The sequence below is a fragment of the Canis lupus genome, chromosome 21 (genome assembly GCF_011100685.1).
Source record: "Canis lupus familiaris isolate Mischka breed German Shepherd chromosome 21, alternate assembly UU_Cfam_GSD_1.0, whole genome shotgun sequence".
NCBI lineage: Eukaryota > Metazoa > Chordata > Mammalia > Carnivora > Canidae > Canis > Canis lupus.
The window spans coordinates 51,635,035-51,706,477 of record NC_049242.1 but is presented as its reverse complement, the minus strand read 5'-3'; the positions used below and the strand labels follow the sequence as shown (position 1 = coordinate 51,706,477).

General features: G+C 43.9%; 3 protein-coding genes and 1 non-coding gene across 4 annotated transcripts; 1 reads left to right on the top strand and 3 right to left on the bottom strand.

Annotated features, from left to right (window-relative positions):
* The first annotated feature begins 823 nt into the window (after positions 1 to 823).
* Positions 824 to 12,273, top strand: LOC102156346. Its single transcript, XM_038568132.1, has 10 exons — positions 824 to 854; positions 927 to 1,279; positions 1,573 to 1,803; positions 6,640 to 6,777; positions 7,597 to 7,644; positions 8,417 to 8,537; positions 9,530 to 9,595; positions 10,113 to 10,212; positions 10,482 to 10,634; positions 10,925 to 12,273. The coding sequence occupies exons 1-10, from the start codon at positions 824 to 826 to the stop codon at positions 10,932 to 10,934; spliced, it is 1,251 nt and encodes a 416-aa protein (XP_038424060.1). The 3' UTR covers positions 10,935 to 12,273.
* A 143-nt stretch (positions 12,274 to 12,416) lies between these two features.
* On the bottom strand, positions 12,417 to 12,561 carry MIR8813-1 (microRNA mir-8813-1). Its single transcript, NR_128753.1, has one exon. It is a non-coding gene; the product is annotated as a microRNA mir-8813-1 (primary transcript).
* An 18,226-nt stretch (positions 12,562 to 30,787) lies between these two features.
* MS4A1 (membrane spanning 4-domains A1) lies at positions 30,788 to 42,230 on the bottom strand. The gene is given in 7 exon segments (NM_001048028.1): positions 30,788 to 31,283; positions 32,160 to 32,261; positions 32,998 to 33,234; positions 34,727 to 34,783; positions 35,924 to 36,043; positions 36,449 to 36,623; positions 42,197 to 42,230. Coding segments are annotated over 6 exon segments (894 nt in total). The 5' UTR covers positions 36,608 to 36,623; positions 42,197 to 42,230; the 3' UTR covers positions 30,788 to 31,064.
* Positions 42,231 to 47,148: 4,918 nt separating this feature from the next.
* Positions 47,149 to 64,606, bottom strand: MS4A5 (membrane spanning 4-domains A5). Its single transcript, XM_038569326.1, has 5 exons — positions 64,337 to 64,606; positions 61,837 to 61,965; positions 60,533 to 60,589; positions 59,422 to 59,574; positions 47,149 to 47,296 (listed from the first exon to the last, which is right to left on the bottom strand). The coding sequence occupies exons 1-5, from the start codon at positions 64,487 to 64,489 to the stop codon at positions 47,195 to 47,197; spliced, it is 594 nt and encodes a 197-aa protein (XP_038425254.1). The 5' UTR covers positions 64,490 to 64,606; the 3' UTR covers positions 47,149 to 47,194.
* Between the last annotated feature and the right edge of the window lie 6,837 nt (positions 64,607 to 71,443).

Here is a 71,443-nt window from a genome sequence, read left to right as displayed (position 1 = left end):
GCAGGGGGTGGGGGGCACGGCCCTCCGAGCTGCCCAGAGTTGGGGTCACGTTCCTCCCCCTGGGGCCCGGGGGCGCCCTCGGGGCTGGCTGGGCCGTGGGGAGCATGTCCACCCGGCTCCAGGGGCCACGGCGTGGGGTCTGAGCACCCCGTGCCCTCCCGCCAGGACGAGGAGCAGATGTCCACTGGCATCTACACCCCAAAGTGCTTCCTGCAGTGCTTCATCGGCCGGGTGAGGCTTCCCCCCGCGGCCCCCGCTCCCGGACTTGCCCCCTGCCCCCGGGGAGGGCCCAGCTCAGCCCCACCCTCCAGACCAGCCAGGCCCGACCCCGGGGCCCTGAGGCTGAGGCTCGCAGCCCAGCCCGTCCTGGAGAAGCCCAGAGGGTCCCTGGACGAGGTTCTGGGGGGCGGGCCGTCTCTGCCTCAGCTCCCCCGGGGGAGGCCGGGTCAGCCCGGGGTGTGGACGGGCCCTTGGCCCATCGGGCTGCCAGCCTGGGGTCCTCTCGAGGCGTGGTGTCGTCAAGTGCGGGCAGAGTCTGTGCCCCCAGGGGTGTGGGAGGTGCTGGCCGGGTCGGAACCCGGTGCGGCCTGGAGCCCTGATCTCCCTGGGAGGAGGGCACGCACGGGGGTGGGGTGGGGGGGCTGTGGGGCCTCTTCGGAGGCAGCCGGGGGGCATATGGCAGGCCTAGCCTAGCCCCAGCCATGCCCCCCAGGGGGCCTGCTCAGGCCACTCCTCCCACCCCACTGTCCCCTAGACCCCCTTCTCGCCTACCCTGAAGCTGTGGGATGCCTACATACTCGATGGGGAGAGGGTGCTCACGGCCATGGCCTACACCATCCTCAAGGTGCACAGGAGTAAGTGAGCCCCTGGGAGCCCAGGGGTGCTGGGGGCGGGGGGCAGGGGCGGTGACCTTGTGTTCTGAGCAGCACCTAGACCTGGGGCGGGGGGACGGCGGGGCAGGCGGGTGCAGCGGGGCTCCCTGAGAGGAGCAGTGGGCAGGGGCCTCCCCGGCCAGCGCACTGCCCACGGCGCTCCTGGGCACAGCGGGACCCCAGCCGCTGGCCCGGGGGCACCGGGGGCCCCAGGGCGGGGCCCTCTGGGTCTGACTCTCGCCCACCGCCCAGAGCGCCTCCTGAAGCTGCCCCTGGAAGGGCTCCGGGAGTTTCTCCAGGACTCTCTGGCCCAGCCCTGGGCCCTGGAGGACGAGGCGGTGCTCAGACACCTTCGGGCCTCCATGACCCAGCTCCGGAGGATACGGTGTGACCTGTCCCATCGCCAGGTGGGCTCAGGGCCCCAGCCCCTCCCGACTCGGCCTGCTGGGGCCGCCCACAGGGGACAGAGCCCCCGGGGTCCCCATCCTCATCTCTGGGGCTCTCCTCTTCTGTTGCAGCCTCGGGGACCTCTGGCCAGGGCTGGGCGGGCGGGCACCCACTGCAGGGCCTGGGCACCAATGTGGGGTGCTGAGCACAGGGTCAGGCCAGGGGGCCACGAGGGAGCCGTGAGGACCCCCGGGGTCCCCAGTGGGGGACACACAGCCTGCTGGAGACGCTGACCCCGTTGGCCTCTTTCCAGCGGGACCTGAGGAGTTCCCCACGAGGCCCCTGGGCCTGGAGCGAGTGTCCCCGGCGCCCAGGCCTGTCCTCCCTTCTCCAGCCTCTGAGACACCGCCCAGGGTGGAGGAGCCGGCCTCCCCAGGCCCAGTCACCCAGCCTGAGCCGCCCGGACCCCCTTCCGGCCAGGCCATCGTCAAACCTCCCCCCCAGCGATGGAGTTCCCTCCCCATCCTCCCAGTGCAACAATACGGTGCAGGCAGGCGGTCCCCAGATATGGTGGGCTTGAAGACAAAAAACGTTGTACAAAAAACCGTACCCTAACTCATACCCTAACCCATAACCTAACCTGTACCCTAACCCTACCCTAACCTCTAACCCGTACCCTAACCCGTACCCTAATCCATACCATAACCAGTACCCCAACCCATTCCCTAACCCATACCTTAACCCTAACCCGAACCAGAACTGGAACCCTAACCCGAACTGGAACCCGAACCCTAAACCGTATCCCAAACCTGAACCCGAGCCCTATCTCGAAACCGAACCCTAAACCCTAAACCCTATCCCGAACTCGAACCCTATCCCAAACCCTATCTCGAACTCTAACTGTAACCCTAACCCTAACCCTAACCCCAAGCCCTGAACCTGAACCCGAACGCAAACTCTAAACTGAACTGGAACCCAAACCTGAACTCTAACCCAAACCTGAACCCCTAACCCGAACCCTAACCCCGAACCCAAACTCAAACTCAAACCCCTAACCCCAACCCTGAACCCGAACCTGAACCCTAACCCGAACCCTAACCTGAACCTGAACCCTCAACCAAGCCCGAACCTGAACCCAATCCTGAACCCTAATCCCAAACCCGAACCAGAACCCTAACCCAAGCCCAATCAATCCTAACCTGAACCCGAACCCTAACCCCGAACCCCTAACCCCTTACTCTAAGCCTAACCACCACCCTTACCCTCACCACAAATTTCCAAAACTGCGATATGAGATGACAGAGAACCTTAATGGACCTTAATATCCTTAATATCCAGGTTAGAACGTGATGCAGTCATCATCAAACTCCGGAGACATAAAAGACAGGGACAACTGGCTTCTCAGGCGAATTCTATCAAAAGTTTAAAAAAGAAATAATACTTATTCCAGTGAAGCTGTTTTGAAGGTATAAAGAGCATGAACACCTCCAATCTTGTTTTAAGAGGCCGGCATTACCTTATCTCAAAATTAGACAAAGACCTCACCATAAAGGAGAATTACAGACCAGCATCCCTGATGAACCCGGATGCAAAAATTCTCACCAAGATAGTAGTCAATAGGGTCAACAGTATATTGAGTGGATTATTCACCACAACCAATGGGATTTATCCCCAGGATGCAAGGTTGGTTCAACATTGATAAAATAATCAATGTGATAGATCACAGCAATAAGAGAAGAAACAAGAACCTTATGATCCTAAAACAAAACAAAACAAAACAAAACCTTATGATCCTCTCAAGGGATGCAGAGAAAGCGTTTGACAAAATACAGCATCCATTCCTGATGAAAACTCTTCAGAGTGTAGGGATAAAGGGAACATTCCTCGACATCTTAAAAGCCATCTATGAAAAGCCCACAGCAAATATCATTCTCAATGGGGAAGCACTGGGAGCCTTTCCCCTAAGATCAGGAACAAGACAGGGATGTCCACTCTCACCACTGCTATTCAACATAGTACTGGAAGTCCTAGCCTCAGCAATCAGACAACAAAAAGACATTAAAGGCATTCAAATTGGCAAAGAAGAAATCAAACTCTCCCTCTTCGCCGATGACATGATACTCTACCTAGAAAACCCAAAAGCCTCCACCCCAAGATTGCTAGAACTCATACAGCAATTTGGTAGCGTGGCAGGATACAAAATCAATGCCCAGAAAATCAATGGCATTTCTATACACTAACAATGAGACTGAAGAAAGAGAAATGAAGGAGTCAGTCCCATTTACAATTGCACCCAAAAGCATAAGATACCTAGGAATAAACCTAACCAAAGAGGTAAAGGATCTGTACTCTAAAAACTACAGAACACTTCTGAAAGAAATTGAGGAAGACACAAAGAGATGGAAAAACATTCCGTGCTCATGGATTGGACAAATTAATATTGTGAAAATGTCAATGCTACCCTGCAATTTACAATTTAATTCAATCCCTATCAAAATACCATGGACTTTCTGTTGCGTGTGCTGTAGCAACACGATCAGGGTCCTGAGGATAAGGGGATGAGGAAAATAAAAGTAAAGAGATGGGGACAGGAGGGACACAGTGGATGATGTCCAAGCAGTTCCAGCTTTATTCAAGGTTTTACAACGTTTTATAGCATGAGCAAAACAAAGCCAAGAAGGTGTTTATTTTTAACAGGTTTGTGAAACCCTCCAAAGTTCCCCTTTCTCAGCATGCAAGACAGACTCACAGGTGCCAGAAGACCTTGGTAAATAGATAAGCTTGTTGCTCCAGATGTGCATACTTCAAAGGAATATTAGGTATGATAAACAGACCAGCAAGGACAGACAGACCCTTATTTACATTTATGACCAGGTCAGAATAAGTTGTATCTATTGTATAATGTGGGTGATCACGTACAAGTGAGCCCTGAGAACCATTTCTCAAGCCCTTTCTCAAGCGTCTACCAACTATTTACCCTTTAGGCTCCCGAGCCTTTTGAGTGAATGAGGGATGCAAGTCCGGGTCTGGTTTGGTTCAGTTACTCCAGCTAGTCCGCAGTCACCCACAATTTTCTTTCTTTTTTTTTTTTAAAGATTTTTATTTATTTATTCATGATAAACATAGAGAGAGAGAGGCAGAGACACAGGCAGAGGGAGAAGCAGGCTCCATGCAGGGAGCCCGACACAGGACTCGATCCTGGGACTCCAGGATCATGCCCTGGGCCAAAGGCAGGCGCTAAGCCGCTGAGCCACCCAGGGATCCCTACCGTGGACTTTCTTCAGAGCTGAAACAAATCATCTTAAGATTTGTATGGGGGAGCCCGGGTGGCTCAGTGCTTTAGCACCACCTTCAGCCCAGGGCATGATCCTGAAGACCTGGGATTGAGTCCCACGTCGCTCCCTGCATGGAGCCTGCTTCTCCCTCTGCCTGTGTCTCTTCCTCTCTCTCTCTCTCTCTCTCTTTATCATGAATAAATAAACAAAATCTAAAAAAAAAATATTTGTGTGGAATCGGAAAGACCCCGAATAGCCAGGGAAATATTGAAAAAGAAAACCAGAGCTGGGGGCATCACAATCCCGGATTTCAGGTTGTACGACAAAGCTGTGATCACCAAGACACTGCGGTACTGGCACAAAAACAGACAAATAGATCAATGGAACAGAAAAGAGAATCCAGAAATGGGCCTTGATCTCTATGGTCAACTAATATTCAACAAAGTAGGAAAGAATATACACTGGAAAAAGGACAGTCTCTTCAATAAATGGTGCTGGGAAAATTGGACAGCCACGTGCAGAAGAATGAAACTGGACCATTCTCTTACACCATACACAAAGGTGAACTCAAAATGGATGAAAGATCTAAATGTGAGAGAAGAATCCATTAATATCATAGAGGAGAACACGAGCTAAACAGACTCTTTCAGACCTAAGGACAATTCCATCCTGAAAACGAAGGGGTGGAGCCTCCTTTACCTTCCAAATGGTCTCAAAAGACAGCTGGGGTAGCAATCCTAATATCATATAAATTAGGGTTTATACCAAAGACTCTAGTAACAGATGAAGAGGGACACTATATCGTACTTAAATGATCTGTTCCACAAGAAGAACTAAAAATTATGAATATTTATGCCCCTAATGTGGGACCCGCCAAGTCCGTCAATCAATTAATAACCAAAGTAAAGAGATACTTTATAATAATACACTAATAGTAGACTTCCACATGGCACTCTGAGCCAATGAGGGATATTCTAAGCAGAACATCAACACGGAAACCAGGGCTTTAAATGGTACACTGGGCCAGATGAATTTCACAGATATATACAGAATGTTCCATCCGAACCCAACTGAATACACATTCTTCCCAAGGGCACATGGAACTTTCTCCAGAATAGACCACATACTGGGTCACAAGTCAGGTCTCAACTGATACCATAAGATTGGGATTGTGCCCTGCATATTTTCAGACCACAATGCTTTGAAACTACAACTCAATCAGAAGAAGAAATTTGGAAGAAACTCAGTGTTTGGGCATCCCACTAAAGGAAGAGGGTCAACCAGGAAATTAGAGAATTAAAAAAGACTCATGGAAACTAATGAAAATGAAAATACATGATAGTTACCAATATATTTGCAAGAGGAGCAGAATTCATCCTTTCCCCCAATAAACGTGCTTCTTTAAAAACCCTAATTTGCAGAATTTATAGCAATGGAAAAATACATATAAGATGATTCCGTGATTAACAAAACCTTTGCTTCTCCTGATTTAGAAGAGGAAATAGCTCCTGTCTTCCCTTTCTCTTAGGCTGCCAGGAAGCTAAGAGCCAAGTTCTAATTTGAACATAAGCCAAGTGGCACCTAATGCCTTGGACCATGTTCTCCTCTGTCAAGGTTTTCACTCCCACTCTGTATTTTCACCAATCCCGATTTTTTAGATCTATAAACCAAACCGCTGTCAGCGTTTGGTCCTGAGAGCTGTGCCCTTGCACAAGTGTATGAGCGAGTTTGGACAGTAGGGCCGCATTCACTCTGGGATCTAGGTGCCCCGCACCAGACAACCCCCCAGCTTCCCCGCTCGCCCCGCCCCCGGCCCGGCCCCGCCCCACCCCTGGCCCCGCCCCGCCCCTGGCCCCGCCCCTGGCCCCGCCCCTGGCCCCGCCCCAACCCCAGATCCCGGCCCCGCCCCCTGGGCCCCGGCCCCGCCCCTCTCCGCAGCCCTTCTTCCCGCGGGAGCGCCGCCTCTTCTCGCGGGACCGACGCCGGCGGCAGGGCCGTTGCTAGGAAGCGGCGGGCATCGGAGAAACCGGCGGGGCGGGAGCGGACGCGGCTCCCTCGAACCCTCAGCGACCCGGTGGCTGCGTCCGTCGTCGGGGGGGGCACAGGTGCTGGCGGCCTCTCCTGCCCCTCCGCAGACCGGCCTGGAGCCGGGAGCCCGGGCGCGGGGCGCGGAGCTGTGTGCGGGCGCTGTCCCGCGGGGTCGGGGCTGCCTGGCCGCGGGACGAAGCTCCACCTTCGCTTCGGTCCGTGCAAAGCATCCTGTTGTCCTTTTCTGGCTGTTTCTGCGATGCGGGGCTCGGAGCGGCAGCGTGCGGTGGGCGGGGCCGGGGAGGGCCGTGGGCGGGGCCGTGGGCGGGGCGGAGCCGGTGCAGACTCAGGCCGCCGTGCGGGGGCATCGGGCGGCTCCTGGCAGCGCTGAGAGGCCGCACCGCGACCCCCGCGTGCTCAGATAGTGACCCCAGGGGTTCGCAGCCTGTATCCGGGTCACACCTGCATGACGGACGTTCCCTGCTCTCCTCACGGCGGCTCAGACCTGGAGCCCCGGGATGCTCTGGGATGGGCGGGCCCGGGGTCCCCCCGCAGAGTCCAGCCCAGGGACACCTGGGAAGGCCTGAGGGTGCGCTCAGGGCCACGGACGCCCAGGCTGCGTGGGCTCCGGCAGGGGCCACGTGGGCTGGTGGTGTTCCCGGGACACGGGGCCAGCCAGGCCAGGGCAGCGGAGGAGAGGCGTCAGGGGCTGCGGGGACCGGGGCAGGGGGAGCGCTGGCTCCCAGGGGGCGTGCGGGGGGGCCGCGGGCGCTGGCGGTGCTGGGGGAGCCCGGAGCTGCACACCCCACGGCGAGAGCCGCTCGGAGGCGTCGGACACCCCAGGGTGCACTTAACCCCCGGCCGCTGCACGTGTGAGGTCGCCGCCTGTCCCCGTGCGCAGACCTGACCCCAGAGATCGGCCCCCGCGGAGGGGCCCTGCGGGCCGCGGGGCCTGCGGGGCGGGTGTCGGCACCTCGGCGGCCTCGCTGGGCGGGGGCTGACTGAGCAGAGCCCCCCGCTGTCCCCCCTCCTAGGCAGCGACCCTGTTCCTCGTGCTGGCGGCCTACTCGGTGTACGACACCGTGAGTGTCCCTGCCCCTGCCTCCTGCCCCGCGGGCGGCCTTGTCCTGAGTGCTGGTGACCAGCGGGACTCACAGTCGGGGCCCCAGCGCCACGCCCCGGGATGCGGGGGAGGGTCTCTCTCCTCCCGGACGGGCAGGGGGCGGGGTGCAGACCTCCCAGGGGAGGCAGGGCCTGCGTGCCCGAGGGCCGGGGCTGGCCGGGGCCCCCGCGTGCACCGCGGCCGTCCTAGAGCTCGGGTCTGGACCCTGACAGACGGCACTACCGAGGAGAACCCGGGCGGGGAAGGCTCCCACTCCCCTGAAGGGCAGGAGGCCGAGGCGCCCAGGAGGCCGCCCCCTTCCACCGCGCATTCCAGAAGGGTCCCCGAGGACCCCAGCTCACACGCTCCCCGGCCCGCGGGGTGTCCTGGCCCAGCTCCCCTCGTGGGACCTGCCAGGGGCCACAGTCAGCCCCCCCCCCCCGACCTGCCCTCCGAGGGGTCTCCAGACCTGGCGGGTCCCCTGCAGCCTGGCACAGCTCACGGAGGCCCCTCCTGCTGGTCTGAGGACGGGGTCCCTGGCTCGGCGGCCGCAGGGCTCGGTAGCGGGGCCCGGGGTGCTGGCGCCCGAGCTGGTCCGGGTGGCCCTCACCTGCCCCCGCATCCCCCCCTGCCCTCTGGGAGCCCCCTCCGGGAGCCCGGGCTGTGAGGGAGCCGGGGGAGCCTGACGTCTGTGGGGAGGGTTCAGAGGGGCCTCAGGGCGCTCGCCCTCCGTGGGGCTCTGGCTCTTGCAGGAGGTGGGCTACTGCCAGGGCATGCGCGAGATCACGGCCATCCTCCTCATGTTCCTGCCCGAGGAGGACGCCTTCTGGGCGCTGGCCCAGCTGATGGTGGACGACAGGCACGCCATGCACGGTAGGGGCCCCCCGGGCTGCCGGGCGGGAGGGGAGTCAGGAGGGCCTCCCTGCAGGCTGCTGCACGGGGGGGGGGGGGGCAGGCGGGGACCCCCGGGGGGGGGCAGGCGGGGACCCCCCAGCACGCCCCCCCACGGGCAAGGGCCCCGCCTCCCCGGTGGCCTCGGGGTCCCGGAGCCACGGCCACCCGCCCCACCGTCTGCAGGCCAGGCTCGCACTCCCGCTGCTCCCCCAACCTCCCGCCCAGCTGCCTGCTTGCCCCCCAGGCTCCCCTGGCTCCCTCACAGCCCGGCCACACGGGGCCCAGGGGGCAGTGTCTCAACCCCCTGCAAGCCCTCAGCCTCACTCCCAAGCCCCACAGAGGGCCGTGCACGCCCATCACCATCCCCGTGGCCTGCAACCGCTGCCCCTCGGGGCTGGGGACCCGCCTGTCCCTGCAGCGGCTCCTGCAGGAGAGAGGGTGCTGGGTCAGCTGGGTCTGGTCCTCAGCCCCCAGCCCACGCCCCGCGGGGTCTCTGTAGGACGAGGGTCCCCGGGCCCCGCGTCCCTCACATAGGAGGCAGCCCTGCCCTCTGGGAAGAGCGGGTCCATTCAGGGCTCCGAGGGCGGTGGGCACACGGGGGTCAGGGCGTGGGGGGAGGCCCCTGCCCCGACACCCCCCACCCCGCCTGGTGCAGGAGGAGGCCCTGACCGTGGGGGCCTGAGGCCTTCTCAGGCTTCGTCCCGGGCTTCCCGAAGCTCCTCAGGTTCCAGGCTTATCAGGGCGCATCCTCCAAAGAGCTCTCCCCAACCTGAGGAAGCACATGGCGAGCGGGAGCTCCTAAGGCCCGTCCCCGGGACCCGGGGCAGGGGGTGGGGGGCACGGCCCTCCGAGCTGCCCAGAGTTGGGGTCACGTTCCTCCCCCTCGGGGCTGGGCTGGGCTGTGGGGAGCGCGTCCACCTGGCTCCAGGGGCCGCGGCGTGGGGTCTGAGCACCTCCTGCCCTTCCGCCAGGACAAGGAGCAGATGTCCACTGGCATCTACACCCCAAAGTGGTTCCTGCAGTGCTTCCTCGGCCGGGTGAGGCCCCCCCAGGACCCCCGCTCCCGGACCTGCCCCCTGCCCCCGGGGAGGGCCCAGCTCAGCCCCACCCTCCAGACTAGCCAGGCCCAACCCCGGGGCCCTGAGGCTGAGGCTCGCAGCCCAGCCCGTCCTGGAGAAGCCCAGAGGGTCCCTGGACGAGGTTCCGGGGGGCGGGCCGTCTCTGCCTCAGCTCCCCCGGGTGAGGCCGGGTCAGCCCGGGGTGTGGACGGGCCCTCGGCCCATCAGGCGGCCAGCCTGGGGTCCTCTCGAGGCGTGGTGTCGTCAAGTGCGGGAGAGTCTGTGCCCCCAGGGGTGCGGGAGGTGCTGGCTGGGGTGGGAGCCCGGAGCGGCCGGGAGCCCTGATCTCCCTGGGAGGAGGGCACGCACGGGTGGGGGGGGTGCTGTGGGGCCTCTTCGGAGGCAGCCGGGGGGCATATGGCAGGCCTAGCCTAGCCCCAGCCCAGCCCCCCAGGGGCCCTGCTCAGGCCACTCCTCCCACCCCACTGTCCCCTAGACCCCCTTCTCGCTCACCCTGAACCTGTGGGATGCCTACGTACTCGATGGGGAGAGGGTGCTCATGGCCAGGGCCTACACCATCCTCAAGGTGCACAGGAGTAAGTGAGCCCCTGGGAGCCCAGGGGTGCCGGGGGGGGGGGGCAGGGGCGGTGACCCTGTGCTCTGAGCAGCACCCAGACCTGGGGCGGGGGGACGGCGGGGCAGGCGGGTGCAGCGGGGCTCCCTGAGAGAGCAGTGGGCAGGGGCTTCCCCGGCCAGCGCACTGCCCACGGCGCTCCTGGGCACAGCGGGACCCCAGCCGCTGGCCCGGGGGCACCGGGGGCCCCAGGGCGGGGCCCTCTGGGTCTGACTCTCGCCCACCGCCCAGAGCGCCTCCTGAAGCTGCCCCTGGAAGGGCTCCGGGAGTTCCTCCAGGACTCTCTGGCCCAGCCCTGGGCCCTGGAGGACGAGGCGGTGCTCAGACACCTTCGGGCCTCCATGACCCAGCTCCGGAGGATGCGGTGGGACCTGTCCCCCCCAGGTGTGCTCAGGGCCCCGGCCCCTCCCGACTCGGCCTGGGGCCGCCCACAGGGGACAGAGCCCCCGGGGCCCCCGTCCTCATCTCTGGGGCTCTCCTCTTCTGCTCCAGCCTCGGGGACCCCAGGCCAGGGCTGGGTGGGCGGGCACCCACTGCAGGGCCTGGGCACCAGTGTGGGGGGCTGAGCACAGGGTCAGGCCGGGGAGCCACGCGGGAGCCGTGAGGACCCCCGGGGCCCCCAGTGGGGGACACACAGCCTGCTGGAGACGCTGACCCCGTTGGCCTCTTTCCAGCGGGACCTGAGGAGTTCCCCACGAGGCCCCTGGGCCTGGAGCGAGTGTCCCCCGCGCCCGGGCCTCTCCTCCCTTCTCTGGCCTCTGAGACACCGCCCAGGGTGGAGGAGCCGGCCTCCCCGGGCCCAGCCACCCAGCCTGAGCCGCCCGGACCCCCTCCCGGCCAGGCCATTGTCCAACTCTCCCCCCCCCCCCCCAGCGATGGAGCTCACTCCCCACCGTCCCAGTGCATCAAGACGGTGCAGGCAGGCGGCCCCCAGACATAGTGGGCTTCAAGACAAAAAACGGGGTCCCCTTCCATTCGGCACCTGCCTGGGCCACCCCAGATGCCCTGCGACGGACCAGGCCCTAGAGCACCCCCGGGACTCCCATCACAGTGTCCCCCCAGCCCCCTAGGGACGACGCTGTTGGGCCCAGGACACCCTTCCTGCCCCGCGGCCACTGCAGCTTGTGCCCCTCGCTGGGCAGTGACGGGCACAGCCAAGGCAGAGCCAGGGTGGCTTGAGCCCGCTGCCCCGAGGCCCCATACAGGCCCGGGACCCTCTGCCCTCTGCGTCCACGGGGCAGCTCGATGCTCGCGGGCCTCGGGGGCAGAGCATGGTGGTGAGTGCGGGGCCCGGAGGCTCTTGCCCGCCGTCACCATGCCTTGCCTCGTCTCACTGTCCCTCCTGGAGGGCGGCACCCCCCTCACAGGACACCAGCCCCTGACTCAGAGGGACCTGGGCTGGCCTGGCCCCGGGCTCTGTGGGGGCAGGGGCGACTCGAGCCACCCCAGGCCCATCACGAAGACTAATGGGATCCAGCGCCCCAGGGCCCTGGCCAGGCCTGGGTTCTGGCCCCGGGCTGAGCGAGCCTTTTCTCAGCTGGATGTGGCCTCCTGGGCCCTGGGCGTGCCCCACAGATCCAGGTCGCTGACCTAGGGCAGCCCTGGGGATCCCGGGACACCCCAGGGAGGGCAGTAGGGGCAGGCCCGTGGACCCCACCTGCACCCACACCAGGAGGCAGGCTCCTCCACGTGCTGGGGCTCCAGCAGTCAGTCACCTGGCCCCAGGGGGCCCGAGGCCAGGGTCCAGCTGCCTTGCGGGGACCCAGCACAGGAGCCCATGGGCCGCAGGTCCATGTCAGCCCTGCTGTCCCCAGAACCGCCTCTCAACGCCCCAACCTCAGGACACGCGCCCCCACCCGGAGTCGAGTCCGCACAGGCTCCCAGGTGGGGGACTCCAGCACCCACACCCCTGTGGGATTCCCGCTTTCCTCTAAGGACAGGAAGGTCTCCCAGGGGAAGGTGCACACCCTCGGCTCTGAGCCCGTTTGCTGTTGCAAGTTCAATAAAGTGTTGTGTGAAAATGCATGGCCGGCTCGTTTCTGCATCTCCCGGAGCTCTGTGCACGGGGTGTGGAGACACCCCCAGAGAGGAGGAGGGGGCACCGCCCAGGCCCCGACCAGCCCCTGCAGGGGCGCTGCCAGGCACACACAGCTGACCTCCCCACATGCCTTCCAGGGGCGGCCAGATGCCAGGGTCAGGACCCCACAGACTCTACTGCGACTCAGCCTGTGCCCGCGGCCAGGACGGGCCTGGGACAGAGTGACAGCCAGGGAGCCTCAGGTCACCAGGGTCTGTGCTAAGCGCCCTGGGAGGTCTGTGCCCCCTCTGTCCAGGGGGCCTGGGCTGCCCAGGCTCCGGGGCGCTTCCTCCCCTCCCTGGGGCACAGAGGGCCCACGGGGCGGTCAGCGTGGCCCCGGAGGGGACGTCAGGACAGCAGGCCCTTGCAGCTCTCACACCTGGGCCACCCTCACCGGGCAGGCTCAGCGTGCACAGCCGGTGCTGCTGGATCTCTCACACCAGAGTGTGGAGGGCACCCTGCATGCCCTAGAGAGTAGGGTCTGGGTGAGCGTGGGGCTCGGCCTGGGGGCAGGCAGCGCAGGGGACCGAGGGACCCCAGCCCCGTCCCCACCCCGACTCCCACACACAGGCAGCCCCAGGGCTCCCCCCATGGGCAGCCGGCTCCTCAGGAGCTCCCCCACGGCGGCCCCGAGGTCTGGCTCCCCGCTGGAGAGGCGTCGGGGAGAAGAAAAGCGGCCGGCGCTCGGCGGGGACCCACTGCCACCCACGGGAATGTGGCCGAGCCGGACCTTCCAGCTCAGCTGACCCTCCGGCGGGACGCACGGCACGAGGGAGCCCGGGTCGGCCAGGAGAACCCAGCTAGCCGCCCAGCGCCAGCACCAGAAATGATGGTGTTTCAACCGTTTCGGCGTCAGGATGACGCAGCCCAAGGATCAGATCGCGGCACGGCGACAGGCACACACACACCCCAAACCCAACAAATGTCAGAATCCCCCGATCGTTGTCAGACAGCAGCCGGATGGTTACAGACACGACGCTGGGGTCCCCGGTAGGACACACGGAGGACGCTCCAGACCATGGCTGCAGAGGCGCTGGAGGCCTGGGGATGTGCCTGCGGGTGCGACGGGGAGCACGGGGCGGCGGGAAGCACCCTACAGAGGGGGGCCCCTCCTGGGAAAGGACACCCGGGCCCTGCGAGGGCTCCGGATAGGGACATCTGTCCTCCTCTCCGTCAGCTTCTGGTTTCCCCCCTAGTTTGTTCTTCCTCATTCTCCTTCAGCCTCCACCCTGCATCCAAGCCAATGCCTCAGGTGTGATCCTGGAGTCTGGGATCGAGTCCCATATCGGGCTCCTGTTGGGGAGCCTGCTTCTCTCTCTGCCTAGGTTTCTGCCTCTCTCATTCTCTCTCTCTCTCTCTCTCTCTCTCTCTCTCATAAATAAAATCTTAAAAAACAAAAAAACAGAGCCATGTATATGCTGCCTACAAGACGCTCACCTTAGACCTATAGACACCAGAAGATTGAAAGCCAGGGGATGGAAAATCATCTATCATGCTAATGGATATCAAAAGAAAGCTGGAAGACTCATATCAGATAAACTAGATTTGAAACCAAACACTGGGGACACCTGGTGGCTCAGTGGTTGAGCATCTGCCTTCAGCTCAGGATGTGATCCTGGGGTCCCAGGATCGGGTCCCACATCAGCCTTCCCTTGGGGAGCCTGCTTCTCCCTCTGCCTGTTTCTGCCTCTGCTTCTCTCTGTGTATCTCTCATGAATAAATAAATAAAATCTTTAAATAAAAAAAAAGAACCAATACTATAAGAAGGGATGAAGAAGGGCATTATTTCATAATTAAGAAGACTCTCCATCAAGAAGATCAAACAATTGTAAATATTTATGCTGCCAACATGGAAGTACCTAAATATAGAAACCAGGTAACAGCAAACATACAGAAACTCACTGATAATAATACATTGACAGGGGGTTTTAACACCCACTTACGGCAATGGATAGATCATATATGCAGAAAATCAACAGGGGAACAATGACCTTGACACATTGGACCAGAGGGACTCAACAGATATAGTCAGAACATTTCCTCCTAAAGCAGCAGAATACACATTCCTTTCAAGTGCACATGGGACATTCTCCAGAACAGATCACATCATGGGCCACAAATCAGCCCTCAACAGGTAAAAGAAGATTGAGATCATACCATGTACATTTTCAGACCACGACACTATGAAACTCGAAGTCAACGGCAAGAAAAAATTTGGACAGACCAAAAATACGTGGAGATTATGAACATCTTACTAGAGATTGAATGGAGCAACTAGGAAATTAAAGAGGAAATTGAAAAAAATAGAAACAAATGAAAATGAAAATATGTTTCTCCAAACCTCTGGGATGCAGCAAAGGCAGTCCTAAGAGGGACGTACATAACGATACAGGCCTACATCAAGAAACAAGATGTCTCCAATACACAACCTAACCCTACACCTAAAGGAGCTGGAAAAGGAACAGCAAACAAAGCCTAAAGCCTGCAGCAGAAGGGAAATAATAAAGATGAGAGCAGAAATAGGCAATACAGAAACAATAAAACAGTAGAATGGAATAACGAAACTAAGAGCTGGTTCTTCAAAATAATTAATAAAATGGATCAATCCCTAGCCAGCCTCATCAACAAGAAAAGAGAAAAGACCTAAATAAATAAAATCACAAATGAGAGAAGAGAGATCACAATCAACACCAGAAAAATAAGACAATTATAAGGGAATACTCTGAAAAATTATATGCCAACAAACTAGGAGACCTGGAAGAAATGGACAAATCCCTAGAAATGTGCAAATGAACAAAACTGAAATAGGAAGAAATAGAAAATGTGAACAGACCCATAACTAGCAAAGGAATGAATCAGCAAGGCACCTGGGTGGCTCAGTGGTTGAGCGTCTGCTTTGGCTCAGGTCAGGATTCCGGGGTCCTGGGGGATCGAGTCCCACATCAGGCTCCCCGCATGGAGCCTGATTTTCCTCCTGCCTATACCTCTGTCTCTCTCTGTGTGTGTCTCTCATGAATAAATAAATAAAATATTTTTTAAAAAAGAAATAAAAGATGAGAAAGGACCCAAATAAAATCACAAATGAGAGAAGAGAAATAACAACCAACACCACAGAAAAACAAATGATTATAAGAGAAAAATTATATTCCAACAACTTAGAAAAACTGGAAGAAATAGATCAATTCCTAGAAATATATAACATAGCAAAAATGAAAAGGGAAGAAATAAGAAACTTGAACAGACAGATAACCAGCAAAGAAATTGATTCAGCAATAAAAATCTCCCAACAAACAAAGTCCAGGACCAGATGGCCTTCCTGGGGCAATTCCTCCAGACATCTAAAGAAGAATTAATATCCATTCTTCTCAAAGTATCCTCTCGCCCCACCCCACCCCCCCCCCCCAAAAAAAAAGAAAGGAAAACTTTCAAATTCATTCTATGAGGCCAGCATTACCCTGATACCAAAACCAGATAAAGACCCCACTACAGAGAGAGAGAGAGAGAGAGAGAGAGAGAGAGAGAGAACTAAAGGCCAATATTCCTGATTAACAGAGATCAAAAACTCTCAATAAAAAACTAGCACAGTGAATCCAACAATACATTAAGTAAATTATTCACCATGATCAAGTGGGAGTTATTCCTGGGTTGCCAAGGTGGTTCCATATTAACAGATCAATCACTGCGATACACCACATTAGTAAAGGAAAGAATAAGAACGAAGTGACCATTTCAACAGATGCAGGAAAAGCACTGACAAAACACAATATCCAGTCATGGTGAAAACCCTCAACAGATTAAGTTTAGAGAGGATGTATTGCAACATAATAAAAACCTTAGATGAGAAACCCAGAATATCATCCTCAATAGGGAAACACCAAGAACATTTCCTCTACAGCCAGGGCCAAGACAGGGATGTCCGCCCTCATCACTCTGACTCAACACAGCCCGGAAGTCCTAGCCACAGCAATCAGACAACAAAAAGAAATAAAAGGCATCCAAATCAGCTAGGAAGAGGTCAAGCTTTCACTATTTGATGATGAATGATTTTCTGTATAGAAAACCCAAAAATATCCATCAAAAAACTGCTAAAACTGTTAAATTCAGTAAAACACACAAAGTGAACTTGCAGAAATCTGTTTCATTTCTATGCAACAGTAATGAGGCAGCAGGAAGAGTTATTGAGGACTCAATCCCATGTATACTAGCACCAAAAACAGTAAGATACGTAGGATTAAGCCTAACCAAAGAGGTGAATGCTCTGCACTGTAAATCCTATAAAACACTGATGAAAGAAATTGAAGATGACACAAATAAATAGAAAGTCATTTCATGCTCATGGATTGGAAGAACAAATATTGTTTATATTTTTTAAAGATTTCATTTATTTATTCATGAGAAACAGAGAGACAGAGAGGTAGAGACACAGGCAGAGGGAGAAGCAGGCTCCATGCAGGGAGCCTGACGTGGGACTTGACCCCGGGTCTCCAGGATCAGGCCCTGGGCCGAAGGCGGCACTAGACCACTGAGTCCCCCAGGCTGCCCTGTTGTTTAAAAGGTTATATAGTACTCAAAGCAATCTACACATTTAATGCGATCCTCATCAACATAGCAATAATATTTTTCACAGAGCTGGAACAAATGATCCTAAAATTTGTATAGAACCACGGAAGATGGGCTGCCTGCGGAGGGGGGGGGGGGGGGTGTCAGCGGTTTAGCGCCACCTTCAGCCCAGGGCGTGATCCTGGAGACTCAGGATCAAGTCCCACGTCAGGCTCCCAGTGTGGAGCCTGTTTCTCTCTCTGCCTATGTCTCTGCCTCTCTCCCTCTTCTCTGTGTATTCTCATGAATAAATAAATAAAATATTTAACAACAACAACAACAACAAAACACGGAAGATTGAAAATAGCCAAAGCAGTGTTGAAAAAAACCAAAGCTTGGGTTCCAGATTTCAAGTTATATCACAGAGCTCTAGTGATCCAAAGAGTATGGTGCGGGCACAAGGAGAGCCTTAGATCAATAGAACAGAATGGAAAACCGGAACAAGACACACACCTGTGACTCTATGATCAATTAATCTTCAACAAAGCAGGAAAGAATATCCAACGGCAAAAAGACAGTCTCTTCAACAAACGGGGTTGGGAAAACTAGGCAGCCACATGCAGAAGAATGAAACAGGACCACTTTCTTACACCATGTATGCAAAAAATAAATTCAAAATGGATGAAAGACCTAAATGTGAGACCTAAAACCATAAAAAGAAGAAAAAGATAGGCAGCAACATCTTTGACATTGGCCATTGGATCTTCTTTCTAGACACGCCTCTGAGGTGAGGGAAACAAAAGCAAAAATAAACTATTGGGACTTCATCAAGTTGAAAAGGTTCCGCACAGTGGAGGAAACAACCAAAGCTAAAAGGCAACGTACAAAATGAGAGGAGATATTTGTAAACGACACATCCGATAAAGAGTTAGTGTCCAAAATATATAAAGCAAATATAAATCTCAGCATCCTAAACACAAATTACCAACTGAAAATGGGCAGAAAACATGAATGGACATTGTCTCTGACAGGACATCCAGATGGCCACCAGACACAGAAAGTCACTCAGCATCACCCATCACCAGGGAAATGCAGACCCAAACCACAATGAGATGTCACCTGACAGCCGTCAGAATGGCTAAAATTAACAACACGAGAAACAACAGGTGTTGGTGAGGCTGGGGAGAAGGGGGAGCCCCCTTACACTCCTGGTGGGAATGAGAACAGGTGCAGCCACTGTGGGAAACAGTGTGGGGGGGCCTCAAGAAGTTAAAACAGAGCTACCCTATGATTCTAAATTGCAGAGCGAGGTACTTGCCCCGAGGATACAGAAGTACAGATTCGAAGGGGGACGCGCAGCCCAGTGTCTGTAGCAGCGTCATCAACAGCAGCCGAACGGTGGACACAGCCCAGGCGTCCACCGACAGATGAGTGGGCACAGACGATGGGGGAAATACAGTCACTGCGACGTCACTTGGGCATCAGAAGGGATGGAATGAAGCCATTGACAACGACGTGGGAGAACCGGAAAGGACTTACGCTATATGAACTAAGTCAGTCAGAGAAAGACAGATACCATACGATTGCGTTCACGTGTGGATTTTAAGAAACCAAACAAACTGGCAAAGGGCAGAGGGGGGGAGATGAAAGAAGCAAACCAAGAAACACACTCTTAACCATAGAGAATAAAGTAATAAATACCAGAGGAAGGTGTGTGTGTGTGTGGGGGGGATGGGGAATCAGGGGATGGGGATAGCGGAGGGCACCTGTGACCTGTACCAGGTGTTGTAGCCAAGGGTTGAAACTATGTCGTACACATGAAACTATATTATACTGTGTTAACAAACGGGGATTCAATTAAAACTTTAAAATAACAATTATTAGTATTGATAGAACGGGTGCGCACAGTGAGATAAAAACAGAAAGGAAATTGAAAATCCAAATAAAAAGTATTTAGAGCCACAAATCCCGTCCTTATCCCAGCTCAGGAGATGCCTGCCATGGCTATTCTCAACTCCGCAGAACCCTGGAGTTCGATTCTCTGGAGAGGCCTCTGAATGGATGGATGCCCCGCACAAACCCTAACCCAAAACATAACTATAAGGCTTAAAACTAACCCATTGAAGATACTGGGAGCCCCAGTGCCAAGCACATGACCAGATCCAATCTCTACTTGTATATAGACAATAACCCTAAACCTAATCTTTATTTTTTTTAAGATTTTATTTATTTATTCATGAGAGACACAGAGAGAGAGAGGGAGGCAGAGACACAGGCAGAGGGAGAAGCAGGCTCCATGCAGGGAGCCTGATGTGGGACTTGATCCTGGGTCTCCAGGATCATGACCTGGGCCAAAGGCAGATGCTCAATTGCTGAGCCACCATGGCGTCCCCCCTAACCCTAATCTTAAACCTAACCTAGCCTAACTAGACCTATCAGTAACCGGAAACCAAAACAGTAACCCCTAGTCCCTAATAATATACCTAACCCTAGTTCCAACTATAACCCTCACCCTAACACTAACTATAACCAGTAACCCTAACCCTAACCCTCACCCTCACCCCAACCCTGGCTTCGCCCTAAAGGCCTGTCTCCTCTCTTGAAATAATGGGGTCTAGTGAGCCCCAGCGTGCTGGTCAGCCTACCCGTTTGCAAATGGTGCCGTCCAATGAGAGGCCAAGAGGGGAGCCCGAGACAGTGGGAGGCGCCGGGAGCCCAGCAGATCCTCAGCATCCGCAGGAGGAGCCAGAGGCTAAGCCTCACGCCCATCCTCACGCTGATCCCCGCTCAGCCCGGGGGCGGCCCCCACCATGGGGGCAGGATGGGCGTCCCCAGGCCGCGGCCTCATCCCTGGACCCAGTTTGGGTTCTGACCCGAAGCAGCCCTAGGGCCTGGCTCTAAGTCCCGGGGGCCGAGGGAGGACCCGTGGGGAACACCAGGAAGCCTGGCCCCGCGCAGATGGAGGGCACTGGGAGAGCACGAGCACCGTCCGCCGGGGGCAAGACCCTGTGCAGCGCCCCCCCCCCCCACCGCGCCCCCCAGCACCCCGGAGCCCCGCCTAGGCCTGGCCCCGCCCCAGCCCTGCCCCAGCCCCGCCCCAGCTCCACCGGGAGGTAGGCCCCCGAGCGCCCCCGAGCGTCCACCGCGCCCTTGAGCGCCCCCTGCGCCCCCCGCACCCCCGAGCGTCCCCCAAGCGCCCCCCGCACCCCGGAGCGCCCCCGTGTCCCCCGCGCCCCCCGCGCCCCCGAGCGCCCCCTGCACCCCCCAGCGCCCCCCGCGCCCCCGAGCGCCCCCGAGGGCTCCCCGAGCGCCCCCGAGGGCTCCCCTCGCCCCTGCCCCCCCCGCGCCCGAGTGCCCCCCGCGCCCCCTGAGCGCCCCCGCGCCCCAGAGCGCCCCCCCCCCCCCCGAGCGCTCCCCCCCGCCCCCGACGTCCCCGCTTCCCCCGAGCACCCCTGTGCCCGGAGCACCCCTGCGCCCCCGAGCGCCCACCGATGCCACCGGAGCCTCCCGAGCTCTCCCCGCGCCCCCCCGCGCCCCAGAGCGCCCCCTGCAAGCCCCCCGCGCCCCCGATCGACCCCCGAGCGCCCTGAGCTCCCCCCGAGCCCCCGAGCGCCCCCCGCTCCCCGGAGCGCCCCCTGCGCCCCCCGCACCCCCGAGCGCCCCCCAGCGCCCCCCGAGCCCCTGAGCCCCCCGAGGGCCCCCGAGCGTCCCCCGAGCCCCTGAGCGCCCCCGAGCGTCCCCCGCGCCCCCCGCGCCTCGGAGCGTCCCCTGCGCCCCCCACGCCCCCGAGCGCCCCCCGCGCCCCCGAGCGCCCCCCAGCGCCCCCGTGCCCCCAAGCGCCCCCCCCCCGCGCCCCCAAGCTCCCCGAGCCCCTCCTAGGCCTGGCCCTGACCCAGCCCTGCCCCAGCCCCATGGGGAGGAAGGCCCCAAGGGTGCCCCGGAGCGCCTTCGCGGCCAAAGCCAACCGGGGCGCTCACCAATGGGGTAGTTGAGGAAGTTATTCTGGCATTTCCAGTGATGGACTGTTACGTGGCCGTTAAATTAAGAATGTCGCATAGAACCCGTTATAGGGGCGCCTGGGAGGCTCAGTCAGTTAAGCATCTGTCCTCAGCTGGGGCATGATCCTGGGGTCAGGGATCCAGGGATCGCGCCCCTTGTTGGGCTGCTTCTCCCCCTCCCCGGCCCCTCCCCACTGCCCATCCTCTCTCGCCCACCCGCTCTGTCTCTCTCCCAAATAAATGAAATCTTTAAAAAAAAAAGAAACCCATTATAAATGTTACATCAAGAAAAGAGTGTCTCTTGATTCATATGAACAACTATATAAAGAACTGCTTCTCAGCCATCATTATTTAATAAATATTGTTTGAGGACCTTCTCTGTACCACACACTCTTGCGTGCTGGAGGCTCAGGGATGAACAGTCAAGTCTCAGCTCCTGGGCGCTTGTTTTCTAGGAAGGAGAACCGAACAAAGAACCTCAGATTGTGTCAAATGAGTGCCAGGCAGAGAATTATAATGAAGTGGAAGTACCTAGAAAACAAGGTGAAAATTGGGTGGTCAGAAAAGACCATTACATTTTATATTGTATTTTTTCCCCATCATTTCTTCAAAATTCTGAAATTATGTCTTTACGATGCAAAAGTGTATTTTAAGAACTGTTTAATGTGATAAGAACTTGCCTAAATTCTTTTATCTTAATTATTTGGATTCCGTTAAAGGGTTTTAGAACTGCGGTCCTCAAACCAAAGCACCTTAGAATCTCATGAGAGTTTTTAAAATTTCAAGTTTAATTAAGAGAAAAAAATGCATGTATCTGCTTCACATAATAAGTCTTAATAAAGTTTTCTACCATCTTGTGACTTGGATTGTTCCTGCCATAAACTTAGATTCGCTGCAGCTGTTTCCTGCAAACGTAAAAGCATAACTTGAACAAGTTTCATTTCCTATGAAGATGAAAGCACAGAGCGGTGGCTGGATCTCTGGGCAGTTCTTTTACAATGGGAGCTTCTTGAAAAATAGAGTTATTTACTCCATGGGAGCTTCTAGGCGTTTCAGGGCCTGGGACTTTTCTTTCCTTCATCTCACCAAGGTTCACTGAGAACTGTTGCTCTCATCAGTGATGCTGCAGCCCACGGATTGGTTGCGATCTGGCTGGCGGTTGGTTGTTCCTATCAAGGCTGAGAACATACTGATTTGAAGATCAGGGACACTGTAAAAGTCACCCACAATTGTCAACAAGTTCTCAGAATGTAAGCTGGAAGAGATACAACTGAACCCCAGCTGTTAAGTCCGCGCTTTGGCCACATCCGCTTCCCCACTCACTAGTGATGGTCGGTTAATGCATCTGAGTGATGTGACCCCCACAAAGGCTGGAATGTTTGTCTGTGGTCTTCACTGCTTACATCCTCATCACTTAGAACAGTACAAGCGCATGGTAGGTGCTCAATAGTTTACTCTGTTAAATGAGTGCAGCCTGATACTTGCCTGTGCCTGCAGGATTTAGGCTGCCTAGCATTCTGGGCAATCCCCTCCCTGCTCCTCACTCAAACCGCTGAATCCTCCTCTCTCCCTGCCCTTAATGATGAAACATCCCAAAGCAGGTGCCCTGAAGGTTTAAATGTTTTCCTGCCACATTCATTTTTCAGTGAACTGCAGTGTGGGTTCTTTGCCGGATACCCCTCTACTATTTTTTCTCCTAATGCTGCCTGTGACCTCCTGATTCCTGAACCCAGTAGCCTCTGTTCAGTCCTCATGCTTTAGGACTTCTCAGCAACACTGCTATGCTGCCTCCTTGCCCTTTGGGACACATGTCCTTCTTCAGCTTCAAGGACAGGACACTCTTTTAAGTCCCCCTCCTACTTTCCTGGACATCCTCAATGTCATCTTCACTGATTTCACTTTCTTTGGCAGCAGCTAAGTATGGGCATTCCTTAGAGAGCGTCGCCCTCCTCCAGGAGGGCCTATTCATGAACTCTATCAGGTTTAGGCGAATCCTTCCTGCACTTCCATTTTCAGGCCTGTTTTCCAGTCTGATTTTCAAACTTGGACTTGCCGGTGTTTGCATATCGGAATGAATCTTCCGTCTATAGTGTGAGATTCTGGGGCCAGTCCAGTCTGAGCTCACGATCCAATTCCTGTGCTCCAAGTGGCTCAGCTTCATCTCTCTCCGGTAGCATCATCCCCGCCTCATGCCCTCCTAACCCTACCATCCAGTCAAAGCTGACAGAGCTCTTTGATGTCTTCCCTTTCATAGATTATAAAGTCCTTCACATCCATTAAGTCCTGTCTACCCCAGAATATCTTTAAATACACTCCCCTCTTTCTTCTAGTTTTTTTTTTTTTCTTCTAGTTTTTAACTCAGGTCTACTTTCTTCTTTATTCCTGTTGTCTCACTTGTTTTCTGAGCTACTGATTGTAATTCCTTGCTTCCCCACTCAAACACCTACAGTGATTCATTCCCTAATGCTTACGAACCCAAGTCCAGATAGGGTGGACATTGAAGGTTCTGCATACTGCTGCCCAGGCTACTTTATTGCCTTGGGTCTAACTACCCACTAATTTAACCAGAGCCCATCCAGGTAATTTTGTTACTGCCCGGATCATAACTAGAATGTTTCTGTTTTCATCCTGTGTATTGTCCCACTTAACTGGAATATTTTTTCCTTATTTTCTTTCTATAGAATTTCTACCTATTCCCAATTCAACTAAGATCCCTCCTATTCCATGAGATTTTCTTGTGATGCTCTAAGCCCTCTTAGAGCTCACTCATCTCCTGTAACACTCTTGAACAGCTGTTTTGTGCTGTGCACTAGGGCATTTTACTGTTATTTAGTCTTTCCTGGCCGCCTTCTAACTCTTTTAAAATTATTTTTATTGGAATATAATTCACATACCATAAAACCCACCCATTTTAAGCATTTTAAAATATATTCACCAAGTTTTGTAACCATCACCACTATCAATTCCAGAATATTTTCATCACCTCCAAAGGAAACATGAATTAATTAGTAGTCATTCTCTGTTTCCCCTCCCCCCCCAGCCTCTGGCAACCACTAACCTTTGCTCTGTTTCTATAGATTTGCCTGTCACTGACATCTTGTGTAAATAGAATCATAAATATGTGGCTTCTTTTATCTGGCTTCCTGTACTTGATGAGGTGCTTCCAAGGTTCATCCATATTGCGGCATGTACCAGAACATCATTCCTTTCGATGGCTTAAATAATGTTTTATTATATAGATATACCACATTTTCTTTATCTGTTCATCAGCTAATAGACATTTGGGTTGTTTCGGCTTTTTGTATACAAGTTTCTGTGTGATCCTATGTTTTCAGTTCCCTTGAGAATATATCTATTAGTAGGCTACTGGGTCTTTTAGTAACTTTACATTTAGCTCTCTGAAGAACTGCCAATATATTTTTCAAGGAGTTACACCGTTTTATATTACCACTAGCAATATTATATGAGGATTGCAATTTCTTCAAATACTCACCAACTCTTGTCACTTTCTTTTTGATTACAGCCATATCCAGTGGCAGTGATGTAGTTTCTCATTGTGGTTTCAGTTTGCATTTCCCTAGTGACTAATGATGCTGGGCATCTTTTCATGTGCTTTTTGGCAATTTATATGTTTTCCTTGGAGAAATATGTGCTCAAATCCTTTGCCACTTTTGAAATTGGGTATTTGTCTTTTTTGGTTGTTGAGTTGTAAGCTTTTTAAAAATACATTAGGATACTAGACTCTTATCAGGTATATGATTCACAAATATTTTCTCCCTATTAATAGGTTGTATTTTCACTTTCTTTATTGGGCCTTTTGAAGCACAAAAGTTTTTAATTTTAATGATGTCCAATTTATGTTTTCTTTGTTTGCTTGTGATTCTGATGTCATTCCTAAGAAACCAGTACCTAATCCAACGTCATGAAGTTTCCACGTATGTTTTCTTCTAAGAGTTTTCTAGTTTGAGCTCTTACTGTTTAGGCCTCTGCTCCATTTAGAACTACTTTTGTGTGTGGTGTGAAGTAAGTATCCAATTTCATTTTCATGTGTCTATCCAGTCTTTCCACCACAATTTATTGAAAAGATTATTCTTTCCCATTGAATTTTTCTGAATCTCTACTGGTTTGCTTTTATTTTTTCCATGAGATAGATTTTTTTATTGAAGTAAAACTGACATACAACATCCTATTAGTGTAGTGGTTCAATATTTTCATACATTGTGAAAATTACTTACCTCAAATTAGTTACCATTAGTCACCATAAAAAGTTATTATAATATTATTGACTATATTCCATAGCCTATGCTATATATTATACCCCTGTGACTTATTTGCTTTATACCTGAAAGTTTATACCTTTTAACCCTCTTCACTGATTTTTCTCCCCCCTCCCCCAACCCCTCCCTGTTTTGGTAACCAAGAGTTTATCTCCTATATTTATGTCTGTTTCCGTTTTGTTTATTCATTCATTTTGTCTTTTAGATTTCACAAATAAGTAAAACCATTTGGTATTTCTTTCTTTGTCTGACTTCTTTCACTTAGCATAATGCCCTCCATGTCCATTCATGTTATCTTAAATGGCAAGATTTCAATATTTTTATAGCTAACTAATAGTTCACTACACACACACACATACACTTCACATCTTGTTCCACTCATCTATTGGTGGATACTTAAGTTGCTTCCATATCGTATCTATTATGTGAACATAGACTGGCATGTATCTCTTTGAATTGGTGTTTTCATTTTCTTTGGATACTCAGAAGTGGTATTGCTGAATTGTATTGTAGTTCTATTTGTTATTTTATTTTATTTTATTTTATTTTTTATTTTATTTTATTTTATTTTATTTTATTTTATTTTAAGTAGGCTACATGCCCAGCCTGGAGCCCAATGTGGAACTTGAACTCAAGACCTGAGCCGAGATCAACAGTCAGACACTTAACTGACTGAGCCACCTAGGCTCCCTTGTAGATCTGTTTTGAATTTTTTAGGAACTTCCATACTATTTTCCATAGTAGGTGTACCAATTTAGATTCCCAACAACAGTGTATGAAGATTCCCTTTTTGCCACTCTCACCAACACTTGTTATTTTTTTGTCTTTTTTGAATATAGCCAGTCTGACCTGTGTGAAGTGATATATCATGTGGTTTCCATTTGCATTTCCCTGATAATTAGTGATGTTGAGCATCTTTTTGGGTGCACCTGTATGTATTCTTCAGAAAAATGTCTATTCAAGCCCTCTGCCCATTTTTAAAAATTTTTATTTATTTATTCACAAGAGACACACAGAGAGAAAGAGTGACAGAGAGGCAGAGACACAGGCAGAGGGAGAAGCAGGCTTCATGCAGGAAGCCCGACGTGGGACTCGATCCTGGGACTCCAGGATCACACCCTGGGCCGAAGGCAGATGCTCAACCTCTGAGCCACCCAGGCATCCCTCTGCCCATTTTAAAATTAGATTTCTTAAAACATGAAATTGTGTAAGTTCTTTATATATCTTGGGTATTAACACCCTATTTTTTTTTAAAGATTTTATTTATTTACTCATGAGAGACACACACAGAAAGAGAGAAAGAGAGGCAGAGACACAGGCAGAGGGAGAAGCAGGCTCCCTGCGGGACTCGATTCCAGGCCCCCGGGGTCACGCCCTGGGCTGAGCCACCCAGGCTGCCCTTAACACCCTAATTGATAGATGATTTGCAAATATCTTCTCCCATTCTGTAGTTTGCCTGTTTTGTTTTTGGTTTCCTTTGCTGTGGAAAAGTTTTTTTAGTTTAATATAATCCCAGTTGTGTATTTTAGCTTTTGTTGTTTGCCTGAGGAGACTGGTACAAAAAAATATTGCTAAGATTAATGTCAAAGAGCTTCCTGCCTATGTTTTCTTCTAGAAGTTTTATGGTTTTGGGTCTTACATTTAAGTCTTTAAGGCATTTTGAATTTATTTTTGTATACTGTGTAAGATAGTGGTCCAGTTTCATTCTTTTGCATGTAGCTGTCCAGTTTACCCAATTCCATTTATTAAGGATACTGTCTTTTCCCTATTGCATATTCCTGTCCCCTTTATCATGGATTAATTGACATTTAAGTGTGGATTTATTTCTGGGTTCTCTATTCTATTCCATTGATATATGTGTCCGTTTTCATGCCAGTTCTATACTGTTTGATTACTACGGCTTTTAGTAAAGTTTGAAATCAAGGAGTGTGATAACCTCCAGCTCTTTTTTTTCTTTCTCAAGATTGCTTTGGCTGTTTTGGGTTTTCTGTGGTTCCATACAAATTTTAAGATTCTCTGTTCCAGTCCTGTGAAAAATGCTATTGGTATTTTGATGGGGATTGCATTGATTCTGTAGATCACATGGGGTAGTATGACATTTTAAAAATATTAATTCTTCCAAATGGGATTCTCTTTTTTTTCCATTTATCTTTCTGATAGCTCATTATTAGTGCATAGAAATTAAACTGATTTCCATATGTTACATTCATATCCTGTGAATTTACTTATTTCATTTATTAGCTCTAAAGGTTTTGGTGGAGTTTTTAGGGTTTTCTATATCTAGTATCATTTCACCTGCAAATAGTGACAGTTTTACTTCTTCCTTTACAGTGTAGATGCCTTTATTTCTTGCCTAATTTCTGTGGCCAGGACTTCCAATACCATCTTGAAGAAAAGTGGTTAGACTGAGCATTCTTATTTTGGATCCTACAGGAGAAGTATTCATTTTTTTATTGTTCAGTATACTTTAGCTGTGGGTTTGTCATATATGGCCTTTATTATATTGAGATATGTATCTTCTGTACTAATTTTGTTGAGAATTGCTTATCTTTTAATATGTACGTTTTTAAATCACCTCTGACTCAACTCTAACATTCTGAGAACTTCTCTTATCTTTAGGTGGACCCCTTTGTACTTTACCATATGCCTTACCCACAGTAGGTGCCCGGTGGATATTTTTCTAACATCTCTCTCTCTCTCTCCAACAAGATAGTAAGCTTTAAGAGAAGAGATCTCTACTTGTTTTTGCTTACCAGTAGGCTAAGATCAACAGATATTTTTGGATGAATGAATGAATGATTTCCCAATGATTAATTTGTGTCTTACTTTAAGATTTTGGTTCTCTCTAGTAGCAGAATGCATACTAGGTAAGAGTATTTTGTTTGTTTGTTTACAGTAAATCATTAAGGGAAGAGGTGAGTCAAGGGCAAACATGACTCCAGAGGGATATCTTAAGTTAGCTTTGATTTTGCCACCATATGATCCTACCATATTCATTTTATATTACTTGGTCCTCTTTAGCTCAGAACACACAACCAAGTTTTGAATTAAAGGAAACACCTTTAAGAACTCTAGACTTGGGGAGCTTTGTTGTCTTGATCAGAAAAGCATTAAACTCTTGATCTTAGGGTTGTGAGTCTGAGTTCCATGATGGATGCAGAGATTACTTAAATAAATAAAAATTTAAAAAAAAAAGAATTTTAGACTTAGGAAAATTTCCAGTTTCAACCTTCTCCATCAATGTCTTAGGTTTTATACTAAGAATTTAAAACATATCAAATCTATAAGTGTACTCATGCTAAATCAGTCTGAAGCTACCATTTCTATGTATTGAATCCTTGACTATTTATTCTCTTGTCAAAGTGTAAAATTGGTCTCCTGGCTTGATGTCATTACTTCTTATTGACAAAATTTGACAATGCTTGAAGTGTAGAGCCACATTTTGAATAATGAGAAAGGGGGATATGTATCTTAATAATGTTTTCTGCAGCTCCAAATGATTCAAAAAAAGGGGGGGGGTTAGTACCCAATTATAGAGGAATATTGAATTATTCCTTAATTGATTCAATGAAGTACTAAGTTGCAACTAAAAAATAACTTATGAAAATTATATGTCATAGGGAAAATATTTATGTTATAATGTTAAGTATAAGAACAGATTATATTATGTAGTGATCGCAACTCGGTACAACTATGTATTACTGTGACCTGGGGTGATCAGCTATCCTGGTTTGCCTCTGTTTTGGTTTTAGCAGTGAAAGTTCTGCATCTCAGGAAGTCCCTCAACCCCAGATAGACTGGGATGGTCAGTCACCCTATTAGGAACAAATTGACAAAGGGATAGTTGGGGAGAGATCATAGCAATGACTTTCATTCTTCTTTAACAATAGACATTAGTGCTGTCTCATAAGGAGTTACCTGAGGTCAGTAAAAACTAATTGAGATCATAAAAACGAATAAAATAACTAACATAACGCAGTATGCTACTTATACTTGAATAAAAAAATATATATGAAGTAAAAATTTTAAAGACACAATGGTTTTGGAAAGGGATCCTTAAATATATATTTCAGAAGTGGAGAAAATAAGACAAAAGTGAGATTTTGTCTTCTTTGAAGGTTTTCTCATTAATTTTTCCCTTCAGGTCTCCCACTGCTCTTGTTCCTTTCTTCTAGTTCAAGGTAGGAGTGCCTGCCTCATATTTTAGCCACATTCTGGAGTGCCAAATGGGAGAAATTTGTTATTCAATTATTAAATTTTCCATGGGAATCTGTGTGTGTAAGAATACACTGGCATAAGTAGTTGATGTCCTGACATCATATAGTTCAAACTCAGATTGGGTTTATGGGAGCTTCCCTCCTGGTCTGACATCACACGAACAGAGAAGCTTGGGCAAACACCGTGTTGGAATCATCAGTTTCGGACAAGAACACAAATATAGTTTTATTCATTTAAAGCTAATTTTGAGGACTTACAAAGTAGAGAAATGTCTCATCTCTTTTTTTGTTCCTGATCATAGGAAATATCTTTTATTGGTGGTCCCTAAGAAAGTAGAAATATCACAAGGAGTACATTTACTTTGATACCTGCCAGAATCAGGCAGCACTTAACATATAGAAAGTGCTCAAATGAAATTGATAGATTATAGCAACATTCTTTCTATGTGGGGTGCTAGTATGTCTGAATATGAACAGGAATTGGGAAGTAAGGTAGCTATTGTCTGAGATTTGGCTTTGTAACTAATTATATTAATTTTCAAGCATGATCTTTTTTTTTTTTTGAGAATGTCCATAGCACCTAGTGTCTGCATTACGTAATCTAACAGCTAAGTATATGTTAATGATGTGAGTAGTTTTCCCAATGTTGTGAATGTCTAAGTCTTTTTATCCCCAAGGAATAAAACTTGATTCCTGATTCTTTTATATCTCTGTCAACACCTATTTTGTGCTGATCAGAGAGTAGGTGCTTATTAAAACCTATTGAGTTTGTTCAAGTAGTTCACGCAGGCGATTAGGTTATTTCAAACATTATAAGATTTGAATAAGAAGATCTGGGTATGAAAGAAGGCTCTCAAAATTACTAGCTGTGACCATTGACAAATTACTTATTTACAAGTTACTTAACCTCTTTGGATCATTTGTAAAATGTGGATGGATTTTTTTTTCTGGATCATGGAAATTACAAATACAACTGCTGATTATGATTTAAGATTTGGGTACTCAATTCTGATTCTTTCTTCTCTTGCCTAAAGGCTGCAAGTAGGTAGGCGGTGCAACCAAGAGCCTAGCGCAGGAGTTAGGAAAAGTTAAGACAGATACAGAAATGTCCATCTATAAGCTGTGCTGTTTTACAAAGAAAGAGTTAAGTATTGGCCACTTAGAGCTTCCCTGATGGGGCGTGGGTGCTCTAAGAATGTATCATGATGTGAGCCCCATAGAAAGATAGATGGGATAGTTCCTTATTGTACCTCATTATTATTATTTTTGTATTATTATTATTTACTTTCCTTGAGACAGTGTGCAAAACAGATTCCACAAAATATGTAGATGTGGAAAGAATTAAAGATAGTTTCAGGGTGGCTTGGAGCCCATATTTATCTTTTTCACCAGGGGTAGAGACGGAACTGCCACTCTGACCACTACTACGAAGCTTTATCCAGGGAAAAGTTTAGTGAGAAATTACAGTCTGCCTTGCTGTAATGTAAATAAGCTGCCCGACTTAGCCTCCTGCAATGGCTGCATCCTCTGCATGAGAGAAAGAGAGCGAGCTAGCGCAAGCGAGCTGTGGTCACTCCATGCAAAGGCCAGAGAGACACATGGAGGAGGCCCACCTGCAGGGGGCCTCAGGAAACAGGGGTGGATATGTCTCTTGAAAGCTGTGAACACTAACGCCTAAGAAAAGGAAACAGAAAGAAAAACGTTACTTAAGGGATGCTGTCGTTTTCTATTGGTGAAGATTCCTGCTCCTGGGGAGGTTCTGCAAAGTTTATTTCCAGTTCCTCTTCTTCTTCTTGGACTGGAATAATTTCAATGTCTTCTTCTTTCTTTGGTTGGGAAGCTATTTCAGTCAGCTCAACCATTTCTTCTGTTGTTTCAATCGGCTGTTCTTTTTTTTCTTCAGCAGCTAACAGAACAACTACATCCTAGAACACAAAATTAAACATGTCTCTTGACCCTTACTAGCGACACATTTGTCAACAAGCTCCATGAATATTTATCAAATACCTCCTGGTTTTTATGCTGTTTATGTGATTTCCTATATGCCTCCAAATATCAGGATTGGTTTCCCAAGGGATCATATCACTTATCAAAGCTCATCTTCAAGGTCAGCAGATATTTGTCACTTTCCCTGGAATGATCACACAGTATTTGGGAAAGAACACTGCAGTAATAGAGGAATTTAGATTCTAGTTTTGATTTGCCTTTATTGGATATAACCTTGGGAAGGTTGTTTTCTCTCTAATCCTGTTTTTCTCATTTGAAAAATGATGGAACTGTGATGTTTCTAAATTTTAATCTAACATTCTCTAGTTCAAAGCAGTTGATAATTGATCTGTCACTGGGATATTCATATCTCCCAATTGTGGAGCCTCTCTGAACCTATTATTTTGGAAGTGGGATTTGATGAAAAGTTGCAGGTGGGTACAGGGAGGGAATACTGAGAAATGAAATGGAAGAACTAGTGCTTTTATCAGCCATCAACCTTCAGCCATCCTGTTTTTACACATTACGTGTGGAATCATGAAATCAAGATGGGTTCATGGAATGAAGTGGAACTCAAGGTTAGTAAGTGCACATGGTATAAGGCTGTATCTTCTGTTTAACCCTTAGAATTATTTTAAATTTCAAGATGATTTTGCCTCATTATTGGCATTTTCTGCTTTCCAGAGATCTGCCAAGACCATTTTTTTATGAAGCTCCTAGGCTCAAAATTACATCAGATTACATTCTCCATAAATGATTTTTTTGTTGACGTGATTTCTCAGAGAGGGTTAGTGGATGGGGTGGCTACTACTTACAGATTTAGGTTTAGAGCACAGTTTTTTCCATTCATTCTCAACAATGCCAGCTGTCACAAGTTTCTGGAAAAAGGTAAAGATCACCATCACAGCAAAAACGCCCTGGAGAACAACAGAAAAAGTGAGGGCAGAAATGTAGAAATGGCTTAAAGAATATGGTTGGTGCTCAGTCAATGATTTTTGGCCAAAATTAAATGATTAAGAGGTCAGTTATTTAGAAGATAAGTTCTTTAGGTGAGTAATGACCAACAGTAAGAACTACTAGGATCTCTATAACCCTAACCCTTAGCACAACAACTGGCACACCACAAATGGCTGATGCATGCTGCTAATAGAAAATAAGGCAGCAGTAATTAGTTGAAGAATCAATTCTACATAGGACAAATTAATCGCTGGATCCCGAATTAAGTTGTGGTGGTTTGATATCACAACCAAGGAAACCTGTCTATACTTTTCCCCTTCAGACTCTATATTAAGAACTCACTGAGGCCAAAGATGTTCATAATAACTTAAGTGCTTCTTCAATGTTCATCATATTCATATTAATAAATATTAACAAGTAATAATAATTAATGTAAAAGCAAACACATAGCACTTTCTGTGTACCAGTTCTAAGTGTTTTACATACATTGACTTATCTCAAAACAGCCCTATGAGATAAGGACTATTAGCTTCCCCGTTTTACAGCTGAAGAAACTGAGGCAGAATATGGTTAAAATTCTTGTCCAAAGCCATATAGGCAGTAAGTAGAAGGTGTAGACAATCTTAACCCAGAGTTGACACTCATAATAAAAATGTCAAACTTATTCCCTGAGAAGAAACCTAATTTCAAACTTACCAAGAAAACAGATCGTATGCTGCCACAATATTGTATAGATAAAGAGTTTTTCTCAGAGGGGTTAGCTGGGTCACAGTTGTGTATGTCAACATATGGCATGGGAGCTTTAATAAGATTCAAATTCTCCATTTTAAAAAAATGGGAAATGGTAATATTAAATATGTCCATGATCAAAAAAATTATTCCAGAAATAGCAGCAAAGAGGCTCAATGAGTTCATTATCATTTTTCCTTTGACCTGAAATGGAGACAAAGACTTGTTAACAGGGTTTGATTTCATTTGGAGAAATTTAGCTAGGAAAGAATTCCAGATCCCATTGCTCTAACTTGCAAAGACACTGCACCAATCTCATACTAAACCACACTTCTCTCAGTGGTTTTAGTGTCCTTGTTACTATAAAGTGACAAGCTTTATCTCTAATTCCCATTCCTTCCTCGATCTTCCCCATCTCACTTTTCCCCATCACATCCAAACAGTTTATCAAGAGAAAATTCTAAGAGTCATCCTAAATTCTTCTGTTTTGTACCCTTGAACTTCCTTTCACTGCCACTGCCACCACCCTGGTAGGCATGCAGTGAATATTGGTTGAGTAAATGAAGATAAAGAGTATTCAGATTATATCTGTCTGCAGAGAAAGGTAGAGGGAAGACAAGGAAGGAAGTTCTTCCATTGCAATGAAGTGAGAGGGTACTGTGACCGTAGGGAGGAAGGAGGAGATCGAACTTCTGAGTCTACGATTAAGTGGAAACGGTGCCAAGACCACCATCACCTGCTCCCTATTGACATAGGCTGTAATCAGCCTCAGTCTACCATCTTTCAAAATACCATTAGGACTGATGTCTCTGTAAGCATAGGTAAAGGATGTCAGAGTGAGTGTTCTACTTGCAGGGATGATAAAAGGTCGAAACAAAAATATAGGTGACAAGTACCTAATGGTATAGGATTGTTGATGATTATTTTAAGACATAGATAGTTCATCCCTGGCTGTAAGACCTACAGATGGCAGCTCAGTTGGACTGGCTATATCTGGAGAATAAAACAACTTGTTTTTTACTCCCCAGAACTGAGTTTGTCAGACCACCTCTAGAGAGGAGCCATTTATATCCACTTAGTCCCTCACTGACTTTGGAAGTGACACAAATTAGTAATTGCTTATTAGTAAGTATAAAAAACTTGGGGGAGGAACCTGCTGGTAAGCTCATGACTGGGGTGTAAATGGGTTGTGGGCATTATCAAATAAGACCCTCTGAAGCTCCTTAAAGCCTCCGGAGCACTTTCATGTATATTACCCCATTTCGTCATCACAACAATATAGTGCCATTATTTTATAAAGGTACATAGAGGTAAACTGACTTGCTCAAAGTTAACAAGGCTTGGGTTAATCACATTATTGGTTAGAGTTTTCTCAAATGGTGGTCTAAGAGAAATAACAAAGCTCTCTAAGAGGCCTATTAGTTTCATACAACATTTAACATTCATAAGACTATAAGCATGTTGCTCTTCATGGATCTGCCTTTAATTCTTTTTCCATGGACATAATTCCGATGGGTCTCATTTCTAAGTTTATCATGAATAACATCACAACAGCTTTGTAGAGAATCTTTTGCTTTTGGGGATTAAGAGATAACTCAGTGCTACTATGATCTCAAAGGTCTTTAAGGGTTTGTTTTCAATTGAGAAAGTAGATATTTCTCTGATGTGTGGGAAAGAAGGATATATGATTACTTGCCAAACTCTTCCTGGGGTTTTTGTCCGCTGCTGCCAGGAGTGATCCAGAAATGATGAACTGTGAAAAGAGAAGTAGTGGTGGAGAAGGCATGGGAGACATAGGAGAAGAGGCAGAGAGGGAGATCACTTTTAACATTCAGAACATTCAGAACTGGTTGTAAAAAAAGCTATCAACATTTCCAGCCACTTTCACTAAACTGTCCAGTCATTTTTATAGTATCCATTCCTTTTAAAGAAGTCATATTTCTCTTTTATTCATGCTCAACTATATTCAGTCTATGCCTTTTATTCAACTAACTGGGGAGCTGTGACTAGGAATATAGTTAACACCAGAGGCAGAATTCATGTTTTCAGGTCAATGAATACTAACAACTATGATTTTGAAACTTTTATTTTCAGTTTTTCTTTTTTAAATTTGTGGAATTTCTCTTTGGAGTTCACAGTCATTTAAATGACTTTGATGCCAGTGAAGAATGAATCAACATGGAACGAACTATTTGGAGCTCCACTAATATGTTGCCTGCTATGGGAAGTGATAGTGATTATTTCTCATCCTCCTTGTCTACTATATAGGCCATAAAATGGAGGAAACTCTTGTTCTAATTCATCTTCTTTTGCTCTGAAATTTTCAATCCTGGAGGCATCTTTGTAGTAGCAGCTATGGAAGTGTAATGATTGTATAAACACGGCTGCCCCATACCACACCCAGACAAGGTTACAAGTTTGGAAAACATGTACATGGAGCAGCGATGAGGATTGCTGCTCTGCCGATGAGCCGGTAGAGATTCATTTGGGATGGGATTGATTTTACCTCCTGTGACAATAGCTAAGCAGAATTATAGGAGGAAATGGGATGCTCCTGTGCCTTCCTGCTTTCTGAAACACCACGCTGTATAGTCCAAATGTTCAGTGCCTCCATATTGACTTTGGAGAGGCCTTGCTTTGAACAATCTTCCTTCCCTATGTAGACCCAGGGAGGCCATCACTCTCTAAATTCACATAAAGCATAACCACTGACTCTCAATGGAATTTATCCTCAATTTAGTCAACCTCTCTTTCCACTAAATTACTTTAAATTTGTAACCTTTTTCCCAGGTATATGCCTTCCTCAACACAGAAATAATCTGGCATATTACTGAGGAGCTTTGAAATCTTCTTGTCTGCATCACTCGTCAAATGGTTGTTAGCTTTTACTTACCATAATGCCTCCCCAGAGAGGGTACCACATAGTTATACAGATGGGCGCATAGACATCCGTGTGAATCATCAGGAGGCTGCCTAGGGCAATGTGGAAGAGCCCATTCATAATCTGGACAGCCTGAAGAGAGAATGGGAGCACTGATGAACTGAAGTTATCATCAAGCCAGAAAGCAAAGGTAAGGATGGAAGCCCTGGCTCTTGACTTGGGGCTGTGTAAAATGCCTAAAGGAAGTGACAAACGAGACCTTTGTCTTGTTCAGATCCATTTTCCCCACCACCTGGGACATTTCCAGTACAGATATATCTGGGATGCTGCTAACAAACTGGGATGGGAGACCCCTAAATATGAAAACACAAAATTAAAAGGAGACAGAAGATCACTGTGGTCACTTCTTTGCACATCCTTGATCTGGGGTTGGATCAAATACCTTCTAGTTGAATTGCATTCTGTACCTGGTTAACAGCATCTGCTTCTGTAGGCCAGAAAGTCTCTAGGATACAGAATGGAGTGTAGTAGACTTACCCCCAGTGTCTTAGATTCCCTCATGAAGAAGTTTTGTGTAGGGCCCACCACTGAAGGCATCCTTTTGGGAATTATTTTTTGAACAGGATACATGGCAGTAGGGCTTTTCATAGGATCTACCGGGAGAGTTCCACTCATTGAATTTCTGGGTGTTGTCATCTCACCCTCTGAACTCCTAAATATAAAACAAATAATAAAATTAGGGGCGTAGAGAGAGAGAGAGAGAGAGAGAGAGAAGGATTTTCAGCAGTCTGTTATCTCATGCATCTGAATACTTTTCTCCATATTCTCTCCATGAATGTCATTGAGGGTAGACATGGCCTCTTCCTAGTGCTTCTGGGTCAGAGGCAAAGCGTACTGCTGTGTTCCGAGACAAGAACTGAAGGGGGCATCTCAGGCAAGGACCTCTGAGCCCAGGGATCCCTGTCAGGATTCTTGACAACAATGCTTGGGGCAAACTTTATCATTGCAGAGAATACCATGCTCGCCTGTCTGCATGTCCTGTTTGTATCTCATTCCTGGATACTTTTCTTATGCTTTCATATTGGAAAATGTATTTTGTTATTGATGTGTCCTAGTCCTTTTGCTTATTTGCTTTTGTACATTGTGATGGGCCAGAGGCATTGTGAAGGAGTACGGTGAGGACTGCCCTTAGAGTCAACAGGAGCTGATTCTAGTCTTCCTCAACCACCAACTTTGCAACCTCAAGTAAATCACTTTAAGGAGGCTAAAGTTATATGTAAGACTGTGGTCTCCTGAAATGGGTTGCCTAGGTTTAAATGATGAATATTCTTTTTTAAAAAATATTTTATGTATTTGACAGAAAGAGAGAGAGCGAGCCAGCCAGAGAGAAAAAGCAGGGGGAACAGCAGAGGGAGAGGGAGAAGCAGGCTCCTCCCTGAGCAGAAATCATGATTATTCTATTTGTTGCAAAACTACAGGCAAGTTCTTTAAATTCTGTGAGCCTCAAGTTTTTCAATAGTAAAATGGGAATAATCATTCTTGTCTTAAAATATAGGGTTTTGTAAGGCTTAAATGGGCTGATTGGTCTGTGCATGACTTGTGTCTTTTCATTCAGGTGTAGCTCAAATGTCAGCATCTCAGAAAAGCTTTGCCCAAATCCTCAGTCCACAGTGGTCCTCTTTCATAGCACCCCAGTTTTTTGTTTCATGGCATTTACCACTATGGGGAATTACCTTGATTATTTGCTTGTTTATTGGCAGTCTCTCCCCACTAGAATATGAATTCCATCAAAGAAGAGATCTTGTCTCTCTTGTTCAGTATCTAAATTATGCCTGGATTGAGTAGTTTCTTAATACTGCTGAGGAAACAAATGTATGCCAGGGACCCATGTCTGAATAAATTTTACCTGTTTTTGTTGCTATTCTAGTTCTTAGTATTATTGCTTTTATGGTCATTAGTTTCTGTTGTTCCTGTTGGAAAAAATAAGACCAGTACCCCTGCCACAGACACGTTATGAGAAGTAAGCTCACATATGAAAGTACGTTGTACACGGGAAGTGCTGTCTGTTCTTAGAATTCGTGACTTACTCATTTCTGAAGTTAGACAGTGATTATTACCAAGACCCTTTCCAGATCTCATGTTTTAAGACTGCTCAACTTTCTTCATCTTGTGCTTCCTTTTGGCATTTGTTTATGTCCATTGCTTACACAAATTGTACTGGGCTTTTTCTGGGCCCTGGAAATCTCTCTTCAGGGATGCACCTTTGGTCTTGTCTTGGTCAGCTGTAAATCACTGAAGGGACCTTGGAGACCAGGATTGTCCATCCAGCTTGCTGATCCGACTGAAGTCACAGCCAACGGGGCACCTGCAGGTGTGTTGTGGGACAGGTGCTAGGGAGTCCAGGCCTCATGTTTGCACTCACTTTATAGTTACAAAGAGATTTCACATCTGGGGTTCATTGAAGCCTCACAGAGAGGACAAGGGATGAATTGCTCCTTCTGTTATGTAGAAAAGGTGACAGGAGCACAGAATACTTAAGTCACTTGATCCCAGTTACATGACTTCCAGAGATTGAAAGTGAGGCCTTGAACCTACCCAGTGAGGTATCTGTGGCTGCTTTGGCCCTTGTGCACAACAGGGGTTCCGCCTGTCACTTATGAACCTCTCCCCTCTTCAGATGGATGTTGTTTGGATGTCTTGAAATCAATTGAAAACACAGTAGTTGTTCGGGACCTGGGCTGAAGGGAGAGAAGAGGCCTTGACTGGGTCCTTTGCACTTGATTTTGCTCCACTTCTCAATTTTCAGGTGTCATGTGGTCTTAGAGGTTTTGGTGCTTTGCACCACAGACCAACCAGAGAGATCACTGATGAAAATGAATATATTAATATAGCCCATCAAGGACTTTACAGACATTCTTGTCACCAGGAAGAATTTTTGGAGCTGGTGAGAGAACCTCAGAAACCATTCTGTTCATTTCACAAATGAAGAAGCTGCAGCCCAGGCATGGGCTGTGGTCATTACAGACCTTGCATTTGGTGACAGCCGAACCAGAGGGCTGTCACCACGACTCTGAGGCTGGCTCTGAGGCTGGCGCTTTTTCTCCTGCCTCACAGCCGGACCACGTAGTTTGTTTCCTGAGCACCCCTTACACGCCTGGGATGCTGTGCATCAATGCCAAGCCACCCAGCGCCTACCTTGCTAAATAGGCATTCTGTGTGGAGATGTGGAAGTGCAGGCCCAGAGGGGTTGACTTTTCCCATCAGTAGGAAGAGAATGAACTGACGTCCCCACACTGCTCTCCAGAGGGCTCTTTTTAGTGAGGACAACTTAAAGAGCAAGGGTCATCAATTCTTTGGACAGAAAGAGATGAATGGACCAGCGTTGTTTTAATTTCTCATTTTTCAACTGAGGTTATGTCTGTATTGTTGGTGAGATAAACCTCCTACATAAGCACCTTCTACTGGGGCCGCATCTGCAATGGCTAGTGGCAGTAATGACCACTGGGGAGAAATACTTTATTTTTCTATTAAAATGGGTGTCTCACTCTGGCAACTCTATTTCAACGAAGCCTTCAACACACATTACTGTAAAATAGTCGTTTATGAACATAAACATACCCGTTTCTGTATGCTACTTCATTTTGTGTGGAAATAATTTCTCATATATATATTTATATATATTATGCCAGGGCATTGTAGAGTATGTAATGAAATTTTTGTTGTATGGAAATATGTAAAATTAGGCCACAAACTCCTAAGGATATCATAGATTCCTGTCGCTTTGCCTTACCATTGGTTTTGAATTGTTCACAATGACTTAAACAGTCCCCCCCCCCCCCCACAGTTATGCTCAAAGCCTAGTTAGTTCATTAGCAGGGGTCACTGGGCATATTGGTCAAAATATGATCACAGTAGGATTCTGTTCTCGCCTAACTATATTACCATCAGGGCTTGATTGATCAGACACTGCCCATTTTTGCAGCGACTTCTGCAAATCCTTTTTGGTTTTCAAAAGGCAACACTGCTTCTATGTGCATCCACCACAGAGAACTTCACAGCCTTTATGGTTTTTGGTTCAAATAATGACTTTTAGGTCCAGTAATTACATCATTTAATGAGAAGTTCAAAGCTGCCTAGCTTTTGTCACCTCAACTTCCTCCTTTGCCACTCAAAATAGTTCTGCATTTTTATCTTTTCTGGCCTCCTGCACTTCTCTCTGAGGAAGGATGTTCTCACTTCCTTTCCCTCTTGCCTGTACTCCGCAGCCCATCTCCTTCCACTAGGATGTCAGTCCTTCAGAGAAAGTCGCTCTCGTACCTGCAGTGTTTGTTTGAGGTGCCGTGTCACAGAAGGTGCCAGTCCTGGCTCTGCTGCTTGCCACTTCTGTCATCGCATTCACAGCACCGTCTGAGCACATAAATCGCTCGAGATGACTTGCAATTTGCAATGTACTAAACACTCAAAGAATAACTGCTCTTACTGGGCCTTTTTATGACGTAGCAGTGCTGCGGCGTCCCCAGTCCCAAAGCCCCGTCCTTCGGGGTAGCAGTGCCCGCAGCCACTCCAACCTCCCCTCCCTCCAAGCTGTCATTCCACTGTTCCTCCTCTTCCCACCCACCCACTCACCTCCACTTCGCTGCCACTTGCTGCCAGAGCCACTCAGCTGAGGCTCCTCTGCCCAAGGACTGTGCTGCAGCGTCGTGTGGTCTGTCCTCAGGCATGACTGCTCAGATTGCTTGGTTTCTGTTCCCCAGCCACCCATGCTTAAAAAGTGGGAGCCATGCTTCTGTCCATGTTTCTGTCCACCTCCAGGTTCAGTCAGGGGCTAAGTCATGCCGCCTTTTCCTCTGTAAAGGATCTTATCTTGCATGTGGACCATTTTCTACTCCCAGTGTCACCCCATTAGTTTGATTCTTGTTTCCTCTCTTGATTTAGGCATAAAAAAATCTTACTCTTCTGCCTTCGGTCTTTCTCTTGTCTAATTCATCCTCCACAGGGCCGCTAGATTGGGCCTAGATTAAGTCCTGAGCTTGAACTCTTCATCTGGGCCGTCATCGCCTCCTGGCCCAGTGGTGCAGCTGGACATCCCTTCTGAGGCTGCACCCCACCACTCCCTGCCAGAGCCACTGGTCTAGACACATCTCCTTCGTTCTTCTTGGAGCCCTGTCCACATTGAAGTGCTCCCCTCCTGCCCCCTTCATGGCCGGACTCCGTATTAGATGCTCATATCACCTGAGACTGTCTGGCATTGACCTTCTCAAAGGACCCAGCTCTCTGTGTTCTTTCCTTGTCCCAACCATTTTCTTTCTCATGTAATAGCCCCTCTAATGAGCTATACATTTCTTAAGCGATGTCCTGCTAGGCTTACATACAGAACCTGTTTTTCACATGTATTATGAGCTCAAAAAATGCTAAGCTAAGCTTCTTCCTCAGCGAACACTTACACATAAATGCTTGGGATTTTGGACCAAAAGGTGATTGTTTCATCTCACTTGATAATCAGTGAGATCAAGCCATTTTGTGGGAAACATTATAAACTGGTTTTAGGAAACAAGTATGACATGGGTAAAACACATCTTTGCGGCCCTTCCTTAAATCTTCCTCGTCTGCAGTGCCCACTCTCATTGTAAGCTTCTGTGATAGATTTGAGACAGGGTTTTGTGTTCAGTTTCATGCCCGCTGCCCCCCCCCCCACCAATCCCCTCCAGAAAATGTTAGCCTGTGATGTTTAACAACATCTTGGGGTACTCACATTTAGCAGGATATCTTTGGAGACAAAAGTATTCAAAGTAAGGGAAGTCGAAATATTTTCACGATAGCCATGGCTGCTTATTTTCCTCTTTAGAACCAGGTGGTTCTAAGAGCTTTAGGATTACACCTCCTTAAATCTTCTACAAAGCAGTGGGTAATACCATTGCTTGCATCTTATAAGTAAGCAAGCTGAGGGATGTGGGGTTTGGTAACTTGCCTGTAGGCTTGCAGGTGGTGGAGCTCCGGTTTGAGCCCAGCAGCTTGGTGACCATGCTCTTGTCTACGCGCTGCAATCTGCTGCTTTTGTAGAATGGCTCCTAGTTCACTGGTCAGGTCCTCTCTTGAGAGAGGGAGTGGTTCAGGGAGTAGGTGGGCAGCAAGCCTTGATACCCCTCCTCAAATTGTGACAATATCAGCAAACCTGACCACGGAAACCCTTGAGTGAAAGTCGAGACTCTCTAGTCTCCAAAACTATCCAATGCTTTACCCATCGCTTCCTTTGACTACCTTCAACAAAGCAAACAGGCTCCTTACCTGAGTGTCTGTGGCCTTAGGGCGAGTGGCTGATTCAGTTGTTCGCTGCTGAGTTCACTTCCAGTGCTAGTGAACACAGGGGTGAGTGACATAGGCAGGTCTGGGGCCTCTCATAGATACCAGGTGACAGGAAATCAGTGGCTTCTGCTACCTTGGCCTTTGCCCCAATCACTTTGGTTTAATGCACACTTACCAGAGCCAAAGGATATACAAAAAAGTTTCAGCCTTACCAGGAGGTTTCACTTCTTGAAAAAGACCCCAGGGGACTGCCTGGCGTACTTTACGCTACCTTAATTAGAAGATTTTGCAGCCCCCACCCTGTAAGCAGGTGTGGATGGTGGGTCCCCAAGGGCAAGAAGGGCTCTAGAAATTCTCTAAAGATGGGCTGTTAGGACTTTTACCTTTTTACTTCACTTTTAGGAGTGACTATGTGGGAAGAAGCCATCCAAGCAGAGAGATTCAGGAATCATTGAGCCCGGTCGTTGGGGAGTGTTGTAGGTATTCTTCTCCATATATTGTCCACAATTACCTGCATATAGGGTTCTAGTGGGACCATGTATGTCTTGTATGGGATTTGCTAGAAATGGCCTACTCATAAACTTTGATGCTGTAGAATACATCCCCAGAAGCTTGAGGCAAGAGTTTCATGTTTTGGGATACAAACTGAAGTAGCTCTTTTACCTACAACCCACCTTTTTCTTCCATCTGTCTCATTCCCTTGTATCCCCTCTCTTTTCAGTCTGGCCTGGAGCTGTGCTACGGCTACATCAAGGGAGGGAATGGAGGAAGCCAGTGGCCAGGGGAGTGTAACATTTGGGAAAGGAATCAAAGAAAGTTTTGCCCAAAGATACTGTTTCCCTGTCCCCACCATATATAGCTTTTATGTTCATATGTTGGATTTTTCATTGCTTTTTAATTTCCTTGTCCATTGCTTTATTTTGATTAGAGACCCAGGGCTGTAATTAGGTAGTCGTTTGCCTAATCTAAAAGGCTGAAATATGTCAGCTCTCCTGCCAAGTTTGAGGTTAATTCCTATCTTCCTTCCATCTCTCTCCCCTCCTTTTGTCCCTCCCTCCCCACCTGTGTCTCTCCCTGCCTCCCGCCTTTCCTCTCTATTTCTCCTTCTTCCTCTCTCTAAGGCAGTTTGGATCGGGGGTTAGAACTGCTGAGTAGGAGTGGTTCTAGAGTGGCTGATGTTGGTGCAACATGAGAACAAATGCCATCTCCCCACCATTGGGATGGTTTATCCGTGGAACAGGCTACCATTTGAATAGAGAACTTGCTTTCATCAAGTAAACAGGAGCAAAAGGCATGCAGTCACCTCTCATAAATCTCCTACAGAGAAGAGGGAAACCATAAGCTTCTGGGTGTAGGTCTGAAGATCAGCTGGAGTGCTTGAACGGCTGGTGACAGGGATTCTGAGCCGTGAAGCCTGAGGTTGGAGTCTGTGGTGGTGGGTGAGCCCTGGGATGAGCCTTCATTTGAGTGGGCATCGAAACAGGGTCAGAACATGGCAAACGCGTGGCATCAGTGGGGTTCCGACTGGGTGCACATAGCCTGAGTTTTCGTATCCTTTTCTCTGCATAGACCCTGTTTTCCCAGGTCTGTCTTAGGGCGTTTGCTACTGTGATTTGTGTGGCTGGTGAGATCAGTTAGGCGGCTGTTGTGTGATTCCTCATGAATAAACTTGAGTTTGAATTTATATAAACAAACTTTCACTTTGTCTTTGCTTGTTTGGATTGATTGACTTTTCAGTGCTTGAGTGTATTGAAATCCCCACTAAGGCTTGGATTCGGTAGTACTTCCTGTGTTCCATAATTTTTTTTTCTCTGTAATGTTTGAGGATATGAGTTCAAACATATACACATTTAAAATCTTCCCTCTGAATTAAACCTCTAGTGGCCCCCTTCCTTCCCAAAGATCTCTTTCTTAAAGTCTACACAAAAGTTTATTAACTAAACTTTAGTTCATATTTGCCTTCCTTTCATTTTTCACTCCCCTCACCTCCTAACACTTTTTTTTTTTTTTTTTTTTTTTATCCCCTGGTCTTTGGAACATTTTGCCTCTCCTATGGAAACTACATTCTACATCACAATTTCTTGTGTCTTTGCCTTACTCAGCCATTGTTGTATTTGTCCCGTGGAAACTTTAAAGTGGGGCTGGTTTTTCTGATTGCTATGAGAGACAGTGATTCTGCTTTGGTTCTTCCTCCCATCCAGATATATGAGGCACCGCTCAGGAAGGCATTGGCACTCTGAATTATCCAGCGTTGCAGGGTTTTGGCTCCAGAGAATTGGCAAGGGAGATGTGGGGTCCCTCAAAGGTGAAACTAAAGATCTTATTGCAAATAGAACTTGATTATATTTTGAAAAATCTCGGGGTTGTATTCGTAAATTTACAAAGGAAAATGTAAATTCAACTGCATAAGAGCTTTGTAGTTCATGAGGTTTTCCTTCTGTTCTGATGGACTACTTTATATTTTTAACAGGCAAATAACACGAGTGGAGCACTTACTTATATGTCAAGCTCTGTCCATATAGCACCTGTATTGGTTCCATTTTATAACTCTGGGGACTAATGGCCAGGAAATGAGGGAAAGTGGCCCAAAGTCACATACATAATAAAATGTGATCTTTAGAAAGAAAGAAAACCTCAAATATAAATAAAAAAAACCCCTACCATTTACCATGTGATCTTTACGTTCCAAGCATTGATTAAATTAGTTCACATTTCATTTAAGGCTCATGGTAAACCCATTAGGTAGGTATTATGATTGTGTTTTAGTCTGGAATTTAAAGCTCATAGAGGTTAAATAACTTGTTCAAGACACTAAGCTTTAAATTGCAGAATTGACATTTAGACCTAGGTCTGATTTACAAGCTTTTACTGTTACATAATAAGGATTCTTACCCTTAAATATATCTCACATACCCACACATCTCAGCCTCACTCAGGCACCAGATAGTTTTCATCATGACTCCACTGGAAATCATTTTTTTAAGTAACTATTTTTCATTAGAATCTCATTTGCCTGCCTCCTGCCCTCACATATGTACCCATAGGCCTTTCTCCTTCCAGCTTACAGCAGAAATGATAACCCAATAGTTTATCTCTTTGCATATGCTACATGTTTTATATGCCCCAAAAAGCATAGGATAATGAGATTTGGAGTTAGGCATCTTGATCCAAATCTGGATTCTAAATCCTACTCCCTTTTGTGGCCTCTGAAAAATAAACCACTTTGAGCTTCAGTTTTCATGTCTGTGACACAGGCTAGATGTACCTCCGCCAGAGGGCCGTTGTGACAGCTGGGACCACAGGAGAAGATCCTTAATACTGAGCAGGTATTCAATCCGCGGAAGGAAACATCAGGTGAGGTGGCCATCTCCCCGTGCAGCCTGGGAAACTCCTGGAGTCCCTGAGGCTCCTTAAGGGGTCTGTGACCTCAGGACAGCACTCATAATAATACCAAGACTTTAGTTCCCCTTTCCACGAGTTTACAGCAGTCATCTACACAGACTAAAGAACATTAGATGGCACTTCAGACTGAATGCAAAAGCAGTTTCCAGCACCCAGTTACCTTCCATTAAGATAGAGAGAAGCTCTGCATTGGAGTCGCCTGGAGATCTTTAAAAACTATGGATGCCGGGCTCTCACCACATTCTTACTTAATTGCTAAGGGGTAGTATCTGGCACATTGTGAGTGTTGGGAGGCTATTAAAGTTCATCTAGTGATTTGAATGTGCAGTAAAGTTAAATTGGCATTTGCTTTTCAATGGGTGTAAAGTTTTTGTTAAGTAAGATGAGTAAATTCTAGAGATCCACTGTACCACTGAGTACTTAGTTAATAATACAGAATTGTACACTCTAAAATATGTTATAGTTCTCATGTTAAGTGTTCTCATCAGGAAACAGAAACCCCACAAAAGAACACAAAAAAATATTGGAGCTGACGGATATGCTTAAGGACCTCGGTTGTGGTGAAGGCAGCAGAGGAGTACATATACGTTAAATGTGTGCATTTGTTTGTATATAAAGTATAACTAAAAACACCTAAAAATAAAAGTAAAGGAATGTTGAGTAACCTAAAAAAGGAGATTTATAAAACTATGTATCAGTGCCACTCTTCACACTAATTTTTATTTTGGAAAATAACAGTTATGTTTAAAAATGTTACTTGTATTAATGTGTGATGAGCTTCAATACTTCTTTCAGAGTTATAAAGGTGTTCTGAGACCAAGAGTTTAGGAGATGTTGGTATGTCTGCGTGGGCATTAAAGCCCTGAGCTCTGGAGCCAGACTGCCTGTTGAGATCATGGCCCTGCCATGGCAGCCTTTGCCACCTGGGGCACTTTATTTACCTTCTCTTGGTTTCAGGCTCCTTGTCCATGAAATGTGTATGATAATAAAATTCACCTCTTAGATATTTTGTGAGGTTAAATGAGTAATACACATAACATACTTAGTACAGTACATGGGATATTATAGTGATTTCCCCAATATACGCCCTTCTCGTTACTCTTCTGGTTGAGTGGCTAACATTGATTTTAACAGAAAAACCTGCAGGCCAAGCCGTTCTTCCAACCGACTCTCTTTCCACACAACCATGGAGTAGGAGCCTGTAGAGTCTATTGGAGAAATCGGCAGGAAATGTTACGGGCCTGGTCACTCCACACCGTGGGCTTTGGTTCATTTCTCTGTACAGTGGCAACACTACCTTGCCGCCCTTCAGTTCAATGAATGCATGACTAACAGAGGAGGTGGCACCAAGATGACCATGTGATTTGGGGAGAGGAAGAGATGGCTTTGCAAAGAGGCGGGATGTGTTTTATCAGCCAAAATATACCCAGACTGCACACTCTTTCTTAAGTCACTCCCCTTTGGTTCAGACAGTTGCCAGCCTTAAGATCCCACATTCCTTCTGGCTTTTTCTCACAAACATGATTCACTTCTTGATGATATAACACATCTTTATTCCCACGGTGATATTCAGCAGCATTAGTCACAATCATAACAATAAAAGTGTCTCCTCATAATTGAGAAAGACAGAGAGATGAATAATTCAATAATGCTGAAGGCCATCAACATAATCAAAATTCCCTGTAACAGAAGAAGGGGGGGGAAAAAGAATCATGGCATTAGCACAATAATGGTTTTTCTGATGACAATGAGGTAGCAACACCCAGGTAAGAAAAGGTCTCCCACAAGTCTCAAGTGTCTCTGATGCTTAGGAAGTAAAATGCTGGAGGATCATGAGAGTAAACAGTTGCTTCAGCACAGGATAGCACAGCACATGATTTTCTTAGAGAAAGTCATGCAAAACAATCCACTTTCTATATCATATTCCAGAAATGCCCCATTTCATAAATATACTCAATACAAAGCGATAATGTCAAAAGGTGGTCTGTTGAAGGAGAAAGAAAGGTTAAGAAATAGGAAAAAAATAGAAGCAGAAGTAGAAAAAGAAAGAAAGAGAGGGGGAAACCCCTACAGGCCCAGACAAAAGAGGAACATGTAGAAAAAGATACACATGAAGAAGCGTAGGTGAATAGTACCATCTTCTGTTCCTTTTGTCGCTGCCGGAGACCTTCAAAAGGCTGTGCAGCCTGGCAACAGAGAGCGCGGTAGGACACACCTTGTTGGGGCCCAGACGCCGGACACACTAGTGTTTTGCCAGGGAGACTCTGTGAAGGTCCATGTGGGTAACTGTCTCTGTCTCTATGTTCTGACTATAGGTTGAAATACTGTTTTAGAGTCACATGGTTTTTAATGGCTACATAATATCTCACCGTATAGTTGCCTTAAGTCATTTATTCTTTAGTGACAGGAAAGAATTTATTTCCTTTTCCTCCTCTTCTGTTGCATTAAGAATAATATTCTTGTACACACGCCCTTTTGTGTAGGTGTCTAACTGCTTTGGAGATAGCTACCTGGATATCTTTCATATAAGTAAATGCCTCCTCGCTTTCCAATATGATAGTAACATTTCAGATTTCTGCCACCGATACATAGGAACATCCTTTTCACCATTTCCCTACCTGTGACAATTTTTATAGCTTTAATTTTTGCCAAGCTAATAAATGTATCTTTGTCCACTATCAATTTGATTCACATTTCTCTGGCTACTAGTGAATTCAGGCATCACTCTGAGTAGATTTGGCCACCACATTTGCATTTTTGTAAATTCCTTCCTCATGATTTTGTCCATTTTTAAAATTGTGTTCTTGGCTTTTTGTCAGTTATATTCATTCTTTGTATGTAAAAGCATTGAAATTGCTGTTATCTGCTTTAAAAATATTTTCCACTTATTTTACCATAACAGATTTTATATATAAATATATATGTATTTTATCCTTTTTTTGATTTCCAGATCAATATATATTATACATTCCCATTGTGTCCCTTCCCAGTCAACCCCCTACCCATCCAGAGGCAGCCACTATTCTGATTTCTAACACCATTTATTAACTTTGCCTGTTCATTTTTGTATCTGAATTTGCCAGCATAATAGATTGAGATTCATCCATACTGTTGCATGTATCAGCAGTTTGTTCTCTTTTTTATTGCTAAGTAGTATTCTGTTGTTCGAATTATCCGTTTCTTTAGCCACTCTGTTGTTGATAGACATTTGAATTGTTTCTAGTTTTTAACTGTTATGAATAGGTTTCCGTGAACATTCTTGTCTCTATCGTCGAGACATAAAATAGGCCTGGTTAATTTTGATAAAAATTAACCAAATAGTTTTCCAGTGTGATTGAGCCATTTTACATTCCCACCAAAAATGTATAAGAATTCCATTTGCTTCACATTCTTGCCAACATTTGCTTTTGCTAGTCCTTTTCATTAGTCATTCTGGTGAGCATACAAATGTGATTTTGAATTTGCATTCCTCTGGTAACTAATAATGTTGAGCACATTTTTACATGCTTACTGGTGGTTGGCGTATCAATCTTTGCAAAATGCTTGTTCAAGTCCTACTCATTTTTTAGGTCTTTTTATTATTGATATTCAGCCGTGATTAATATATTCTGGATATGGATTTCCAGTCAGATTTATGCATCCTATGCATTCTCTTTTCTTGTTTTTTTTTTAACTTTTAATTGATTTAATTTTTATAAATGATTTTACTTATTTATGAGAGACACACAGAGAGAGGCAGAGACACAGGCAGAGGGAGAAGCACGCTCCCTGTGGGGAGCCCAGTGTGAGACTCCCAGGACCCCAGGATCACACCCTGAGCCAAAGGCAGACGCTCAACCACTGAGCCACCCAGATGTACCTTCTTTTTTTTTTAAATTGAGATATAATTGACATATAACATTGTGTGAATTTAAGGCATGCAGGATATGGATTTGAAGCATTTATATATACAATATGATTACCGTTGTGGCATTAGCTAATATCTTGCTCATGTCACAATTATCATTTCATTTTTTGTAATGGGAACAATTTAAGATCTAATATCTTTGCAACATTGAAGTATATAGTACAGTATTTTTAACACTAAACACAATGCTGTACATTAGATCTCCAGAACTTACCCATCTTCTAATTGGAAGCTTGTACTCTTTGACAAACATCTGTCCAAATTCTCCACCCTACAGCCCCTGGTAAACACTCTTCCACTCTGTTTTTATGAATGTGGCTTTTTTAAGATTCTACATGTAAGTGATATTGTACAGTATTTGTCTTCCTCCATCTAGTCAGATGGAGATCTCACGTAGCATAGCTTCAAAGTCCATTTATGTTGTTTCAAATTGTAGGATTTCCTTCTTTCTTGTTGCTGCAGCACATATACATCCATTGATAGACGCTTAATTTGTTTCCATGTTTTGATTATTGTAAATAATGCTGCAATGACTATGAAGGTGTTCATATCTTTTTGAGTTAGTGTTTTCTATTGTTTCTGAAAAATAGAAGTCGAATCACTGAATTACATAGTAGTTTTATTTTTGATTTTTTGAGGACTGTCCATATTGTTTTCCACAGTGGCTGCACTAATTTACATTCTCACCAACAGTGTGCAATTCCATTTCCTCCACAACCTCACCAACACTTGTTATTTCTTGTCTTTTTTTGGTAAAAGCCCTCTAACAGATGTGAGGTGATCTCTGTTGTGGTGTGATTTGCATCTTCCTGATGACTTAGGATACTAGCATCTTTTCATGTACCTGTTAGTCATCTGTTATGTCTTCCTTGAAAAAATGTCTATTAAGATCCTCTGCCTATTTTTAATTGGATTTTTTTTGCTATCAAGTTGTACAATTGCTTTATATATTCTTCTTATTAGATATATGATTTGTAAATACTTTCTCCTATTCTGTAGACTGAATTTTCACTTTATTAATGATTTCCTTCGTTGTGCAGAAACTTTTTAGTTTGATACAGTCCGACTTGTTTATTTTGCTTTTGTTGCTTTTGCTTTGGGTGTCAAATTAAAAAAGTCATTACCAACACAGATATCAAATAGTTTATTACTTGAGTTTTTTTCTAGGAGTTTTGTGGTTTTAGGTCTTACAGGATCTGAATTGATTTTTGTGTGTAGTGTAAGATAGTGATCAAGTTTCATTTCTTTGTGTGTGGCTGTTTAATTTTTCTCATACTATTTATTGAATAGACTATCCTTTTCCCCATCGTATATTCTTGACTCCTTTGTTGCAAATTAACTGACCATATATGCATGGGTTTATTTCTGGACTCTTAATTCGACTGATCTCTGTGTCTATTTGTTTACTAATACCATACTGTTTTGAAAATGAAAGCTTTGTAGCATAGTTTGAAATCAGTAAATGTGATGCCTTCAGCTTTGTTTTTCTTTCTCAAGATTGCTTTCGCTGTTTGGAATCTTTTGTGGTTCCATAAAATTTTAGGACTGTTTTTTATTTCTGAGAAAAATGCCATTGGCATTTTGATGGGGATTGCATTAAATCTGTAGATTGCTTTGGGTAGTATGGAAATTTTAACAATATTAATCCTTCCAATCCATGAATAGGAGACATCTTCCCATTTGTGCCTTCAATTTCTTTCATCAATGTTTTACAGTTCTCAGTGTACAGATCTTTCACCTTCCTGATTAAATTTATTCCTAAATAACATTTTTAATGTAATTGTATATATGATTATTTTCTTAATATCTTTCTCATAGCTCTTTTTAGTGTATAGAAATGCAACTATTTTTTTTTGTATATTGATTTTTGCATCCTGCATTCTAATTGAATTTATTTTCTTAGTTCTAGTATTTTTTTGATGGAGTCTTTAGGTTTTTCTAGGTATAATTAATGTCCTCTGCAAACAGAGACATTTTTACTTCTTCCTTTCTGATTTGGATGCATTTCTCCTCTTCTCTTTTCTTTTCTTTTCTTTTTTTTCTTTTCTTTTCTTTCTTTTCTTTTCTTTTTTTCTTTTCTTTTCTTTTCTTTTCTTTCTTTTCTTTTCTTTTTTCTTTTCTTTTCTTTCTTTTTTTTCTTTTCTTTCTTTTTTCTTTCTTTTCTTAAGATTTTATTTGTTCATGAGAGACACCGACAGAGAGAGACAGAGCCAGAGGCAGAGGAAGAATCAGGCTCCATGCAGGGAGCCGGATGCGGGACTTGATCCCAGGACCCCGGGGTCACGCTCGGGCGGAAGGTGGCGCTAAACCGCTGAGCCACCCAGGTGTCCCTCCTCTTCTGTTTTTTTTTTTTTTTTTTTTTTGTTTTCTCTTTCTTTCTTTCTTTCTTTCTTTCTTCTTTCTTATTTCGTTCTTATTTTTCTTATTTATTGTATTAATCATTAATTAATGAATTCCTTCATTACCTACTCCTTCAAGTAATTACTTACCTTCTTTATTTTTATCTTCTTTATTTATTTCTTTCTTTCTTTCTTTCTTTCTTTCTTTCTTTCTTTCTTTCCTTTCTTTCTTTTTCTTTCTCTTCTTTCTTTTTTCTTTCTTTCTTCTTCTTTCTTCTTTCTTCTTTTTCTTTCTTTCCTTTCTTCTTTCCCCCAATTGCTCTGGCTAGGACTTCTTGTACTAGGTTGAATAGAAATTATAAGTAGGCATCCTTGTCTTGTTCCTGATTTTAGAGGAAAACCTTTTGGCTTCTTACTGTTTAGTATGTTAGCTATGGGCTTGTCATACATGCCTTTATTATGTTGAGGTGTGCTCCTTTATCTCAGTGTGTTGAGAATTTTTTTTTCATGTTGAATTTTGTCAGATTCTTTTTCTTCATGTATTAAGATGGTCTGATGATTTTAATTGTTCATTGTGTTAATGAGATATATCACACTTATTGATTTGTGTATGTTGAACCATATGTACATCCCTGGAATAAATGCCACTTGATAATAGTGCATAAGACTTTTAATAAACTATTGATTTCATTTTGCTAATAATGTGTTGAAGATTTTTGCATCTATGTTCATCCTGGATATTGGCTTGCAATTTTCTTTTCTTATAGTGTACTTGTCTGGGTTTTATATGAGTAATCTTGGGCTTATAAAATGATTTTGGACCCTCCTTTTCTATTTTTTGTAAGATTTTAGGGATTGGTGCTAATTCTTCTTTAAATTTTTAGTAGAATTTGCCAGTGAAGCCATCTCGTTTTGGATTTTTCTTGTGGGAGGTTTTTGATTACTAATTAAGTATTCTTACTAGTAATCAGTGTATTCAGGACTAATTTGTTAATGCCAATTGTTTTCAGTTTTTCTTAGTCTGGTATCTTTACTTCAACTTTACTTTTAAAGAATATTTTCATTGCACACGGAATTCCAATTGGCAGTATTTTATTTTGGCATTTTACAATGTCATTCCAATGCTTTCTGGCCTCTGTCAGGCCTCCAAATGCAAAGTCAGTTAGAAACTTATCTTTGTTCCTTTGAATGTAATGTATTCACCTCCATCTCTACTCCCAGTTTCTTTTGCAGTTTTGCTGTCATCTATCTATCTATCATCTATCTATCTATCTATCTATCTATCTATCTATCATCTATCTATCTATCTATCATCTATCTATCATCTATCTATCTATCATCTCCCCACAGCAAGTTGAGTATCATGTGCTTTAGGTAGTTTTCCTTGTATTTTCCTGTTTGTGGTTCCTGTCTTGTGTTTTACAAAATCATCGGCCATTGTCTCTGTGAGCATTGGCCTGTGTTACATTTTCATTTTCTCTCCTGCTGTTCTTCAATTGTATATAGGACACATTTTTTTCTGCTCTGTATGTCTCTTATGTTTGTTCTTCCTGATATATATATATATTTTTTTCTTTTTAATTTTTATTTGTTTTTTCAGATAGAAAAAGTGAGAGAGAGGAGAAAGCACAGGAGCAGGAGGGAGAGGGAGAGGGAGAAGCCAGCTGCCCACTGAGCAGAGAGACTGGCTCAGGGCTTAATCCTGGGACCCCGGCAAATCCTTAACCGACTGAGTCACCAGGTGCCCCTCTTTCGAATATTTTATATAATTTTCTCCTTTACAGGCATTAGTCTTCGTATTTTACACTGATTCTCTTCCTGTGTGCTTCTGATGCGTCTAGTATGCTGTTTGCCCCAGCTGCTGAGTGCTTAGTTTCGTTTGCCATAGTTCAGTTCTCTACATTCCAATGACTTCTATCTAATTGGTGTCAGTGTCCTGTAATATTCTCTAACTTGTTCTCTTTTCTGTTGGACATAACAGCCATATTTATTGTCAATATATCTAATGATTCCACCATCTGGGTCACCTCTGAGTGGTTTCTATCATTGATTATTTTTTAAAGATTTATTTGGGGGTGTGAATGAGGGGCAGAAGGAGAGGGGGAAAAAGAATCCCGAAGCAGACTCCTGAGCACAGACTCTGATGTGGGCTCCATCCCAGGATCCTGAGATCCTGACCTGAGCTGAAATCAAGAGTTGGACACTGAACCAACTGAGCCACTCAGGCGCCCCGATTATTGTGGTTTTGTGTCTCAGACCTTCTGTCCTATCTTCTGACATGACTAGTTTGTTTTGTTTTGTTTTGTTTTAGTCCTAGTAATAGACATAGTATGCAAAAAAATGGTAGGAATTCTAAATTGTAATCTTTCTCTGGGGAAGATTTAATTTTCTTTCACCAGACAGATTAAGGGAAGGTAACTATGATCAAAATAATTCAAGGATGAATTTCAGTTTTTGGGTGGGTGGTCTGTTTCCTTTATCCTTAGTTCTAGGATGTATCTTTCTTCACAAGTGAAATTTTGGGGTGTTTACCAGACTCCACCCTTCCTCTCAGTGGACAATGTGTGTGTGTCCCCAGCACTGCATGACTCCTGAAATCTCTTCTTGGCCTTTTAGCCTCTTAGCTTCCTAACAACTTGGCCTTTGAGCTTTGCATCCTATACATCTTAGGTGTAGGCAAATAACTTGTGGAGGAAAGCAATGGAGACTTTTGGGTCCTTTTCAACGTGTCCAAGTTTTACACATTCCTTGCACTTTAAATTCTGGCTGCCATGGTTTCTTTCGTGTGTATTCAAACAGAATTTTTTTATCATTTTAATAAGCTTTTAATAAAAGTGGTTTTCGCTAGAAAGATGCTCTGATATAAACTACTCTGTTGTAACCAGAAAAAAGCATTTTTATGTTTATTAGTATTTTCAGTAAACCAGTTGTTGGTTATTTTGATCCATTCTAATGTGTGCATGATTTTTTTTTTTTTTTTACCAATTTCTGCTCTTGTCATTATATATTTCCTTTGTTCCTCTTCCTTTGGAACAGGAATTTTTCATGTTTTCTCTCTTTTAATCTCTGAGATTAATATTTGGACCATTATTTTCAAAGTTTCATATTTTATAGTACCAACATTTCTAAACTATGAATTATCTTAAAAGTACTGCTTTACCTTCTGCCCTCAAGTTTTTGAGATTTCATTTCAGAACATCTTTGGATTTATATTATGATTTCTTCCCTTATCCAATAATTACTTTAATGCATATTTCTTAATATCTTACCACATAGGGACTTTTGAAATTATTTTTATCATTGTTGATTGTTTTATTGCACAAGAACATACACTAAGACTTCAACCTTGGTATTTATCTGGAATTGATATATTTAACAATATATAGTCATCCTTTGTTGGTTATGTGTTACAAAAATGTGTATTTTTGGTTGTTGGGTAGAGTAGACTAAGTATATCTATACCATTATTAAAACATATCAAAGTCTAGGGACACCTGGGAGGCTCAGTGGTTGAGCATCTGTCTTCAGCTCAGGTCATGATCCCGGGGTTCTGGGATTGAGTCCCGCATAGGGCTCGCTGCATGGAACCTGCTTCTCCCTCTGCCTATGTCTCTACCTCTCTCTGTGTGTCTTTCATGAATATATAAATAAAATCTTTAAAAAATATATATCAAAGTTTAAAGTTCCTCAAACCTTCACCTTCTTCTCAGGGAAAACTCAGGCCATTAGCAAACACAAATAGCAAAAACACCATTTGCTCCCTTCTCACTTACTTATATGTTAATGACTGACTGGCATTTACTTTATTTTAATTCTCAATGTATATTATTATTACTGCATTACACAAGAAGTATTGTATTTGTCCACACATTTATCACATTCTTTGTTCTTCATTCCTTCTTGATCTCATTGTATTATCATTTTCTTTCTATTTGAAGTTCATTCCTTATCATTCCTTTAATGCTAGTCTGCAGGGGGAATATTCAATTTTTGTATCTCTAAAAATTCTTCATTTTTGTAAGGATTTTTCTTTTCATTTTTTTTGTTCCAAGTTTTTGTTTAAGTTCTAGTTAGTTAACATGTAGTGTAATACTGGTTTCAGTAGTAGAATTTAGTGATTCATCACTTATATACAACACCCAGTGCTCATCACAAGTGCCCTCCTTCATGCCCATTATCTACTTAGCCCATCCCCTGCCCACTTCCTTCTACCAACCCTTAGTTTGTCCTCTACAGTTAGAAATCTATTTCCCGGTTTGCCTCTCTCTTTATTTTCCTCCTTTGTTCATCTATTTTGTTTTTTAAATTCCATATGTGAGTGAAATCGTGTGGTATTTGTCTTTCTCTGACCAACTGATTTCACTTAGCATAGTACTCTCTAGTTCTATCCATGCCATTGCAAATGGCAAGATTTCATTCTTTTTTATAGCTCACAACAATGAGCAGTGAATGATAGGTTATTGGTTGGCAGTTATTTTTTTCAGAACACTGAAGATATTGTTCAGTTTTGTGGCTTTTATTGTTGCTTTTGAGAAGTTAGGTGTCAGTCCAGTTGCTTCTACATTTTCCTTTTGGTAATTTAGTTTTTGTTTTAGTTTTAGATAAGATTACTGGGAATTGATAAAGAAAAAAATCCCCATAATTTGAAAAATAACTACTTTGACTCAACAAATTGATAAAGTGCAAAAGGATATATATATATACACAAGACTAAATATCTAAGTTCAAGATTTTAACATAAGATGTCTCAGAGCTTCATGTCAAAATAAGGCCACTTATTGGTACTTCCATGTGAATTTTAATGGTACTTCCATGTGAATTCATGTTTTCCAATAATTAGACCATTGACTGTCCCTGTAAGTTGTCTAGTTTGCAGATCTAACCATTTCCTTTCCAGGCTACTGTTACTGTCCCCTAAAATTGCCTTGTGACTATTCCAGATGATGAAACCCTATAAATGCCCTTTTCTGTTTCCCCCTATTGTGTCTGGGAACCTATGTTCCCCCTTGATCACCAAATTTAATAGATTCAGTTTTTAATTGTCACTGATTTTCCTGGTGGTCTTTGACAGTGCTAGATAGTCACAGAGGCCCCAGAGAGGTCTAGCCAGACTCCTCACAATTAAGGTTCTAGCCTCTTGACTCATTTATTGGCAATTCCACTGACTACCTGTGAGCAGCCCCGTCCAGGGTTTGCACATTCATGGTGATGAGGTAAGTCTAGCACTTTTTATTGAGTAGGGTTTATTTTATTTGTCCTAGGAAGGTTTCCCAGGACTTTTTCATTATCTCTTCACATCTGCTCTTGTTTTCTTTTCCCTTGATGGAGTGGTGGTGAAGAAAAAGATGGTCTGCCAAAACTTTGCCACTAACTATCCTGTCTATTCATCTGCCTTTTATCTATATTTTTGCCAATCTATAAAAATAAATCCCAGGGAAGGAGTTATGTGTTGTTAGCTTGCCACCAGGAGTAATAAGTAAAATGTTCTTTGAACAATATCTTATCTAGGACCAATTATCTTGGATTAATCATTAAAGTCTTATAAGAACCTTCTCCAGTCTTGTCTATATGTAGGAAATTTGCTGTAAGAGAGACTCTTCTTCACATATTCCCCTGTTGTAGGCTGCTAATTTCTTGTCAGAAAAGCTTTGGATTTTCCAAGGCCTTCACTATCCCTATTATCTTCTTACTTCCTGGTAATCATTGACTAGATTCTCAGAAATTAATTCTGTACTATATCTCAGTGAATGATTTGACTTTCATCTTGATGACTCTGATTATAAAATAAATTTGTCTTTTTTTTTCCACTAGCAGATGTGGACTACTCTTCCTTGCCAGCCATCTAATTATTCATTCTTTGTCACCTTAGACAAATAATTGGTTATTTTGGAAATATCAGAGAAAGATTACACTTAAGCCTCATTGGATAAGGTCTTACTAAAATCATCACCACTACTTCCACGCTACCACACTTATTACAGATATTAAGCTGTAGTACTCTAGCAACTTTACAAAAGTAAATGGTCCAAATGATAGGGCACCTAATACACAGGTGGCCCAAGCTCCTCAGAATTAGGAACTAGACTGCTCCACTCAAGATGACTGAAATAAAACTACCCTCCGTCAAGATGACCAATGCCATTGATGGTGATTGGATCATCCTCTCAGCTATTTTATCTCCTCTGTGCTACTTTAAAGTTTTAGATTATTTGGTAGACAATCCTACTAACACAATACTACCAAGTCAGCCTTCTTGAAAATCAATATTGCCATGTTTCTTCATTCATTCATGCTGACAATAAGAGACAAACTCCTGAAACTGATCAAGAAGAAATAGGAAATCTAAGTATACTGGTAACAGATAATTCTTACAATTTCCCACAAAGAAAAGCCCAGACCCAGGATATTTCACCAGTGAAGACTTTCAAATGTTTATGGAATATTTCATATCATTTTAATCAAATTTGCCAAAAAGTATCAGAGGAAGCAATGTTTTCTAACTCATTTTATAATGCCAGTAATAACCAGACACAAATAAAGTCAGCACAAGAAAAAATGACTATAGGTCAATATCCGTTATAAATATAGATGCAAAAATCCTTAACAAAATACTAGAAAGTCGAATCTAACAACATTTAAAGAAAATTATACGGCATGACTGAGAGGGATTTATCCCAGGAATGTAAAGTTTATTTAAGATTAAAAAGTCAATCAGTGCAATGCATCATAACAATAGAACAAAGGACAAAATCCACATAATCATCTCAGTTGATACAGAAAAAGCATTTCACTAAATTCAACACACATCGTGAATATGTTCAACAAACTAGGAAGAGAAAAAACTTCTTCAACCTGATCAAGTCCATCTAAAAAACCCTGGGTCAACATCATACTTAATGATGAAAGACAATATGTTTTCCTTCTAAATACAGGAAAAAGATGAGGAAGGATATCTGCTCTTGCAACTTTGATATTTTACTTCCATGTGGACTCCCTTTTCCTTAGGTGATGACTCTCCAGCTTTCTTGGCAAATTTTGATGGGTCTTGTTGATTATTTTTTCTTTCCACGTAGATTTACATTTTTTACATTTCCTGAAACTAGTATTAGTGGTGTTTTGGAAAGAGCAGGATTAAATGCCTATTTTCAGTATATACCATGTTTAATCAGAAGTCTAGTCTAAATATTAAATCTAAAACCCAAACCATAAAAACACTCACAATTCTAATGTACATCTGGGACTATGAATTACTACCATACTGCTATACCTGTAGTTTTCTTCTTATAGCACTCTTTTACATTATACTAATTGGTGTACATGTTTTATCTTCTCTACTCATCTGTGAATTCCTAAAAGTGGAGGGTTGTAATGTGTTTATTTTTCTATTCCACAATGCCTGGTATAACCCATCAGAAATTATGATTTTTGTAAATGTTTGTAAATAAAAGAAAATATATGTGCCCACAACATTATTTGGATTTTGCTGATTGGATGCTAATAAACTTTTACGATAAATACACCTATTACTCCTTGCCATAAAAAAAAAGCAGTATACTTACAATGAATAGGGTAGCAATGCCTTGACACTGACTAACTGCTTGAACATAGCCACAAAAGTAGTGTTGATCTAGAATGAGACCAAATGCAATGAGAATGATTCCAGCTGTTGCTCCCAGGGCACTAAGAAAATTCATTATTCGGCTCATCTTCACCTGAAAGAGATGAAGATCGTGACATTGCGTCTACACACAAAGCAACGGTGAGGGAGACTGGATGGAGAGAGGATTTTAGTCACAGCATTGCAATGCCACAAAGCAGTTGTGTGATCCTATGGGTGTGACACTTCATCCCTTTGGGCTTCAGGTTCCCAGACACAGAATGAGGGAATCCAGTGAACTTTTAATAACCCTTCCATCTCCCACAATCTGTACCTAAGTTAACTCCCATTTAGTTGGGGGGAGGGATGCACACTGAACAAAAGAGGTACTTAGGCGTAGCCACATTGATGCTCTGGTAAAAGTCAGGACCTACTTACATTTTTGTTTTATGACTCTGCTTAACTAAACACTGTATATCTTTGCAATTTTTATTTTTTCCTAAAACTTCAAACCTACAGGAGAAGTCCTGTGTTGGAAATAATTTATTGGATTGTTGATTAATTGAGTAATATTTGGTTCATTGAGAAAAGTAAAATATTCTACTTATGATTTATCTGTAAGTTAAAATTTTGCATTATTAACACTGTATTATTTATTTTGAACTTCTGCTTTTAAGATTTAACTAGGTTGTCTTGACAGTGTGTCTATTATGTGAGTCAAACTAGTGCCTTTCAAAGTGTCTGGCATGAGGTGACACCAAAAATACAGGAAAAATGAATGAATGAGTTACTGGAATATTGAAACCCATTTCACCATTTGGTTTAGGAACTTGACATTTATTCTATGCTTCAGTGTTTTCATATATAAAATAAGAAACTGGATAACCTAGAAAACTCTTCCAGCACTAGTGTTTTATGATTCTATGGACAAAAGACAAATGCCCTTGATTGGTGTCAGTACTTGACAGTTTGTGGAATTATAGTGGGTTAATGATTTTCCACATTCATTTTCGAGGTGAAAATCAATTATTTCAGAGTTGCAAATTTTTAGTAAAGGACAAAATGTAACTCACCAGAGTTCCTGTGGGTTTTCTTTCCAGTGCAACTAGGAAGGCTCCAGAATTAATGAACTATTAAAAAGAATAAATAATCTCAGTGATAGGCTTGCTTAACTGAAATTAAAGAGTTCTCAGAGAATAGAATCCCTTTGTTTCTTTTGCATTCCTACCTTCCTAGTTCACATGATCCAGAGCAGTGAGCACAGATGCCTCATAATATTGTCAGCAAATAATTAGTGGACAAATTGCTGGACTAGAAATTATTTTAGCCTTAACTATTTGAACATGGGATTTTTTTTTAAAGCTTTACTTGGCTTTAGTTTTCTTATACACCTTCTTTGTATAGCTGTTGTGGACTCAGCTCTGATATGACATACTGGTGTCAAACCAGTTTCACAACCAGTAAGATCAGATTCCGTCATTCATTTTTTAAAATTTATTTCTTCATGACAGACACACAGAGAGAGGCGGAGACACAGGCAGAGGGAGAAGCAGGCTCCATGCAGGGAGCCTGACGTGGGACTCGATCCCGGGACCCCAGGGTCATGACCAGGGCCCAAGGCAGACGCTCAACCGTTAAGCCCCCCAGGGGTCCCAGATTCTGTCATTCTTACAAGAAACACCTTTCACACCATTTGCAATCCAGTATGTTCTCCTAACTAATATGCCTGGAATTCTGAAAACAATCCTAAATATATGTGTATGTATTCATGTGTGTATGTATATATGTAATATAATATGTATTATGTGTATGTATACATATAAAGTATATAATATATATGTACACACATACACATATATAGATATACTTGTTTATCATCCATTCACTTGTCGAGGGGTTGGCTTTTGTGAATAATGCTGCTCTAGACATGGAGGTGCAGATATATCTTTGACGTAGGGTTTTCATTTCCTCTGGATATATTCCCAGAAGTAGAATTGCTGGATCATACGGTAATTCTATTTTTAATTTTTTGAGGAAACTTCATTACATCTTTCATAGTGAGGGTTCATGTATTATTAACCTTTGGATCCTCTTTGCCTTCCTCTATGTGTGTGGCTTATAATAAATATCAACTCATTTTGAATGAATGAATGGACAAATGACATCAAAACCCAAGGGCATATTCCCAAAGGAACTTCAGGGCTGATGGAACATCAGCAATTCTGGTGAATTAATGGGGAAATAATTCCAGCAAAGTTGATTTTTATATTATCTTTTCAAGCGTATCATACAACTGAATGCAGCTCATTTTGTCATTAAGAATTCCCTAGATTCCCTGTTGGCATGGCTTCAAATTGAACTCATTGACTACACTCACCAAAACAGAGCTCCAGAATGGATATCCTGAAATAAATATAAAGGGGAACCTTGGGTATGGATTTTCCAAAGTGAAAATGAAAATGACTCCAAAAGAAAAGTTCATCACTCCAAATAGGATCTGCATAGCCTGTAAATAGAGAGAAAAGTCATGGTAAGGAAAAAGCGGAATAGTAGGTTACCTTTCAAAAAATGTACACAATCTTCTTTTGGTTAAAAGGATTTGTCAATTACCTTGTTTTATAAATAAGGGGAGGACAGTAGAAGCCCCTTTGTGATTCTCCCAGGTGCTTTCTTAATTCCTTTATCTGATATTTGGTAACAGGTAAAACGATCTAGATCAATGCTCTGGCAAATGTAACCCAGGGATTGGTAACATTAGGATCACCTGAGAATGAGAGATGCAGACTCTCAGGCCCTATATCCTATATCCCATACTTACTGAATAGAATCTCCAGGTTAGGCTGAGAGGTCCATGTCAAACTCTCCAAGCAGGACAGAAATGCAAATCAAAACCTCAAAGAGATAGGACCTCACATTAAAATGGCTATCATCGAAAAGACAAGATAGCAGGTGCTGGTGAGGATGTGGTGCACCGTTGGTGGGCATGTATCACTATAGAAAACAGTATGTATTCTGTTTTGTCTTTTAATCCTATTAAATCTTTCAAGTCTAATTTGCTCTTTTGCCATTCCCAAACTATGCTACCATGATGCTTTCTTTATCTATCTTTCTCTATCTCTATTCTTCTTTCCTTGTGTCCTTTTCATTATTAAAATTCCATCACTGATTCAGGGTTCAGATTAAGTACCGAATTTGCCATGGCATTGTCTCATTGCTTATAATTTTTATTTTTTTTAAAAATTTTATTTATTTATTCATGAAAATGAGAGAGAGAGAGAGAGAGAGAGAGAGAGAGAGAGAGGCAGAGACACAGGCAGAGGGAGAAGCAGGCTCCATGCAGGGACCCCGACTGGGACGGGATCCCAGGTCTCCAAGATCATGCCCTGGGGGGAAGGCAGCGCTAAACCTCTGAGCTACCCAGGCTGCCCTGTCTCATTGCTCAGATAGAAGTAACTGTTTCCCCTCTGGGTTCTCCTGCCCCTCACCCTCAACCATTTGTGGCTCTTATTAGATGCTATATTTAAATGTGATGTTTAATATTGTTATTTTATTATTTCTAAATATTACTTTGTTATTTCTAAATTATGTATTTATTCTCCTCAATGAGATAAACTAGGTCATATTTATTTCTGTAACCCCCATAGTATCTAACATATTTTTTGCACAGTTTAATCCATATTGTTAAAGCAATTTGAACTCTAAGAGAAGTTTCAGTACCATTATATTTGAATAGATACTAAAGCAGTTTAGACTGGTGGTCCTTTTCTGTTTTGTCTTTTAATCCTATTAAATCTTTCAAGTCTAATTTGCTCTTTTGCCATTCCCAAACTATGCTATTAAGATGTCAGTGGGCCATCTTTCTTCACCCCCCACCCCGGGAAAAAGTACATTTCTTTCTATTTTCTATTCTTGAAGCCTTGGGATTGAAAGATAAAATATTTTGTAAGATATAGGCACTATCATAACTTTAAACATACTGAATCACATTTTCTGAAAAAGATAATATTCATGAAATAGGTAGATGGGGAGGTGAGCATTTACAGTATTAAGGGGATTTTCTGCAAAAGCCCCACATATAAACATATCATATTGTGAAAATGAATTCTGAGTTTTGATTGAGAAAATGTAGAACTGTAGACTCAATAATAAAATCTGATCTATTGACTTCTACTTGATTTTTCTCTTCCTTTTCTCTGAACTTGACTAGGAAAAAACTCCTAGATGGTCAGCTTGGAGATTTTTACTTTAACTGCAACCTTCAAGAGCCCAGGGATTTTGGCTTATTCATTTTGTATTTTCCTCTCCATAGACCCTTGTACACAATTGGTTTAGAAATATGACACATACTTCCTGAATTGAATGGAAATAAAAGTTGGAATTACCTTGAAACATTGTGCCACTAGATATTTCTTTCCCTTTTCTTCCCCCCTCCATCTCCCATCCTAGTTTAGTTTCTATTGCAAAGTTTTGGAATCTATAATACCCTGCTGAGGTGGCTGATTAAGCCCATGGTTCATAGACTGGGTGGCTTATGAACAACAGAAACTTATTTCTCGTGATTCTGGAGGTTGAAAGTTTGAGATCAGGGTGTCAGCCTGATTAGGTTCTGGAGTAGACCCCTTCTGGGTTGCAGACTGATGACTTCCCTTTTGTAACTTCACATGGTGGAAAGAAAGCTAGCTACCTCTCTGACCTCTTTTTATAAGGGCACTACTCTCATTCATGAGGGCTTTACCATCATGAATGAATTATCCCCAAAAGCCCCACCTCCAGACACCATTACATTGGAATTATGGTTTCAACTATGAATTGTTGGGAACACAAACAGTCCATAACACATCCTCAGTAGAGTAACCATTGGGGAAAATCTGACTTACCCCTAAGATTTTCATTTTTGTAGCAAGTAATTTTGGAAAAGCACTCTTAGACTCAAAGGTTGGGGCTGTAAGGTCTGTTGGCTGCACATCAGGAATAGTGATCTCTGGAGGAAATACCAGAAATACAGGATTATGTGCAGTGTTTGGATTCATGATGGTGGAGTTGATATTTTGAAATTAAAAAATGTTCTTGATGGTACTTCAGTCTAGACCATGTTCTTCTCCTGTACCAAGGGTGTCTGGAGCTCTGGTATTGTTGTGCTTTGTCTTGGAATTATAGAACCATAGAGTCACAAAGTCATGGAATCTCAGTACTGGTCAAGATCTCAAGGTTAGTGAGTAAAATACCCAGGACTGGAGGTCGGAGAACCTGTCCAGTAGTCCTAGTTTAGTCAGGAATTCACTGTGACCTTGGACAAGTCACACCCTTCTCTTGGTTTCAGATTCCATAGATGTACATTGATCAGGCTGAGCTAGATGATCTGTGAAAACATTTTAGTTCCCAAATAAATGAGTATTGTGAACACTTATTCTAGTTCTCTGTCTTCAGGAGGTAGGGGATAAAACCTCTCAGGCCCTCAGAATTAATTAGTAATCCACTTCTTGAAGTAGACATAGTATCTATTTAGCCTGTTACTTTTGTTCCACCTGATTTTATTAGCTTTAGCTGTGGACAAACCACCTCAAAACATAGTGGCTTCAAACAACCAGCACTTGATTTCCTTCAGAATTCTGTGGGCCATAAGGATGGTTCCTCTCTCTCTCTCGCTCCCTAAGCATGATGACTAGAACAATGTTTCAATAGCCATAAGACAAATGGTAGAAAGATTACTTGAAGTTTTTATTATGCTTTAATTCATGCAAGCTAATTCTAGAGATACAGTTCTGAGATACTCAATCCTTAGATCATAAAAGCTTAGAATTAATTCCAAACCCCTTTATTTACTAGATATGAGGTCTTGACTAAATGATATATTAACTTACATATTCATATTAACTTACCTGTTTATTAAAATATTACATCTTTTATCTAAAAATTAGAATAATAATTGTTACCTTATAGGGCTATTATGAGTGAATTATAACCTATTTGGCATGAAGTGAATGCTAAATAAATTGTAATTACAAAAATAATAGCAATTAACATTTTCCCTTATTATTACTATTTTAATCATGGTAATTAAATGCTTCATTTTATGTTTACATTATTTTCAGAGTTTATTTTGGTTAGTTCTTTATCAGGTAAATATTCAGTGTATTTTTACAGGCTTAGGTATAGAAACTTTGGAGATGTCATACTGAATTGGTCCAGAAGTTATTTTATCTCATTTCTGTATTTCAGAGTGGCTATGAACCTCCATAGCTCTCCTGCTAATAAAGTATCTAGGCTCAGGGATGCCTGGGTGGCTCAGTGGTTTAGTGCCTGCCTTTGGCCCAGGGTGTGATCCTGGAGTTCTTGGATCGAGTCCTGCATCGGGCTTCCTGCATGGAGCCTGCTTCTCCTTCTGCCTGTGTGTGTCTCTCTCTCTCATCTCTCATGAATAAATAAATAAAATACTAAGAAAATACATGGCTAAGATAAATTTGTGCACTTACATTTCTTTCTTCCTATATCTTTAGATTTCTTTTTATTTTCCAATCTGCCAAAATCTACTCTTTTCTTGGGAATTATTCTAACTCTAAGTGGTTTATGGAATAATGTACAATATTACTGTATTACTCAGTGTTCCCAAATCAAGCTTTACTTCAGCCTGATATTGCTGGCTATTCCAGGGAAGTTACAATGATCCAAGTGATTGATGTTCTTGGATTCATGGTTAATGGGATCAGAACTCTCACTGTCACAACTTCCCGAATTCTCTTGCTAGAAAGTTCACAGAAAGGCCCTCTGTGCTTTCTGTAGCTCTTCTTTTCCTACAGCTGAAGCTCAATTTTGTTTTTAAATTTTTTATCTTTCTCTCTGTTGTAAAATATCCCCCTTTTAAATATCCATAGTCATATTCTAGACAGTAGAAGCCAACCAGTTTGATCAGATGTCACCTGTTTAGGGGTTTTCAGATCCTCTAGATTTCTCTTGCTCTTTAAGTTATAAATATCTTATCCCATGAATGATGATAAAACCTACTGTACTTCCCAGATATATTTCAGAAGGGGTAATGGGTAATTTGATATGAAGGAAGGGGATTATTTTAACTATGGACTAAAGGGGAAATAAAATCATTGCCCAGAACATCACACAGGTAAAAACATAATATATCAGAACCTAAAAATAAAGACCTTAATTAGAAAGATATGAAGGATATTGAAATGTAGGGTTTCTTAAATCAATGATGCTTAGTAAGTTTATCTAACAGAGAGGCTCACAGATGGCAAACACTGAATGTTTTAACCTTCCAAAAAGCTTTTCTCATATTTCCCTCTATCATGTGAATAGACAAACAAAATTATTATAAATGTAAGGAAATATGAAATATAGAAACAGAAATAAAAAGGAAAAAATCAGGAACTATGTAAACCCAAAAGAAAATCTCAGTAGAAGTGTTGGGATGTTAAGAAGGGAAAATGTTTTGATATCAAAACATTGTGTTACAGTTATGTAAGATATAGCCATTGGAGAAAGTTAGGTGAAGGATACATCAGACACTTATTTTGCAGCTTCAGAGAATTTTGAGGGAGTCTAAAAATGCCTCAGAATGTAAAGTTAAACAAAAAACTTTATAGGGCTTGAAAAGTAAAACAAAAACACTGAAGTATGCAGCAGAATACAGTATATGTGTCTATTCATTTTTTATGTTAGAAAATTATCCAGAAAACAGTTCTTATGAACATAAAAATCAGCAAATGTGCTTTCATATCTTAGCTATTATGAATAATTCTTCAACAAACATAAGGCTGCATCTGTCTTTTCGAATTAGTGTGTTTTTTTTCTTTGGGTAAATAACCAGTACTTGAGTTATTGGATCATATGGTAGTTCTATTTTTATTTTTTTGAGGGACCTCCACAGTGGCTGTACCAATTTACATTCCCGCCAACAGTGCACAAGGGTTCTTTTTTCTTCACACTCTTGCCAACATTTGTTATTTCTTGTCTTTTTTGTTTTAGCTATTATGACAGATGTAAGGTAATATCACATTGTGCTTTTGATTTTCATTTTCCTGGTAATTAATGATGTTGAGCATCTTCTCACGTGTATGTTGGCCATCTATACAATCTTCTTAGGGAAAATGTATATTCAGGTGCTTGGCCCATTTTTAAATCAGATTGTTTGGGGCTTTTTTGGTGTTGACGTGTATAAATTCTTTATATGTTTCAGATATTAACACCTTATCAGATGTATCAATTGCAAATATCTTCTCCCATTCAACCTGTTGCCCCTTTGTTTTGCTGAAGGTTTCTTCTGCTATGCAAAATCTTTTTATTTTGAGGGAGTCCCAATAGTTTATTTTTGCTTTTTTTTCCCTTGCCTTAGGAGACATACTTAGAAAAATGTTTCTTTTACATATTTTTTTTAAAGATTTTATTTATTCAGAAGAAACACCGAGAGAGAGGCAGAGACACAGGCAGAGGGAAAAGCAGGTTCCATGCAGGGAGCCCGACATGGGACTCGATCCCTGGATCTAGGATCACGCCCCAAGCCAAAGGCAGATGCTTAATCACTGAGCCGCCCTGTCATCCTTAGAAAAAGGTTTCTATGGCTGATGTCAGAGAAATTACTGCCTATGTTCTAGGATTTTTATGGTTTCAGCTCTCATAGACTTAAGTGTTTAATCCATTTTGAGTTTATTTTTGTGTATGGTATTAGAGAAAGTGGTCTAGTTTCATTCTTTTTTTTACATGTAGCTGTCCAGTCTTCCCAATATAATTTATTGAAGAAATTGTCTTTTCTTCGTTTGTATATTATTACCTCCTTTGTCACTGGTCAACCAAATTGACCATAGAAATGTAGGTTTTCTTTCTGGGCTGTATTCTGTTCAATTGATCTATATGTCTGCTTTTGTGCCAGGACCATACTGTCTTGATTACTATAGCTTTGTAGTGTATCTTGAAGTCTGGGATTTTTATACCTCCAGTTTTGTTCTTCTTTATCAAGAACTTTAACTTTTTTTTTTCCTGTTGGTTATTCAAGGTCTATGTGGTTCTATACAAATTTTAGGGTTATTTGTTCTATTTCTATGAAAAATGCTGTTAGTATTTTGATGGGTATTACATTGAGCTGAGATATGGAAGCAACCTAATGACCCATAGATAGGTGGGTAGATAAAGAAGATATGATATGTATGTGTACACACAAAATGGAATATTATGAAGCCATAAACAATGAGATGCAATCTTGCCATTTGCAACAACATGGATAGACCTAGACGATATTATACTAAGTGAAATAAGAGTGAGAAAGACAAATACCAAATGATTTATTTTTTTTAAGATTTTATTTATTTATTCATGAGAGACACACAGAGAAAGAGAGAGAGAGGGAGAGAGAGAGAGAGAGGCAGAGATACAGGCAGAGGGAGAAGCAGGCTCCATGCAGGGAACCCAACATGGGACTCGATCCCGGGTCTCCAGGATCAAGGCCTGGACTAAAGGCGGCGCTAAACTGCTGAGCCACCCAGGCTGCCCAATACCAAATGATTTCACTCAAATGTAGAATCTAAAAAAACAAAATGAATAAACACACAAAGCTGAATCAGACCTATAAATACAGAGAATAAACTGGTGGTTGCAAGAAGGAAGCGGGTGGGGGGCTGGGAAATGAGTGAAAGAGAGTGAGAGATATAGACTTCCAGTATGGAATGAATAAGTCTTGGAAGTATAAGCCATTGCATAGGGAATATAGTCAATGATATTTTAAAATAATGTTGTATGGTAACTGATGGTAGCTACGCTTGTGGTGAGCAAAGCATAATGTATAGAGAAGCTGAATCATTATGTTGTATGCATGAAACTAACATTACAATGTGTATCAACTCTACTCAAAATAATTTTAAAAATCAATAAATGTATTATATCCATATATGGTGAAAGAGGGGGGAAATCTATGGAAGTATTTTGTTTTGCTTTGTTTTTTTTTTTTAATATTTTATTTTTTTTGAAAGAGGATGAGAGAAAGACAGAGAGAGCAAGTCTGGGAGGTGGGAGGTAGAGACAGAAGGAGAAGCAGACTCCTTGCTAAGCAGGCAACCTGATGTGGGGCTGAATCCCAAGATCCATGATCCCAGGATCATGACTTGAGCTGAAGGCAGATGCTTAACCTACTGGACCACTCAGGGGTGCCTGCTTGGTTGTTTTTTTTGTTTTGTTTTGTTTTGTTTTGTTTTTCATAATGAGGGAAGAGACAGCAAGAGAGAGAAATAAAGGAGATATAAAATAAAAGGGAGGCTATGGGAAAAATCCCATAGATGAATGATGGAGATTGGGGATGACAGTATGTACCAGCAATGAAGGGCAAGTAGGCTGGGTTTCACCAGCAGAAACTCCTTCAAAATGACAACATTGATATTATTTATAATATGAATCAGTGTATTAAGAGATTTAGAAAACTGGAGAGGTTTGGGGTTGAAAAGGAAAAAAAAAAGAAAGAGAAAAAGCATACAGGAAAGAAGAAAAGGAACACCATTCTAGGGGGGGGGTTGGGAAACATTATGCAGGAGAAAGAATAAGTGACTCTGTTCTGATGGCATATGTGGTCATAAAGAGATAACACATGCCTCTCTGCCCGAATTATGGGCTTTATAGAGATGAGGGGGGATGGAGAACATTTATGTATGTCATCATGGTTGGGAGTTGGAGAGAGGAAAGAAAGTTAAATTTTGATCTTCACAATGAGAAGATCAGTGCTTCTCAACTTTCTTCACATAAAGGCATTCATAAAAAGATGATATTTGTCTGGTGCATGGCTGAATTAGAGATATTTAGAGTTCCAAATGGATATTCCTGTTACTCAAGATAATTTTGTATGACTAGTTTATTTTTAAAACCATCTGAATATGTAACTGATTATTGGTATCCCAGAAAAAGATTACATTGGTTGCACGTGTGACAAAGCAAGCTAATATATCAAAAGGAAAAATAATACATCAAAATAATTTATTACCTTTTCTCCTTTATTGCACATCAGAGATGTGATCGGAGGAATTACGGCACCCAAGAAAATTTCATGCCCTAATTCCCAGGACTGTGAATATGATAACACACTCATGAAGAGTTTACTTTGAACTTTACTAATATTACTTCTAAGTAGGGAGATCATCTTGGATTATTTGAGTGGGCCCAGGGTAATCATGGGATCCCTTAGAACTAGAAGCAGAAGTTTGAGAAGGATTTGACAAATTATCATTGGGTTGGGAGATGCAATGGGAGGCCACATGAGAAGAAATGGAGGTGACTTCTAGGAGCAGAGAGTAGCCTCCAGCAAGGAAACAGGGTTCTCTAACCTCAACTATAAGGAACTTGGTTCTTCCAACAATAAATTATCTTGGAAGAGGATCCCAAGCCTCAGAAGCATCAACCTTGCCAGTACTCTGATTTTAACTGAGAGGGAATAAATCTGTGCTGTTTTAAGCAGCTACATTTGTGGTAATTCATTACACAGCAACAGCTAATACAAAGGGATGAAGGTAAGATTCTTACCATTTAAACAAGATTTTTTGCTTCAGTGGTTCTATTACTCAGAGTAGGTTAACTTGTATAAAAAATTCCGTGTTTTCCTTGGCCTAGTACCGTAGAGTTTTCTCTCTTAGGTCACAATCCAACTGAATGTTCAGCAATGGATTTAATCTATTGTATTTACTAAGGCTCAGTTCTCTATACATCTCAGCATCTTCTGGGCTCTAGATTCTCTGCATCTGGCCAGTACAGAAGGAACAGAGATTATTAGAAAGATACAGGAGTTTAAGGGGCCAAGCCTAAAAATGGTGAGCATCACCTCACCAACATCCCATTGGTAGTCACCTTCTAGCCCCTCTGATCCTTCTCACCTACTGTAATCCTTAAGTTGGAGATTTAATATATCAAATGAAGGTGTACTTGTGAGCAGTCAGCTCATTTTCCCCCACAGTATATACAAGGTAGCATCCGAAAATCAACTTTTCCCAGTTTTACCCTAA

Coding starts and splice junctions, on each gene's coding strand:
- LOC102156346 (XM_038568132.1), top strand. CDS start 824: ATGGCCTACACCATCCTCAAGGTGCACAGGA. Junction 1,804..6,639: donor CCTCCCAGTGCAACAATACG/GTGCAGGCAGGC, acceptor GGGGGGGCACAG/GTGCTGGCGGCCTCTCCTGC. Junction 9,596..10,112: donor TGCAGTGCTTCCTCGGCCGG/GTGAGGCCCCCC, acceptor ACTGTCCCCTAG/ACCCCCTTCTCGCTCACCCT.
- MS4A5 (XM_038569326.1), bottom strand. CDS start 64,489: ATGAATCCAAACACTGCACATAATCCTGTATTTCTGGTATTTCCTCCA. Junction 61,966..64,336: donor CAAAAATGAAAATCTTAGGG/GTAAGTCAGATT, acceptor CTCTATTTACAG/GCTATGCAGATCCTATTTGG. Junction 60,590..61,836: donor CATTCTGGAGCTCTGTTTTG/GTGAGTGTAGTC, acceptor TCTTTTTAATAG/TTCATTAATTCTGGAGCCTT.